This window comes from Miscanthus floridulus, chromosome 5, assembly GCF_019320115.1.
Source record: "Miscanthus floridulus cultivar M001 chromosome 5, ASM1932011v1, whole genome shotgun sequence".
Taxonomy (NCBI): domain Eukaryota; kingdom Viridiplantae; phylum Streptophyta; class Magnoliopsida; order Poales; family Poaceae; genus Miscanthus; species Miscanthus floridulus.
The window spans coordinates 10,529,779-10,601,867 of record NC_089584.1 but is presented as its reverse complement, the minus strand read 5'-3'; the positions used below and the strand labels follow the sequence as shown (position 1 = coordinate 10,601,867).

General features: G+C 43.5%; 1 protein-coding gene across 2 annotated transcripts; it reads right to left on the bottom strand.

The window, feature by feature from the left end:
* Positions 1 to 37,915: 37,915 nt before the first annotated feature.
* On the bottom strand, positions 37,916 to 43,670 carry LOC136451503 (MAR-binding filament-like protein 1). Of its 2 annotated transcripts, XM_066452201.1 has the most exons (4): positions 43,220 to 43,670; positions 42,109 to 42,255; positions 41,387 to 41,649; positions 37,916 to 39,958 (listed from the first exon to the last, which is right to left on the bottom strand). In XM_066452201.1, exons 1-4 carry the CDS (start codon positions 43,509 to 43,511, stop codon positions 38,186 to 38,188), a joined length of 2,475 nt encoding a protein of 824 aa, XP_066308298.1. In that variant the 5' UTR covers positions 43,512 to 43,670; the 3' UTR covers positions 37,916 to 38,185. The 2 variants fall into 2 exon arrangements, with proteins under 2 accessions (XP_066308298.1, XP_066308299.1); XM_066452202.1 differs by lacking the exon at positions 42,109 to 42,255 and having other exon boundaries at positions 37,917 to 39,958; positions 43,220 to 43,669.
* Between the last annotated feature and the right edge of the window lie 28,419 nt (positions 43,671 to 72,089).

Below are 72,089 nucleotides of genomic sequence, written 5' to 3'. Positions count from 1 at the left end.
CATTTAATCAAGGGTGGTGAAGTTTGGGTGCAAGGGTAAGAAACTCCACCGGTGGAGTGTCCGCCCGTAGAGTGCGGATAGTCCGACGGTGCCACCGGCGCCCTAGACAGAAAAGACGGAGGTCACTGTGAGTGACCGGACGCTGGACTCGGTTGGACCGGAGCGTCCAGTCAGTGGCAGCAGAGAACATGCGTTTCGGTCAAGTGACCGGACGCTGGATCCAAAAGCACCGGACGCTGACTGCCTGCGTCCGGTCGCGTTGACTGGCGGTACAGAGGCTAGGGTTTACCACCGGACGCTGGGCTATGTCCGGTCGAGGTGGACCGGACACGTTCGGTCGAGGAAAACTAGTTTTCGACCCTTACTTTACTCGACCGGACGCTGAGGCTCCAGCGTCCGGTCAGTTTTACCAGAGTGTTCGGTCAACTTAATAGCCATTGAAATCTAACGAACAACGTTTGAAGCTGGTGACGCATGGCGTTCATCTGTGGACTGGACGCTGAGTCCAGGGTCCAGTCAGTAAGACCGGAGCGTCCGGTCAGAGCGCAGTGTGCCTAGTGAAGAGGCATAACGGCTCTATTTCATGGGGGCTTCTATTTAAGCCCCATGGTCGGCTGTGGCTCAGATCTTTGGCCATTTTCATTGACATAGCAACCTTGTGAGCCTAGCCAAAGTCCTCCCACTCATCTCCATCATTGATTCATCATCATAGTGAGATTGGGAGTGATCTAAGTGCATTGCTTGAGTGATTGCATCTAGAGGCACTTAGGTGTTTGTGTTTTGCTGTGGATTTCGCTTGTTACTCTTGGTGGTTGCCGCCACCTAGATGGCTTGGAGCAGCAAGGATCGTTGAGCGGAGGGTGGTGATTGTCTCCGGCTCTGATCGTGGTGATTGTGAGAGGTTCTTGACCTTTCCCCGGTGGAGCGCCAAAAGGTACTCTAGTGAATTGCCCGTGGCTTATGTGATCCTCATCTTGTGTTGGTTGTGCAGCACCCTATTGAGGGTTTGGCGTGTGAAGCCAATTAGTGCGTGAACCTCCAAGTGAGTGAATCGCTACAACGATGACTAGCTTGTCGGCAAGCAAGTGAACCTCAGTAAAAATCATTGTGTTCATCATTGATTCTGAGGTGATTGGTCTTCATTATTATTCATCTTCGTGATTGATTGGTTCTTTCATCTATACAGTGGTATAACCCTCTTGATCACTCTCTTTACTTTATCGCAAACTAGTTGACAAGCTCTTTAGTGTAGCTAGTTGTGAGAGCTTGTATGCTTGGTTGGTGTGGCTCTTTAGTTAGCCTTTGAGAGCACACTAACATAGGGTAGTGTCATAGCTCTTGTGTGAATCGACACTATCTAAACTAGAATTGTGGTAGGTGGCTTGCATTTTGAGTAGGCTAGCGCAACACTTGCTTCGCCTCATAATTGTTTAACCTTTTGTTAAGAGTTGTTGTAGAAATTTTTATTAGGCTATTCACCCCCCCCTCTAGCCATTAGGACCTTTCATGAGTCAACCTCAGTATCTAATGAAACTCATCACTTATGTCTCATGGCCAAGAAAAGCAAGAAGAATAGTAATAAGAAACATCAAGAAAAGGAGAAAGCACAAGTAGATAATCAAGATAAGAGTGATGTTGAAGTTGAAGACAACTACAACATTGATCATCTCAACCGTAAAGACAAGTTCATCATCATGAATATAGTTGAAAAGAATGATGAGCTTGAAGAAGAGAATGAGAAGCAAGAGCAATCACTTCAAAAGCAAGAATTGTTTCTCATCTCCAAGATGGAAGAACTAAAGGCTCTAAGTGAAAGGTATGAAAAATTGTCAATTGAGCATGCTTTAGTTACTAAGTCCTCTTCTAGTGTTTCACAACTAGAGAAGGAAAACTTTGTGCTCAAGGCAAGGCTAGATGAACTATCAAGCAAGTATAATTTGCTACAAGCAAACTATATTCATCTAAAGTGCTCTCATGAGGAAGTAGTAGAATCAAGCATCATGCTTGAGGTAGCTCATGAGGTTGTGATCACATCGGTAAAATTTTCTCAACCTCTCACACATTCACTCACTAGTACACCATCTCAACTAAATATTTCTTGTACTAATGAGTGTGCTCCTCAAGCAAGCCAATCTTCGATTGAGCTAAATCTCATAGAAAACATAGAGCTCAAAGAAGAGGTGGAAAAATTAAAGAAAGATGTGATTCAGTTGAAGGGTAAGGAGAAAGCACAACCTTCTCAAGATAACCGTGATAACATGGTGAAGAAGCTTGAGAAGGGTTCAAACCTTGCTTCCTCCAAAGCCCAACAAAAGAATCACATTTCAAGCAAAGCCAACACAACCAAGAGCAAGAAACATGAAAAAATGTCATGTTATGGTTGTGGATTATATGGACATGAGTGGGCTATGTGTCCACATAAGAGTTGGGCCGACAAGTGTGAAGCGGCTGAACAAAAGGCCTCAAACAAGTTGGCCAACCAAAAGAAAAGTGATGGACAAAGCACTTGTCTTATGTGCAAGAAATTGGGGCATCCTACCAAGAAATGCCCAACGTATAAAGAGGCAAGAAAGGAAGCCCAAGTTGCAACAAGAAGATGCTATGGATGCAATGAGATGGGCCATAAGGTTGATAGATGTCCATACAAGCAAAACAAGCATAGAGCAAACAAAGACCGTATATGCTATGCTTGTAAAAGAAAGGGACATCTAAGCTATGAATGCCCAAATGGTAATACTCCTAAGCTGAACACATTTGTTTATAATGATATACTTAGGAAGACCACAAATAGAGTTAGCACTAGCAAAGTGATGTGTTCACCACAAACTAGTACTAAAGCCATTTGGGTACCTAAGCACTTATTGACTAACCCAAAAGGACCCAACAAAAGTTGGGTACCAAAGTGTGCTTAGGATAATGATGTAGGTACTTGGTGATGAGATGAAGGCTTCGGGGTGCTTGAGCAATCAAATTGAAATTTTCACTCAAGCTATCAATCTATTTCTCTCATATCATTTCATATGGTTGACCCGAAGACAAATTAATGAACATATCATCTATCTCATCCTCACCATTGGTAACAAGTACCTAAACCTTTTAGGATAGCCACTTTGTGTGTTTTGTGCTCAATGGCTCACAAATAGTCATATTTGTGAAATATTGAAAGTGGCTAATTAGTTTCACTTGATAATTATCATGTTTGCCATATGGTGCTTTTAATAGCTCTCTAGTAGAGCAATTTATTTGTCGAGATGCAGGGCATAAAATAAATACTAGAGCTAAAATGAAGAATCACAAGCAGCGGGTTAATTGTTTCTGTCCTACACCTACCGTACGTGTCCGGATATGACTATCGGACATGTTTGGTATGGCAAGGGACAGAAAGAAAAGTGCTTCTGTTCTGCACATGCCGTACGTGTCTAGTATTGCAAGAACCAGAACAGATTGGATTGCAACTGAGTCTTTGATCCATATATTTTTATATATCCTTAATTTACTCAGAAGCTTGTGATTTATCAAATCTAAGTGGATTGTGAGCATCTCTTGAACTCAATTCTAAATATGGCATTATTACTTCGTGTTGGTCAAATAGAAAATTGACTCCCTAATTCTTAATAGAATAAAGTGATAGTTGAAAGTTATTCAAATTACTTGAAGCACTTATTTAGGGGGAGCTCAATTTCTATTTTGCACCTTTGTGGACTAACAAATTTATCTAGTATTCCTTGTAGTTCTTTGGAATGAAAAATTAATTTCGTATCTAGCATGATTATTTGGTAATTAAGGTCAACATAAAGATTAACATGCTATGTATCTTCTTAGTGGAATTCTTTGGGCTCAAGGCAAATGTATGTATTTACATACATGCATTATAAGTGCATCTAAGGCCCTTTATATGCTAGAGTGCGCATTTGTGTGACATAGAATAGATGTTTTTCGAAATCCCTAACTAGAATGCATAGGTGGTGTGATTTTGGAAAACCTATTTGGTTCTTGGTCTTTGTGACCTAAGTCATGTCGTTTGTGATTATTGCTCCCATTGATTGCTTGCTTGACTAATCACAAGTGAAATGACTCTCTCAAGTCTATAAACTCCTATGTCTCTCTAAGTTTCTCTCAAATATTCAAAGTCATAAATATGCCAAATATTTGGAAAAGAGAAAATCAATTAATGGCATTGGATAAGAAAATTGATGATACTCAGTTTGGATCAAGATTGTATACTTTTTTGGACTGAGTAATAATAGAGAAGGGGATTGGAATCAAGAGAATGAATTTTTGGAACAAAAACAGCCTAGCCCGCAAATATCGGACATGTCCGGTATGCGCGGGTCAATAAAAGGCCCATACCCCTTTGGCCCTGGTCCTCTATGTCTATTCTCTCCTCTAAGCCAGCATCGCCACCTCTATTCCATAGTTTTTGGTGACCGAGTGCTTCCACCAAGAAAAAGAAGAGAGGAAGATTGGATCAGAGGAGGTTTGCATCAAGATTGAAGGCTCTAGGACTTGGATTTCGAATCTCATCTTCATCCTCTCTCTCAAGGTACCCTAATCCCAGACCTCATCCAATCTAAGTGGTTAGGGCTTGTTTTTAAAATCCCTTTGGTAGAGATGCTACATTACCTGTCTAGAAGCAATGCCCAGAGTTTGAATTGGATTGGTTGAAGATTGAGCCAAGGGCCCTGGTTAGGGTTGCTGTCCACTCATACCAGACTGTGTCTGGTATGAGGCAGTAGAGCAGGCTTTGCTCCCTTGTTTCAATCTTATTAGTGGTTGATTCTTAGGACTAAGTTTAATTATCTATTGTGTTTTGTGAATCTTGTGACCTAGTTTGGTTGAGGAAATTACAAAGCATAGGATAATTACTCTTATTTCTATATTTCAACCAAAATAAGCTATCTCTTGGGCATGTAGCTAAAATTCTTTGCAAATTCATTTGGATATAGGGCAGTAGCCATGAGTGGAAGATAGGAGCCTAGATCCAAGCATAGGCATTGATCTAGCATTAGAGAAATACAAGAAGGCAAGGTAGGACTTGCATCCTAGATTCAGTCAACAGGAGCAGGGCAGCAACAGGAGACTCTCTAGAGCTACTAGGGGTGCTCCATAGTCTAGAGAGAGAGGTGATGATGATAGTAGCCCCTCTTCTGATGATGATGAAACAGAGGAGTATAGAGTGGAGCCCAGAGATAGAAAGTGGAAGAACACTGACTAGAGGTTCTGATGGTGGCAGCTCAGATGATGAGCAAGAGATTGAGGAGGAGCAGGTAGTACCTCTAGTTCAGCACCAGCCAAATCAGGGTATGCACTATGGCTTACTTGAGACACATCCACCTAGTATACCCTCTTATGTTTCTAGAGTTGACTATCGAGGGAAAGGCATGACCAGAAGAGCCAGAGATGAGAGGAGAATTGATCTAAGGAGCTTGCCTAGGATTCAGTTTGATCATCGATTTTAGGACCACCTTTCACATGGATTTCTACTCTAGTGTGATACTCACCAGGAACCCTGTGTTGCCAGATCTCAGTGGATTGACTAGCAGTACATCAAAAAATTGCAGAAGTCCTCCATTGATCATGCTATTGCCATTTGTGAGCGTATAGGGATGTATGAGATCATGAAGTTCCAGCATGACTGAAACACAGAGGTGGTAGCTCAATTCTATGCAACCCTGTATGTTGAAGAGGATGAGAGGCGTATGCATTGGATGCTTGAGGGTTAGTGGTACAGTGTGGATTATGATGCCTTTGTAGCTCTACTTGGCTTCTCAGAGGAGGATCTTAGAGAGATAGGATTCACACTGAGCAGGTGCTACCTCTAGAGCAGCTCACCTACATGTATCCACTAGGGGGTGAGAGAGGAGCAGTGGGGAAGGTTCTTGGTCTTCACCCCACCTATAGATACCTAGACAGGATGTTTAGGAAGACCATTGACTACAAGATTGGAGATAAGGGAAATATTGCAGACTATTCTAGGAACCTGCTCCACAAGATGGCACAAGATGCATGGCCTTTTAGTGTATTCGACTTCATCTAGTGTGAGATAAGGAGTGTTGGAGAGAGGCCCCTCAAGGGCTATGGTTTTGCTCCATATATTATGCACATGATTGAGCAGGTCACAGGGCATACCTTTGAGTATGACAAGATTCATAAGGCCCTAAAGATAGTTGTAGATCTACCTAAGATTGGAGTACCTCTAGTAGGTCTAGGGGGAGCAGCAGTAGTAGCAGAGGCAGATGCACCTATAGGTGGTGCAGCAGCAGGAGGAGCTTCCCCTCTACCACTGTGCTTCTTCTTGTTCTACTTCATGTCGTGGTAGTCCTCCTTCGCCCATCCACAGATTCTTTAGTTCTATCTTTGGGATGTGCAGGGACATATAGGTTAGGTAGCAGAAGGAGAGGAAGGCTAGGAAGAAGGATACTCGGACTCTGAAGCAGATTGCTACTAGACTTTAGCTTGAGCCTCCTAGTTCTCCACTATCAGATGAGGCAGCCAGTGAGCCTAAGACTGAGGAGCAGTAGTAGGCCAAGTACGATAGATAGTTTGTTGAGTTCTTTTCAGCGTCAACATGCTCAGCAGCAGACTTAGTAGTGGTAGATTTAGGAGCAGGCACAGCAGCAGCCACGTCCCAGTGCTAGAGAGGAGGTTGGTTCTACTTTCTGGTAGGATATATCTGGCAGTGGCCCTAGGGTACTTGACCAGTGACTATGGCTTAGGTGGTTAGGGGTTCTACTAGAGGTCTTGGTGCCCCAAGTTAGAGTTTTTCTCGCCCACCTGGTGCTCCATGTTTAGACGACAAGGGCAATGGCGATGGTGATGAATGATCTTAGTGATCAGATATAGCTTGTAGGCCCTCTTTGTGCTTAGTTCTTTTTGTTAGACCTTTTATGGTGATGGATGACAAAGGGGGGAAATTAGTGATTAAAGCTTCAGGGTTGTGCTTTATGAGTTTATCTTTTGTACCTAAAGATATGTACTATAGCTGTAGTCCTTTCAAGTGATATCTTCTTTGTTATATCTTGTGAGAGTTGAGACTTTGAGCTTTTCTATGTATCTCTTTAGACATGATCTTTATTTATATTAGTGGCTTATGGACTTGAGAAATCTTTGTGATGAGTGCTATGTGTGTGATATATATGATGAATTTGCTTTCATAAGGACCATGCATGTTTTAGATTGAAAATGTATGGTGTGATGCTTTCTATTTATTCTTGTGTGATATGTCATGTCATATGCATCATGATTTTTATTTTGTCACACACACTTGCACCCCACGGATGCAATGATTTAGGGGGAGTCTCCTATGTGTTTTAGTATGCGCAAATTGACATTTGAGGTCATGATTGAATTCAATTCATATTGCACATATTAAGGGGGAGCCTTCCATAAATCATTGAACCCAAAAGCCTAAATTTTTATATCATTTTGTAAGCTTTAATTGGGTTGTCATCAATCACCAAAAAGGGGGAGATTGAAAGTGCATCTAGCCCTTTAGTTGGTTTTGGATGATTGAATGACAACACGATTAAAGATCTAACATATTCACTAAGTGTTGGACAAGAAATTGGTTATCTCACAAATACTTGATTAAATTGTATAAAGCCAAAATGATGTGTTGTTGTATAAACAATCTAGTTCAAGCACAAGACAACAATGCAAATGAAATTAATGCAAAGACTTATTTATTGTGGGATTTCTATATACTATGTGAAAGCAAGCACGGTAACAATTAATTAATGAGACATGAGGGATTGCATACGGAATGGTCTCATATTTGAAGCTTGCTAAATTGAAATGAAAAAGATAACAATACAAATGAATGGATGATTCAACACAAGATGTGACTTGATGGCTTGAGATGGTGAAGATAGCAAGGAAAGGCTTGAGGTACTAAGCAAGGGTGAAGGGCAAGCGATAGCTTGGCGGTCGAAGAACCGAGCTAGGGTGAAGAATGAAGTACTTGCATTTAGTTGAGGTGCTAATCAAGCTATGGTGGTTAGATTGATGTGGAGGATTAAATCACTATTGGAGTGTTTGATGGAAGTGACTTGATACATTTAGGATTATCTATATTTGATGAATGGAATCAAGTCACTGTGCTCAAGATGGCTATGATCAAGTGAAAAAGATCAATATCAACATGTTGGCACCCTTACTTGATGAAGATTGAAAGAGACAGCATCAATTCAAAAGACATAAACTCAAGCAGTATAAATTCATTTTTCCTTTGATCTTGAGTTTAATAGGTATGTTGTACTATTAAGAGGGATGCATCATGTTGGTAGATAATCATTCATAGGTGCCAAGCCAACCCATGTGAGTTTTGAGTGTTTGAGAGACAAAAGAGCTAACTTGTTTTTTGCTAGTGTGGCAATACCGGACGTGTCCGGTATTCGCCCAGCCATGGTAAATTTCTTGATGTTCTCGGGTTGGTTTGTCAGGAGTTCCGACGTGAGTCAGGAGTTTCAACGGTCAAGAGTTCCGGCAATCGTCAGGAGTTTCGACGTCTGACGCTTAACTGACTTAGAGAGTTGACTGCCTGGTCACACCAGACGTGTCTGGTATAGTAGGCCAGAGTCCAACGGCTAGTTTTTAAATGAGTCGAGGGTCAGGAGTTCCAACATGAGTTGGTCAGAAGTTCCGATAGTCGGAAGTCCTAGAAAGCATTGAGAGTTCCGACACCTCGCATACTTTAACTTAGTGACCATTGACGTAGTGCAAGTCATACCGAACGTGTCCGGTATGGCAACGGCTAGAAAACAGCTAGTTTTTCAAAGGCACTATAAATAACCCCAAGCCTCCACCTTTGGAGGCTGCTAATTCTACTGATCCTCTAGCACATTTTTAAGCTTTGCCAACTCTCCTAAACCTTCTCTTAGTGAGTGTGTGATCCAAATTGCCAAATCCATTAGTGGGTTGAGAGAAATTCAAAAAGAGAGCAATCCAACCACTTGAGCACTTGTGCATATTGTCAATCTCATGATTTGCATTTGTTACTCTTGGACTCTTCAGTCCTAGATGGCTAGGCATCACCGGAGAGCATCCGAGAGATTGTGGTGTGCCTTGAAAAGTTTATAACGGTCGATTCTGCCACCTCGGAATCAACTAGTGGAAGGAGGAAAAGGAGTTGGAAAAGACTCTAGCTAGAGTGACCTTCGTAGTACCCTCTAGGGCTGACCTTCAGCTGGGTCGCCCGTAGCCCCCTAAATGGAGAGTAGGACTCGAATGAGTCTGAACTTTGGTAAAACAAATATCGTTTCTCAATTCGCATTGCATTTGATATTTGTGTTGCTCCAGCTATTGTGTAGGTTATCTATGTATCTGGTCATCTCTAGTAGGTACCTATAGTTTGGTTTGAAGATAGAAATTGAATGGGGCAAGTTTGGGGTTGTTCCACTGAAACCGTGTATATCGGACACATCCGATATACCTACCGGACACATCCGGTATTGATTACTGTGCTAGGCTATTCTGCAGAACACGTGTATACCGGATGTGTATACCTACCGAACATGTCCAATATTAGAGCTCAGTGCTGAATTTATTTTATCCGTGTTCTAATTCTTGTGTTGTAGGTTCTAGGCTCCTAGGATTATTTAATATTGTTTATTTACTCATTGGCTAACTTGTGAGGGGTTGTATTACTTTGATTTGAAGTTTCCACTCAGAAACTCCCATTACTAAATCGTTTCCGCATTTAAAGGTGTTAATTTTTAGAAATGCATATTCACCCCCCTCTAGGCGGCATCCTAGGTCCTTTCAAGTGGTATCAGAGCGAGGTTCTCACCTAAAGCTTCACCGCCATAAGAAAAGGATGTCTACAGCATTTATGTTACAGGATTTATATTGAAACTATATGCATAGATAAACCTACCCATGAGTCCTACTAGCATAGGTCGACTAGTTGCTATGCTTAGGCTATCGGTAGCGTGAGTAACCTACTGTTACTCACAATAGATGATTATTATTACTCTCATGATAAAATGGTGAAAGGAAATGGAGATCAGGACAGGGATATGGTACGGGTATTGCTGGGTGTAATAGGTTATGTCCTAGCAGCCAATGGGGCATAGCTTGGTTACACTGTTTTCCCTATCTGTGTCGGTTAAGGACCGGCCGTTGCATTAGATTCTAGTCAGGTCACAGACTTATTATCCTAAGCACATACTTGCTTATGGGAGCGGGAAGGCTCGTTGCTCTCTTATCGTGGGTTCTGGCTCTTTCTGGACCGACTGATTGGAGGCGGAGATAGTGGAGGTCTAAGCACCACACTGAGTCCAGGACTCAGGATTGGGGGCTTGGAGTCTAAGTTTGGATGGGGACCTAGACCCCTTGATAGGAGAGTGGTGGGTTGGTCCTGCTTGTGCCTAGAGTATAGGCAGGGCGTGTGTTTTAGGGGTACCTAGCTGGGCAACATTAGGTTCATGAATCACCTTGTAATATGGTACGACTTGTCTACGATCTAGCACCAGTAGTAAGAACTGGAAGATGAAAGGGAATGAATGGTTCTGATTGCTCAACTCTTGCTTGAAAGTAGAATAGGTGCTTACATAGAATGGTTAGCTAATGAATTAATCATGACTGCTAATAAAATACATACATAAGGATTCACTACTAGTAATGCTTTTTGCAAAAAGAGAACCCAGCAAACAATAAAGCTTATCATATCCTTTGGAGTCGGGAATTTATTCCCACTAGTCGGGTAAGTCTTGTGAGTACATTATGTACTCAGGGTTTATTTACCCCTATTGCAGGTACAGCTTGAGGAATGGTTGTTGTGTGGAGGATTCTTCTGGTGGGCACAGATAGATCCTTGTATCTTACCGTTAGATGTTTATTGTAATTTCGTTGTTTAAATTCTGCACATCTGAACTTGGTATTGTAATAATGTATTTCTAAGAACTCTTGTTGAATGAAATGGACTAAGTATTGTAAACTCGTTTTTATTATTAGATCCTAGAGGAAAAACATGGATGGTTCGAGTTCTCCCTTGGGGTGTGCTCAACAGAACCATCTGATGTAGCCAGCTTTTGGGGTGCTTAGTGTCTAGTGGAAGACGAGCGCCTCTGGAAGTGTGCTATTCCGGGCAGTTCTACCATAGGTGGTATCATAGCCAATAATGAGTCTACAAGTTTCATAACTCTTTTCAAAACTTAAATTTGACCAACAAAAATTTTGTGAAAAGTAGGATGCGATAAAATTATGTAAATAAGTATAAGCCCTAGCAATATGGTTCATCTAGGATAGCGGCACTGGTTTTATTCTAATTGAGTTTCAGCAGGTACACTAACTTACGCTGCATAAGAATTGTTTAGCAAGCAAAAAGTGAGTGTGCGATGTGCCAAAATTTTTTGCGAATGCCGCTATATTCTGGCTTGAGTGAACGAGTAGGCCGATGCATGCATCATGAAAAGAGAATCTCTTTTAAACTAAACTTCCCCCCACACGTATAATTTGGATTAGTGAATTGATAGGATAACCTAAAAGAATGCTTTAATAAAAGCCTTATCATTTCTCTAAGTCTCTGTTACTAATCTGGAGGGTTGTCCCTAATGGTTGGTTCTTATCTGTTTATAGATAAACCTGAGGTCTGGTCACGGGAGTACTAGTGCTGGGATGGGCCTGTGGTCTTGGTGAAGACCAGGGTGATAACGGTCGCGGTGAGGACAATGGCCACATCAATGGGGACGGCCACGAGGCCCCACTTTTGGCTTCTCCTCCTCCTCCACCACCACCTCCGATGACCCATGCAGAGATGATGGCGGAGATGCTGGTTGCTCGGCATGAGTCAGCCCATGCCTTGGAGATGCTAGCCTAGGCTATTGGTGGCTTCGCCCATGGAGGCCCTAGTGGTAATGGCGGGAACGGGGGTGGTGCCCATAGTCCCGAGGGGCCCTGTTCTTACTAGGATTTCTTGAAGGCGCACCCACCCACATTCACACTGATCGCTGAGCCTCTAGATGTGGAGCATTGGCTTCATATTCTAGAGCAGAAGTTTCAGCTGCTCACTATGACTGAAGAATAGAAGGTGCGCTTTGCAGCTGCAATAGGTGCTAGGCTCTTCTAGTGCATGGATGGGACATGTTCAATGCCATGCAACCGGTGGATCATCGTGTGACTTGGCAGGAGTTTACCGCTACTTTCAGAGAGTACTACATTCCTACTGGTGTGCTTAATAGAAAGTTGATAGAGTTTCTAGGATCTGAAGCATGGGAGTATGACTGTGATGGATTATGTGAATAAGTTTAACCATCTTGCATAGTATGTTGGGACCCATGTAGACACTGATGAGAAGAAGAGGGACTGTTTCTATCATGGCCTCTCTTGCTTGTCTATAGAAGGAGCTATAGACAGGGAACTATCAGACTTTTGGTGCTATGATGAATGCTGCTATTGCCATGGAAGGACTTCAGTGTGACTCTTAGGTTGAGTGAAAGCAGCAAGTGGGTGATCATTGGATCTTCTAGTCACCCTAAGGCTTAGAAGGTATAGGTTGTTAGGAGGGTGCCCTATCAGTCTCTGGGTGGGCAAGTCGTTCCATCATCCTTAGCAGACCTACTAGGCACTTCCCACCTAGTATCAGTGCGCCTACTCAATAGGTGCAACAACGGTCTTAGGGACAGTAGGTTCCACCTCGTCAGGGGTAGGGGAATAAGCCGGGTGCTTGTTTCAAGTGTGGTAAGGAGGGCCACTATGCTTAGGAGTGCCCACAGAACCATCCTGCTAGTCTTCCCAGCCTTTAGCCAACTCCCGTCTGGTCAAAAGGACGATTATCAAGAAGAAGGTGCCCATAAGTCACTCTGGGCAAGTCAACTTCACTGAGACTAAGGAGATTTTGCAGAATGAACCTGTGATGGCTGGTATGTTTACCTTTGATTCCCACCCATCATATGTGTCATTTGATTCTAGTGCATCACATTCATTCATAAGCATGGGGTTTGCACAGAGGCACAATATATCTCTTATGGCTATTCCTATTGCCTATAGAATCAGTACTCCAGGTGCATAGTTGTGCGTTAATACTTGGACGAACATAGTCGGATTAGTGCTAGCCACTCACACTTACCACCTCTAGTTCATGGTGCTACCTGGGTAAGGCATTGATGCAATTCTAGGCATAAACTGGTTATGAGTTTATGGGGTAGTCTTGGACCTTAAGCAGAAAGTTATTGAGTGACATCTTCCTTCTTCCGAGGATAGGATGTCTCTTCTTATGCCCTTAGATCCAGCATTACCAGTTGTTGCTCATATTGAAGCTTCTCCTGATCTTGCCTCTATTCCCGTGGTCTGTAAGTTTCTGGATGTCTTCCCTAAAGATCTATCTAGGTTGCCACCGGATTGGGATGTGGAGTTTTCTATTGAGTTAGAACCTAGCACTGCTCCTATTTCATGATGTTCCTACCGCATGGCTCCTAAAGAACTAACTGAAATAAAGAAGCAGTTAGAGGAATTATTGGAGAAGGGATTTATCCATCCTAGCTCTTCATCATGGGGTTGCCCAGCTATTTTTATGAAGAAGAAGGATGGTACTCTATGGATGTGTGTAGATTACCACCCTCTCAATGCGGTAACCATTAAGAACAAGTATCCTTTACCTCATATTGATACTTTGTTCGATCAGTTGGCTAGTGCTAAGGTGTTTTCAAAGATTGATCTTCGTTCTGAGTATCATCAAATCAAGATCTAGCCACAAGATATAGCAAAGACAACTTTCTCTACAAGGTATGGGCTATATAAAACCTAGTCATGTCCTTTGGTCTTACCAATGCTCCTGTATTCTTCATGTATCTCATGAATTCAGTCTTCATGCCAGAGTTGGATAAGTTTGTAGTGGTATTCATTGATGATATTTTGATATACTCCAAGAACAATGAAGAGCATGCATAGCATCTTCGGATAGTACTGACTCGATTAAGGGAACACAAGATGTATGCCAAATTCAGCAAGTGTGAGTTTTGGTTAGATCGAGTGCAATTTTTGGGACATGTTCTAACACCTAAAGGTATCTCTGTAGACCCAAGCAAGGTGCAAGATGTGTTAAATTGGAAGTCTCCAAAGTCAGTGCATCAGATCCGTCAGTTCCTTGGTCTTGCTAGTTATTATCGGCGCTTCATTCCTAACTTCTCCAAAATAGCCCAACCTAATGACCAAGCTGCTCTAGAAGGATGTCAAGTTTGTATAGAGTCTGGCTTGTGAAGAAGCTTTCCAAGTCCTGAAGCAATTTCTTACCTCTGCTCCTGTTCTTACCCAACCAGATATTAATAGGCCATTTGATGTGTATTGTGATGCCTCAAGGACTGGACTGGGATGCGTCCTTATGCAAGATGGGTGTGTTATAGCTTATGCTTCACGTCAGCTGAAAAAGCACAAGGTGAATTATCCCACCCATGATTTAAAGCTGGCTGCTGTGGTGCATGCTCTAAAAATTTGGAGGCATTATTTTTTGGGAAATAAAGTACATATTTTTATGAATCACAAGAGCCTCAAATATATTTTCACTCAGTCCAAGCTGAACATGAGGCAACAGAGATAGTTGGAGCTAATCAAGGATTACAATTTAGAAGTTCATTATCATCCTAGAAAAGCTAATGTGGTAGCTGATGCTTTAAGCTGAAAGTCATATCAAGCTAAAGGAGCACCTTTGTGTCTCAACCATGCTGAGGTGCTAGCCCATATTGCTCTAGTCTCGGATTTACTTGGGCAAATTATTATAGAGCAAAGGCAAGATGTTTCAGAAATCCCGCATATCAAGGAGTTAATTACCGAAGGGCGTGGTCCACATTTTAGTATTGATGATCAAGTTATAGTGAGGTTCAAGAACCGATTGGTTGTTCCATCAAGTGAGGAGCTTAGGAGAAAGATTTTGGATGAAGCTCATAACTCCAAGTTATCCATCCATCTAGGAAGTAACAAGATGTACCATGATTTGTGCCACTTGTATTGGTGGTCAAATATGAAGCAGGATATTACCAAGTACGTCATGGAATGTGACACTTGTGGAAGAGTGAAGGAAGACCATATGCGTACACCGGGATTTTTGCAGCCCTTGCCTATCCCTATTTGGAAATAGGAGAGTATTTCTATGGACTTTGTTGTGGGTTTACCCTGCATGTTCAAAGGTTATGACTCTATTTGGGTCATTGTGGACAGTCTCACCAAGTCCGCTCATTTCCTTCTAGTGGATACAAGGTATTCAGCCAAGAAGTATGCCAAGTTGTATTTTGATCGGATTGTAACCCTGCATGGAGTTCCTCTTACTATTGTCTCTGATAGAGGGTCAGTCTTTTGTCTCTCGTTTCTAGGAGCAACTTCAGCAATGTCTTGGTACTAGTCTCCTCAAAAGTTCAGCCTATCATCCACAAACTGACGGTCAGAGAGAAAGAGTCAATCAGGTACTTGAGGATATGTTGAGGGCTTGTGCCATTTCTTTTCCAAAAAAGTGGGATGAATTCTTGACTCTAGCTGAGTTTTCTTACAACAATAGCTATCAAGAAAGCATTCATATGGCACCTTTTGCGGCCCTATATGGCAAGGAGCAGTAGTATGCCCCATGCTGGTTATGCTGACCCCGTCACGAACGACAGATCCAGATTCCACTCGGACATATCCGATAAGAGCTCCCTAAACCCGTCACTTGAGCCATCGAGGTAACTTTACTAACCCCCACTTTACTTTTCCAGTGCATAAGCATTCATTCATCCATTCTCATACATCCAAGCATTGCATATGCAATTATTGCATCACAACGCTTCGAGTCATGTCACAAAGCGGTAGTCATCTCATTCAACATGAGAGGCGACCGACCAGGGTTCGAAGGCCGGCCCGCGAAGGGCTCGAGGTCGCCTCGTGTCGAACTGAGCCAAGGGGGAAACATAGATGAGCCCTAACGGTCTTTGCCCGACCTGCTCAGAAGCGGATAGGGTCATGTTGACCTTCTCATTTGATCCTAACCTCGAGTCCATACCCACAGAATCTCTATTGAAGGGAGGCTAGTGGGTCACCTGAGTCGGTCTCCGGAACGACTCGAGCATCTATCGGGAGGCGGGTTAAAGAGCAGTGAAATGCCACATAAGGGCTATGCCGACCCCATTATGAACAACGGACCTAGATTCCACTCGAACATGCCCATTAGCGGGCTCACCAAGTGCGACACTCGAGCCATCGAGGCAAGTGACGTTAGCTCAACCCCTCCGATTGTGGAAACCACGGACGGGGTGACGATCACAAAGATGAGTCGACCCTCGACCGAAGCCCCGCTATGTGTGAGGGCTCAAGGAAAGTTGGACTCGCAAGGAGACCAAATGTGTAGTCATAGAACGATGGCTCAGATCTTAGGGAGGGGTACGAACAAAAACTAAGAATAACGTTTCTAAAACAAAAAAAAACACTTTCTCCTACCAGTTTCGCTATCGTCTTCTTGATCTTTAGTGAAACCTGACCCCAACAATGGCAAAGGGTCGGGTCTCACTCGAGGGCTGATAAGGGTATATATACCCTTTCTGAAATAGTCATCGTGCCCGACCGCTTTCTCACGTTAAAAACCTAGAGGCAAGGTTTGTGGAAATGAACGACTGAGTAAGGATGGTCCGACTGTAAGAAACCTATGCCCTAGCGGCTACAGCACTCTTGCTTACTAGCATGATCAGAGTTTCTCGCCCGCACCTTGAGCTCCACAATCTTAACAACAGGAAGGGTCAAAGCAGCTTTACCCCTTTTTACACATAAAAAGGGGAGAAAGAACAAATTTGTTCAACCGAAATGAAAAAATAGACTTGTTCAAACGAAACAAAAGGGATGGAACTTGTCCGCTTGTAACAAAAACAACCGCCTAACCTATTTAACTAACTAGCCCCTCTAGGGGAGAACTATGCCTTCTATCCTGTCCACTAGGTCCTAGCGAATGGGGAGCCACCGCCGTTTCCATCTCCTCCAGCTCATGGACTTCATAACCGGGCATGTAGCCGTGGCTCATCGCCTCCAGATCAAAGATGTCCCCATAATGAGAATGAGCAATCATGAAGGACTGATTCACCTCAGCGCGAAGAGCATTCCTCTCAAGCTGGCACACCCGAGCTATGATCTCGACGGCATGAGCCATGAGCAAGCTGGTCCCCTCCGACCGCACCACCACAAGGTCAGTCGTAGACCACTCCGAGGGTAGCGTTCAGGATACTGAGCTCATCACTCTCCACCTAAAGATTTCTCCTCACCTCATCGAGATCCATAGCTAGCCCGATAGAAATGCTCTCGACCTCCAGCTTCCAGGGTCGTCTCCCTTTCGAGCTCGGCCTAGATGGAGCCGAACTTCTACTGTGTGTCGCCGTGCTCTTGGTAGGCCTAGTCATGCTCTCAGAAAGCCTAGTCATGCTCCTTGCGAGCCACGCTACGTTCTGAGTAGAGCCTCTCCATAGTTTGGATCAACTCATCTTGCTCCTTGCATAGCCGAGCGACTGCCGCGGCATCTAGGCTCGCCCTTTTCTCTAGGGCCGTGAGCTTCTCCTCGCCCCCTAGCTTCAGATTCCCTTTCTTTCTCAACCTCACCCAGAAGGTCAAGGATCTGCTGGTGGGTTTTGGCATCCTTCTGGAGCAACTCATCCTGCTCCTTCCTGACCCTAGCGGCTTCTTCGTCATCCTTCTGTGACCTCACCAATAGGGCCTCGAATGCCTTTTCGGCCTCATCAGCATCCCGACGGGCCTCGACCACCCATGATCGAAGATTGGCCACCTCCTCAATGAGGGGAGTCAGCTCGACCACCCTCTACTAGGGTGGCAACAAGCTAAGCTGTCACCTCCCCATGTAGCCGCGCCTCCTCGATGAGGCAGTCCCAGGCTTCCTTTCTGCTGATGAAGGAACCGAGATTTCCCCCAGCTGTGAGCTATAAGGGACTGTAGGGAGACGATGGTCAGAATATAAAAAGTATATAGAGGAAGAAAAGGGTAAGAAGTAGGACCAAGCAATACCCAGCTGAAGTGAACAACAACATCGCGCAATGCGCTCGTGACGTGGTCTAGGGCCTCAAGCACAGACGTGATCCCTACGTCGAGGCTCTCCCGCTCTATGCTCCCTATGGCGTCATCAAGGGTAAAAAGCATCGACATCAGATCCTGTGGATCCATCCACTGGAGCAGGGGCTCACCCCACGCGGGTGAGCTACTGCCCACCAACATCAGGGTTAGGGATGACTCCCCACTAGCCCTAAGCACCGTCGACCCCTCACGTCGTGACGTCCCCACCGAGATGCCCTCTCCAGCGATGAAAGGGGTCAGCAGTGCAGACGCAAACCTCTCTCCTAGCACCATGACTCCCGAGAACCCCTTGGCCACATCCCCCTCCATCTAGCCCGCGCTAGGCGCTATCGCTTGGGCCGCCGATGGCATGGGTTGCGCCGATGCCTCAGGCGACGCTGCGGTTGTGCCTAGCTATGACCCATCTGTCACGGCCGCTGCCACATCCACCTGTGTCAGTAGGGTCATGACCAACTGTGTCGTGCCCACCATGGTAAGTGCCATGAGCGTGGTCGGTAGCCCTGTCTACCCTGCCGTCGGTAGCAGTATAGCAGCCATCACCGGCTGCTTCATGACCTCTAAAGTCACCCCTTGAATGCCCATGTCTACCCATCTTGCCGAGGGCATAGGCGCCACCGTGGGTGGCGCCTAACCGACCAGCAACGCGGTCACACTAGCGTCGCTCCCGCCCAAAATGAGCGTGACACCTGCCGACGGCCGCCGCCCCAATTGGAGGGCGATGCTCTTCTTCGGCACCAACGCCAAAGCATTCCGCTACCTACCAACGCTGCAAGGGACAAAAAATATAAGTCACGATGAAATCTGACTAAAACAGGAAAAAAACTGAGGAATTGATAACTCACCTCAATGTCATTGGGCGACAAATTTGTTTGGGGGATGAACCCCTCGATCCTTGCTCCACCTCATCGGAACGAGGCCATTTCGAGCCCATCCCATGCTCCTAGGCAGAGGGGCTCGCCCCTGGCAGCTCCTGGGGCACATTGGCAAAACACCCCATGCCCCTTAGCTCTTGGGGCATGACGGCGGAGCCACCCGCCTCCACTGGCACCTCGGGTGTGATGGCAGAGCCACCCGCCTCTGTTGGCTCTTGGGGCAGGCCAACGGTACGTCCCGTCTCTATCAATTCCTAGGGGGCATCACTGGAATGGCCTACCTCCACTGGCTGCCTAGACGTTCCCTCCCCTCCATGGAACAGGAAGGGTCCTAATGTCCTACAAGGACGAACCGATGCCTGTCAGTGCATCCTCATTCTCTAGGTTGTCCCACTTGATATCACTGGCTACCATTTCTTCTTCCTCCATCACCTCATCGTCGTCACCATCATCATCGTCATCATCATTGTTAGTGTCCTCCCCTCATTCCCATGCTCATAGCTTCCGCTGCTTCTTCCTCTTCTTGTACTCCTTTGCCTTCCTCAGCCACTCGCCCTCAGCGTGATTTGCCTCCCTCATGGCTAAATCCCTCGGCAGCAGTGCTGGGTGATTCATGAGGATGAGGTCCCTTGGCTAGTCCCGCCCCTCTCAAAGTTAGTCTCATAGGGTTGGGAAATCAAATGAAGAGAAGGCAAGAGAAAGGGAAACTTATGAGGACAATGTAGCCTGGCTTCGGCCGCATCAGAGGATGCCCCAGCACTGGGTAGAGGAAGTCGAGGGTGGCACCCTCATCATCCTACAAAGGCTCCATCGCCTCCTTGATGCGTTACGTGATCTCAGAGTTGGGGAGCGTTCCCTCGGTGAGCGCCGTTCCGTCGAACGACGCCTCAGGCGCCATCACGTATAGCAGGAGCGCGCACATCATCAATGGCACCACCCTCCTTGCGTGGGGCGATGGGTGCGAGGAAACTAACCACCCACCTAGATCTCCGCACCTACCATGACCTGTCACCATGTCTCATCGCAGGGCGTGCGCACGCAACCTATGGTCATCCTCTCAAAAAACGCACCGGACATTTTGCCTCCCTGAACGGGCCATGACCCATCACAGGTAAGAGGGATACGGAGCTAAAAACGCTCACCGACATGTTCGACAACCGCTCCGGGTAGCTTTAGAGTGAGGGGTGGAAAGGAATGGGCCCGCTAGTAGCCAGTACCAGGGTGCACGAGCGCCGTGGGCATCGTAGCCCACGTTTGAGTCTCGACCGAATATGATCCATGGGTTTCCCTCAAAGAAAGATAGAGAGCCCTCGGGACCGGTCGAACGGACCCGAGAACTATATGGATTGACCGCTGAGAATCTAGAGTTAGTCACCAGCTAACCCAAGCTAGACCCCCGTGAACAGGATGCTGGGGCCCCACTCGGACTAGCCCGTTAACAGCTCACCAAGCACCATGATTTGTCCATAGAGGAAAATCATAGCACGGCTCAAGCCCTCTGTTTTTATCAAAAAAATGCTTGAGGAAAGATGATCACAAAGACGAGTCGACCCTCGACTAGATCCCTGCTATGGGCAGGGGCTCGAGGAAAGTTAGACTCGCAAGGAGACCGAACACGCGGTCATAGAATGATAGACCCCCATAGGGGTCGGAATTAGGAAAGACCTCTTCCGACCCACCAAATCTCATGGCTATACCCCTCAGGGGTCCGATCATGGTGAAAGGGAATCACCATCCCCAGGACATGCTGTGGGAGACAAAAGAAGGCCAAGGCCCTCAGAGTCCTCCCATTCAGAAAAAGCCTTCGAAGGAGCATTCTACTCCTTCGTAGGCTCGGGGGCTACTGTCGGGGACCAATACTAGGGTACCCGAAGAGGAGGAGCTAATAGTCATCAACATTAATTCATCCGAGCAGTCAAGAGCGTGACTACAGCTCCAACCGACCCCCAAGTGCACTGGCTCTGCCTCGCCCGACCTCTAGGGTGGGGGCCCCACCTCGCTCGACCTCTAGGTCAGGGGCTCCACCTCGCCTGGCCTCTGGGTCGGGGGCTCCATCTCATCCGACCCCTTAGGCGCGGCTCCTGATGAAAGCCCGTACCACCGCCAATCACTACGGGCTAGAAAGTATAACCCAAGGTTAAACTTCTAGCATCGTGCAGGGAGCGAGCACATCTCAACATGACCCATGCCCGCGATATGTCGCTCTAGGGAACTCACATCACCAATAGTGACGGACGCATGGTCACTATGCTGCTTACTCCCTATACGGCCCTGACCAACACACTGGTTCGCCACGTCGCCCGCTGGGACGGAATGGAACATCACGACCTGCTGACAACGCCGGGGCGTGGCATCAGCGGCGAACAAGCGCTCGGTGTGGAGCCATCCCTAACACCATCTGTAGTGTCGGTGGGACCCGCATAAAGGAGAAGAAAGGTCTAGTGGTCCTGGAAGCCTTCTTCTCCTTGTCTCTTCTCCCTCTTTCTCTCTGTGTAACATGCTCTTCCCCTTCATTTATAAAACGATGGTTCACCACTCTACATGGCTATAGACATCAAAACACATGCCCTAACACACCTTAGGAGCACACGCACATCAGAGACTTGGGACTTGTCCCTCTCTCGCCGCTCGTTTGTAACCCCTACTACAAACTTTCAGTGCTAGTAACATGAGCAACAGCGATGAACTAGACGTAGGGACTTTCTGCCTGAACCAGTATAAACCTCGTGTCCTCTAAACACACCATCCGATCCAGACGCGCAATACTAGAAATTTACTAGTTGGTAACTTGAAACACCGACACTAAGCTCACAAGGTTGCTATGTCAATATAAATGGCCAAGAGAGTGAGCTAGAGCTGGCCAAAGGCCTTATATAGGCACCCCCTCAAATAGAGCCAATGAGCACCACGGGCAGCTCACTACGTGGTGACCGAATGCGTCGATCAGATCGACCGGACGCTTGGCGCCATGCGTTCGGTTGTGGGATCGCTACCATGTGTCATAGCTTCAAATGTGTGCCATCCAATCCCAATGGTCAACTCGATCATGTGCTCAAGTTAATGAATGACTGGACGCACCACGTCAAGATCAGACATGGCCGCCCAGCGTTCGCTCGTGCCCTCGCTCGAGGCGCCAACCCACCGACCTAACGCGCCGATGGAATGACCAGACACTCCATCAACTCGGAGTTTGGTCCCTTCTAGAGAGCATCCAGAGCCACACTTTCTCGATCGGACGCGTCAGAGGGAGCATGACCAGACTCAGGGCCGAGTCCGGTCCTCACTACTGCTATGCGCCAACAGTTTTGCTGCAACGTCATCATACATCATCGTTGACCGGACCCAGAAGCTGCGCGTCCAATCACCTCCTCATGCCAGCGTCCGGTCAACCAGGCCGAGACCGCGCCACTACTCCACTACTGACTGGACGCGCAGGTCCAGCGTCCAGTCCAACGTCCAGTCAGCACAATGACCTCCTCGACTTCCCAAACTTCACCACCCTTGCTCAAATATGCCAATCACCAAGTGTATCACCTTGTGCACGTGTGTTAGCACATTTTCACAAACATTTTCAATGATGTTAGCACTCACTAGAATCTAAATGCATATGCAAAGAGTTAGAACATCTAGTGGCACTTTGATAACCGTATTTCGATACGAGTTTCACCCGTCTTAATAGTATGACTATCGATCCTAAATGTGATCACACTCGCTAAGTGTCTCGATCACCAAACCAAAAGGCTCCTATCAAGTTTTACCTTTGCCTTGAACTTTTTGTTTTTCTCTTTCTTCTTTTCTAGGTCCAAGCACTTGATCATCACCATGGTCACACCATCATCATGATCTTCATCATTGCTGCACCACTTGAAATAGTGCTACCTATCTCATGATCACTTTGATAAACTAGGTTAGCACTTAGGGTTTCATCAACTTACCAAAACCACACTAAAGCTTTCAGCGGCGCTTGTGAGCGGCAAGCCAGCGACAGTGGCTGGACGTCGCGAAGAGAGGCATCGGCCGCACAAGCGGCGAGGAGGCCACGGTCACACGACTTGGAGAGGGCAACAGCGCGTCATGCCTGGCAAGGCCAGCGCCCGAGCGGTGCACCTCGGAGGGCTAGCTGTCGTGCGCTCGGAGGCAGCAGACGAGCGGATAAGAGCGATAGGAAGAGAAACGAGTGAATAGGAATAAGTGGATGAGTAGTTTTTTTAGAAATGAAGGAGTGTGGGTTGTTGTGATGGCGTCGTGGCCCAGCAACGCGTGTCCGGGCGGACGGACGTCCGGTTCAGAGCATTACCGCTACTAAATCGGCTAGGTCGACTTGTTGATGTCGTTGCGATTTCAATCACGAGTGGTTTGTACAAGTTTCGTGTGATCTTAGCGTGCTAATCCTTTGAATGTGTGACCGGCCATTGCCATTTTCTTATAACGTTCTTTGCAAGGTGACATGTAGAGGTGTGTAAAAAATATTTCTTCCATCCCAAAATAGAACGTATATTTCGCTTCTCGAGGAATCAAATTTATTTTAAGTTTGACTAAAAATATAAAAACTAATACTGATATTTGTATCTTCAAATAAATTTATTACGAAAGTATATTCCATGTCTGATCTAATGATACTTATAAAAATATTAGTATTATAAAATATTTCATCGAATTTTAAAAAGTGACTCATCATAAAACAAGGTACGTGCTTATCTAGGACGGAAGGAGTATGACTTATCGTGTAACTTTTTTTTAAAATGAACAGTGGTAAAACTAGACCTTTTTGTGTAATGTTTTATGGAACCCTACCATGACCACTTTTGTGTTTGTTTTCCGTTTCGAATCATTATAAATGTAGACATTCATACATGTATGCACACTCATTCTTATGGAAACATGTACATATCTTGCCTTTATGAGCACCTCTGAGGCTGAGCTAGCATATCTTGAAATTGATAAATTCGCCTGAAGTACCTCGCCATCTATGGACACGCCGTATCCTCTATGGTTTGATTTATTAAAATACAAGTGCTCATATTAATTGATAAATCTAAAAGGCACAAGCATAGGTCACTTGAAATACCGGGAGAGGAATAGAGGTCCGAGCGCAGATAACGAAGGAGAGGGTAGTACCCCTGGCCGTACGAATGGCTGTGATTTTTTTTTAACAAGGGCTGTGAATTTTTTTAGGTCCTCATGTGAGGTAATCAGAGTACCCTAGCAGCTTGATCCGAATGCCCAGTAATGTTAGTGGTAAAACTGATTTGTAGTACTGTAACATTACTCGTCTTTGGTTTCGCGCTACATATGTACAGTACATGCATACACAAAACTAAACTGCTTGATCACAATCACCTCGACAATCTGGTGACGCACGAGTCACGATCCCGGCTGCGCCTACCTACATATGCCTCAAATTTGTTAGCATCTGTTGCTTTGCAGCCGTGCTGGATGGCCATCTTCGTCGCTTCTCCGTTTTGCTGTCACGCTATGTATCTTTCTTCTCGGTCAGAAGGAGAAGAGCGGCAGCACCGCATATGGCCATATATCCCATATGGGAACTGAATAGATAAGAGGAGTCGTCGAGACTCGAGAGCAAGCGCTGCTTTCATCTTCATCGAGAGAGAGAGCACGTGCGCGAGGGTAATAACGTACTCCATCCATCCGAAAATAAACAGACGTCTCGTTTTTTAAAGTAAGTTTAACTGAATATATAGAAAACAATATCAAGATTTAAATAAATAAGTTTACTATAAAGGTATATCTTTCATGCTCAATCTAATAACACTTATGATTTATCATGAATACTAATATATTTTATATATATTTAGTCATCAAACTTTAAAAGATTTGACTCCTTAGGAAATGAGGCACGTGTTTATTTTAAGACGGAGTGAGTACTCACTCTAGCTTGTTTACCTTGTCCAACAAAAAAGCCGACGATATCAAATAATAATATGTTACCTCAATCTAAAAAGACTACAATTCTGGATTAAATTTTATTAAACCTGTTAAATTGAACTAACTATATAGAAAATATTATTAACATTTGTAACTCCAAATAGGTATATACCATCAAAGTACACCTAAAACTAATCAAATGATACTTATTCAGATATTTTTTATAGATTAGCAAACGTGTTCGTGCGTTGTAACGGAACCCAATAATTTTGAAACCGTATTCCATACTATTATTAGACGTGAGTTGTTCTATCTCGTATGCGAACATATTATAAGTTACGATCACATATAGGACGCGGAGGGTCGTTGCAAAAGAAAGCTTTGCTCTTTAATATTAATTATTGCTTATAGATATAGATATGATAGATATAGATAAAGATAATATATAGCTATAGATATAGATATGATAGATATAGATTTATCTTATCAAATATAATATAGATATAGACATAGTATCGGGTTAAAATTGGAGCGGAGCAGTTCTAAACACTTTTAAATTTAAAATTGTTTCTCAGTAAAATGCATTTTTTACGGAGGGAGTATATCTCTGGCAAATCGTTAAGAAAGATGTACCAACTGACATTCGGCATCAGTGAGCATAAATCTGATTATCTGAGTGAGGAGGTTCGTGGCATCTATACGGTGGGGCTCTTTCCCTGCGAGGCCAGGCAGATGCCGCGGCAGTACAGTGCGGCACATCTCCATCTGCTTTCTCAATTCTCATCGTTAGCTACCACTGCCTCTAGCTCTCTAGCCTCTACGGTGTTACCGTCGTCTGAACATGATGGACTCCGTTTCGCGTGTAGGGACGGACGACGAAGCAATAAACAGAAACCCGCGAATACGACGACGGGCAGTCGGGCAGGATCGCAGGATGACTGTACGTACACAGGTAGCAGTGTGAGTCGTCCGTGACCCACATCGATCGGCAACACGGCAAGGGTGTGCACAACGCCTGGGAATGAGTCGTGGCCTGACCCTAATCCAACCTCGACTCTATTTTTTAGAGCGGATGGCCAGATTTAAGATGGCAACGGGATTCGATCCCCGATTCCCCACGGTGAATTCTTCCATTAGGGGATAGAGATGAAGGAGAATTAATCTCCACGAAAAAAGATTTGGTAGGAAAGCTGCCCCCGTCGGGATGGCGGGGACGGGGATGGTTGCCTGGTCCCCGACCCCGATCCCCACCAACCCGCCCCGCGAAGCTTTACGAAGCACGCAGTAGGCAGCCCATGTAAAGGCCCAGTAAGTCGCGGAGGTATATAACGCGCCATCCAACCTTAATTCCTCAATCCCCAATTCCCCATCCGGTGACCGGTCACTCCCGTGATCCCGTCCTCCAGCCGCAGACGCAGACGCCGCTCTCTCGCTTTGGCTCTCGCACGCTCACCTCCAGCCGCAACCGCAGCCGCAGCCGCCGCAATCTCCTCCCGCTCCCAGCTGCAGCAGTCGCTTGCCGGCTTGCCGCTCCCTTGCTACCCGCAATAGCGCCGCCACAGACCCGGCGCAGAGGCGCAAAGGCAACAAGCAGCAGCGCAGAGGCGCTCAGGCCCACAATGCACAGCCGCTGCCGTAGACCCGCCGCCGCCGCCGCGGCCACTCCACCTCCAGCAGCCACTCCACTCCACCGACCACTTGCAGTCACCGAAGCAGCTCACCGTCGGATCCACACCACCAGGGCCGCTGCCGCCTGCAGAGCATCACGGGAGACGCATCCGCATAGCCTTCACCACCGGCCACCATGGCTTCGCCCTCCTTGCCTCCAAGCTCGGGACGATGATGAAGTAAGGTGAGAAACTAAGACTCCATGTAGCCTACACTCTTGCACTTTGCACAAGCGTGTCTTAGTCCTTCCTCGAGATTTTGCCTATCGGGCATGGGCGGGGTATGTGATAAGGACATCACTACTTTGTCGCATACAAGCCAAGGAGACAAGGAGGTCCAGCATGGGCGTCCAATTCATCTTTTTCATGGTGGAGGCCCAGTTCAACTGAAGTTGGAGCCCATCTCGGGTTCCAGGACTAGTCTGCCTTAAACTGGTCACCCAGGACGCATCCGGACTCCGTTTTCGATGATCCACGTATGGTTGGAAAGCTAATTTGATAAGGAAGCCAATCCAAGTGGTTTCACGTTAAAAGACCTTCGGAATCAACGGGAATCGTCAAAACAAGTCAGTGTCCAGAATCTGCCAGGGTGCTGCGACACCGTCTTTTGGTACGTTGGACCGTGTATTGTGTTTGGGCCCATTAGGGGGCGCGCCCAGGGGGGTGACGCCCAAGACTCTATAAATAGCAGCCGTTGCTCTTCTTAGGATTTGGGTTTTGTTTAGTTCTTGATTTCCTCGTGAAACAGACATCGTTTTGCTGCAACTGTGCCGTCAAGGCTGCTTGCTGTAAACTAGGGCCCCAGTTCTTGATCTTGTTCGCCTGTGGCGATTAGTCCTTTCGAATAAAGACTTGAACTCCTTTTCATTATCATAAGCCTCATATTTATTTGCAATTTCAGATTACGTTTATCTCGTTCTTGCTTGTGTTCTCGATTCGCTTGCAGGAAAGCCTTCTCGGCGAGGTTAATTGTGTTCGCGTGGTTGATAACCAACGGAGCAGTGGTGTAATGGTTGTGGGGGGCCGAATCAGTCTTGGTTCAAAGCCTAGATCGTGAACGTCGAGTCTCCACCAATCGACGCTATCATACCTTTCGGAAGATCGGGCCTAGTCTACATCAGTATGGGCTATGGCTGCGTGCCTGCGTCGTTATTGTTCACTCACTAACCCACGTCCGGTGGTCCTCGTGAAGGGACGCCATGGATTTGGATCGGCCACCAAATGCTATGCCGGCTACTAGATCCACCGTGTTGGCGCCTGCTGCAGCCATTGTCGCTTCTACAACTGCAAATGGACGACCTCCAAAGCCTCAAATGAAAAAGTCCACGACCAAGACGACAAGCCGTCTTGCAATTGAAGGAGCTCCTGCTCCGACCACTCCGGAAGCATCAATCGACGGTGGCCTCCGGCTACTAAAATTCATAGGGTCGGTTTTAATCTCGCTAACCTTCTTCTCTTATTAGCTTGTTTATATTAACATTTTTGCATGTGTAAACTGTATTCCATGGTTATGATTTATGAATGAATACAACTAAAATCCATGGTTCTTAATCATTTAGTTAAAACTTCAGATTATTATTGAATGTATGTGTGTGTAACAATTTACATAGTATGCTACAATGTTCATATTTATATTCTATGCTCTGAGCTTCAGATTATTGCTGCATGTTTTTGTGCATTTTATTTATGTTTGCATATTTCATATATAGTCGCAGATTTCATTCATATTTATTTGTTAATTGTCATATTCACTATGAACGCAACTCAAGGCAGCGGGAGTAGCAACCAACAAGATTCACAATCACTTCCACCACAAACTGAATCTGTTAATGATTCTGAGACGATGCAAATTGATGACGATGAGCCTGAAGACATGGACTTTGGCACTAAGAGAAAGTTGACTTCTGTTGTTTGGAATGATTTCAAGAAGGTCAAAGTCTATGGTATTGTGAAGGCTCAATGCCTTCGTTGCCACAAGCAGCTTGGAAGGAAAAGCACAAATGGGACTAGGCATCTACATGATCATTTGAAAATCTGCACACTTAAAAAGATCAAGCTGAAGGGTCAGCAGAAGACACTTGAACAATCAGCCCTGAGGTTCGGTTCCAAAGGAGGGAAAATATCAGTGGAGAATTACACATTTGATCCAGAAGTTGCTAGGAAGGAGCTTGCTGCCATGATTGTACTGCATGAGTATCCTTTATGTATTGTTGACCATGCCGGCTTTCGAAGGTTTGTGAGTGCACTACATCCATTATTCAAGATAATGACTAGAAACACTATTAGGTAATATTTGGCACTACCTAGCTGTCATTTTTGTGTGTGTTTGCACTAAAGTTTTATTCTAATTTTTTTACCTTTTTCTTGCTGTAATTTTTAGGAAGGATATTATGAATACATATGTGGAAGAAAAGAAAAAGGCACTATCCTACATGGCTGGAACTAAGTCAAGAGTTGCTATTACTACTGACTTGTGGACCTCGGATAACCAAAGAAGAGGGTACATGGCTATTACAGCTCATTTCATTGATGATTCATGGGCACTTAGAGACATTATCATGAGGTATTTCATCAAAAATTGATTTTATTTCTTGCTGCCATCATATTCAATTTATTGTCTTGATAAAATATTGTTGTTGTCATGTATTTCTAGGTTTACCTATGTCCCAGCTCCACACACAGCTGAAGTTATCAATGAAGTGCTCTATGAAGCATTGGTGGAGTGGAACTTAGATGAAAAGATCTCGACTTTGACTCTTGATAATTGTAGCACTAATGATAAGGTAATCCCTGAACTTGTCAAGAAGATAGGCAAATCAAAGCTAATGTTGGATGGAAAACTGTTGCATATGCGTTGTGCTGCCCATATTCTAAACTTGATTGTGAGGGGTGGTTTAGAGGTGATAAAGGATTCAATTGCAAAAATTCATGAGAGTGTTGCCTATTGGACAGCCACACCTAAAAGAATAGAGAAATTTGAAGAAATTGCTAAACATGTCAAAGTAAAATTGGAACACAAGTTAGGCCTTGATTGCAAGACTAGGTGTAACTCTACCTTCAAGATGCTTAGCATTGCAATGCCTTACAAAGCTGTTTTTAGTCGTGCATCAATTGTTGACAAGTTGTATGATTGTGCACCTAGTGAGGAAAAATGGGATTTTTGTAGAGAGGTAGTTGGTAGACTCAATTTGTTTAATGATATTACAACAGTATTTTCTGGGACAAATTATGTGACAACCAATATTCATCTTCTTAAAATCTGTGAGGCTAAAGAGCAAATCAGAACATGGAGTGTATGTGGCAATCCCATTATAGAGAAAATGTCGTTTGAAATGAATGAGAAGTTTAATAAGTATTGGAGGGAGATTCAAGGACCAATGGGATTGGCCACCATTTTAGATCCCTGGTTTAAGACTGACTTCCTCCTTGGGTTCATTGAAACCCTCACTGGTCACTCACATGAAGAGTGTACAAAGAGAGTTACTGAGATTATAAACTATCTGTATGATTTGATGAAGGAGTATGAAGTGGAAGAGGATGAAGATAATACAGAATCCTCAGCTCCTCCGCTTTCTAGTTCGGGTGTATTGTCTATAATCAGTGCATGTGTTGCTAGTAGAAGGCCAACAACATTTAGATTCAAATCAGAGCTAGAAAGGTACTTGGAAGATGAGTTGGTTCCAATTGAGACAGAAAACTTCAAGATTCTTGATTGGTGGAAGGTAGATGGGACACATTATCCCATATTGAGAAAGGTAGCACGAGATATATTTGCCATCCAAGTTAGTACAGTTGCATCTAAATCTGCATTTAGCACTAGTGGGCGTGTTCTTAGTGAGCACCGCAGTAGGCTTAATTCAGATATCCTGGAGGCTTTAATGTGTTCATAGAACTGGCTGCGAAACAAATACCAAGGTACTTGTGTTGTCCCATTTGTGGTATACTACATACATTCTACAAGTGTCATGGTTCTAAATTAATTCTTCTAATGCTTTTATGTAGGTGAAGACAATGCTGAAACTGCTAGCTTTTGGAGTTGTCTTCAAGAGATCCAAGATGGGATTGAGGTAAAGTGTAAAACTAAAATTGATAAATACTTTAGTCTCTTTGTTGACTCATACTTGACTAATTGTATTTATTTTGCTGGTTGTTGGATATAGGGACTGGCACTTGTTTGAACTTTGAAGACAAGAGTTGGGTCAGTTGGCTGCTGCTGGGCTGTTGTATCACTCCTTAGTGTTTGCTTCCAAGACTATTATGAACTTGTCATTTTGTGTTGTAATGCCTCTTTGTGATGAGCCCATGAACTGGTAAACTTATGGTGCTACTTTTGTGCTGTTGTGCCAAGCAAACTATGCTGGATTCCTAGTTGGTGATGCACTGTTGTATTGCCGAAGCACCAAGTTCTTAATTGCCCCTAATTGCTGTGGTCATTTGGTTACTGATGTTGTGTGACATGTTCTTGTGCTCTAGAACAAAGCACAGATTGCTGCTACTAAATTGATTCTTCTGTTTTCACTATAGTGATCGTGATTGAGCAATTGGTTGTGCAGATAGAGACTGTTGTGGCTAGAAACTCCACAGGATACTATGTGATGGCTGTCACTCCGACGCGGCTTTACTCTTTTACTGGCATTGGTTCACTAGAAGTAAGTATTAATTCTCATGCATTTTGATTGGTATGTTGAGGGATTATCCTGATTAAATTAGTTGGGAAGGTGAGTTTGCTACCTGAATGCATTTTGACTGTAGTTGGTACCCAATTTTCACAGCTGACATACTAACTGTTTTATCATGTTTCTGCAAAGCACACTCCCATAAATAACGTATATGCTGCTGGGCTTTAGGCCTACTCGAGTTCAAAAAGGCACCAGGACTTGCACAATCCCATTAAATGTTTTAACATAAGCAGTTGAGACTGGTTGTGCATAGGGTCGGTTTGTGGTTGTTGTATTGTGCTTGGCTTGGGTAGGGTTCAGGTTGCAATGATCTTGCATTATCTCTATATGTGCAGTTTATGCGGGGATGGGGATCCCCGCGGGGATTAAATCCCTGAGCGGGGACGGGGATGGGGAAGAAGTGCTCCCCATGAACCTTCACGGGGACAGGAAAAAATTTGTCTCCGCGAGGACGGGGATGGGGCAGTAACCCCTGACGGGGAATTCCCCGTTGACATTTCGAGGTCCGATCCTGATCCAATCCATTGGCCAGCTTTATATCATAATCCTAGCTTGGCCCCTTGAGAATAAAATCCCACTCATATCCTGATCCTAATTAAATCCTAGGGCCGGATCCGTTATCTCAACTCTTGGGCCCCTACGCAGGCTACTAGATTGCATGCTCGTATATGTACACAGAAATACCCTTGGGCCCTGCGCAGGCTACAACGCACTCTTGCATTTGCGTAGAAATACAATGCATGCACGTTTGCATGTAAACAGAAATTCAATGCTGCTGATATAAAAAAAATAAATACAATGCTGCAGATGTAAAAGAAAACAATGTTGGACGTTGGGCACTACACATAATATTTGCACGTCAGAATCCTAAACATGCTGGATGTGTTTCATAGTACACAGAAGTAGCTAAAGGATTAATTAAGTAGCTAAAAGGACAAATTAGGATTGAGCATGAATCAACATGCTAAAACAAAATTACAAATTTCTAGCCATACAATCCGATGAATCCAGGGAAAAAAATAAAAGTTGATTATTATGACTTGCAAACAGATAACCATGACGAGCTGTATCAACAGATAACCATGCCCTCAAGCAGAGAGAGAAAGCCCCCCTACAACAAACTCTCTGCATTCAAATATTCACTCATCCACATGCACAAGAACTTTGTTCAGTAGATACAGCAAAGAGGAAGGTGTCTACTTTTCCCCCCTGAATCTAGGCACCACAGCTAACAGGGGAGCGCTAGGTTCTTGGTACAATCTACCCAGCGCCCATACTCAATCTACAGCAAAGACTAAACTGCAAGTAGATAGACAGAGGGATGGATTAGTTATTACCTTGCGGACTTGGCAGTGGAGAGGCGCCCCGCGCCGGAGGACAGATCTTGCCGATGGATGAAGAAGCGATGGGGCTTGAGGAATCGCTGCTACCGCCGCCCTGAGGAAGCGATGGCGACGGATGGAGAAGCGATGCCGCTGATGGAAGGATCTCGGACACCGAATCGCTGTTGCTGCTGCTGCCGCCGCCGCCTCCTCCTCCTCCTCAACCTGCGCCGCCGCCGCCCCTCAGCTCCCAAGGACTCGCCCCGCTCGGCCGCCCCTCGACTGCGACTCTGCGAGGGAGACGCCAAAGGCAGAATCTGTTTCCAGGATCCTAGGGCCGACTCTCTTCAGACGATCCGTGCAACGACTCAGGCCATATCTACAGCCCAGCCTTTTTACAAGCCAATCCAAACTAACTCGATCCTTTTGTTTATATAGCCTATATGCAATCCGTAAAATTAGGCCCATGAGTTGGGGCCCCTTGGTTTTACACGATCCATGATGGCACGACACGCACAAGGAAAAGGAGACACGCCGGCGGCCAGCAGCTTCCTTCCAGTTACCTACAAACGCAGGCTATTTAAGCAGCGCACTGTACATCGATGCATTCTGCGTGTAGGGCCTCGTTTAGATCGTGGTTAGGAATTAGTATTGGGCATTGCAGTACTTTCGTTTGTATTTGACAATTATTGTCTAATCATGGTCTAACTAGACTCAAAAGATTCGTCTCATAATTTACAATCAAACTGCGTAATTAGTTATTTTTTTATCTACATTTAATACTCTATGCATATATCCAAAGATTTGATGTGATAAAGAGAGTGAAAAAACTTGCAATCTAAATAAGGCCTGGCAGGGGCAGTGCTGTGGAGCAAGGACGAGGACGGGTGCGGCGGCCCTCCTGCCTCTCTGTCTCCCTCTCAAGCTCAACAGCTGGGCCTAGGAGTATAGTACTCCTACAGTACAGTGTTATGTCTGTCGGTCGTTTGAGTCTGTTTAGTATTGAAGTTTTCTGTTTCACACGGAATTTAAGTTCAGTGAAAGGGGCAGTTCTTCCGCTAGACCACGAGGAGCCACGGAGGACTCGTGTAGGTGGGGGTCGGGTCCCTCCCCGGCGACGGCGCGCACCGCAAGTCCGGAACGAGTCCCGAGGCGGAGGCGACACGGGCGACCCGTATCCGTGGATGGATGCGTGGTGGACGGTTGCACGCTGACGCTGACACGGCGCACATGCATGTGCACCTCGACGTCGGGACGACGACGGGTGGAGCACGGCGGTTGCAGGCGTGGCCCCACATGGCAGCGACCCGTCGCCCGCAAGGGACAAGGCGACAGGTTCAGATTTGGTCAGTTGGTTAGGCGAGTGTCGTAGCAGTACTGTACATAGGTAGCAATCGGCCTGTTCGTTGGTTGGTTTCTGGGCTAATTTGGGCTGACTGATGCTGGTTTTATGTGAGAGAAAAACACTGTTGATTAGCTGGTTTGGGCTGGTAACAAACGAACAGGGTGAATGCATCGAGTGTTTGGGTACTACTGTACCGGTAGCGACTCTGACTCTGACCCAACATACGAGAAGGGTAGAACGCGATGGGCGTAGGAATTCACAGTCGGCAGAGCTGGCGGCCTTCATGGGTTTTTTATAATAATATTATTTTGATAAACAATTGCAGACCTAGTGTTGTTTTTAAAAAATTACAAAACTAGTATCCTATCGGCCGTCAAGAGGCCGATATGACATCCATCAGTATTTGGATGGCCCACATATCTTATCGGCAATTCAACTGCCGATAAGCGGTGACATCTGTCCATGTCATGTTTACGTGGACGATAATATTGCCGACAGGTCTATCGGCCAGTCAATTGCCGATATGAACCAGTCGCGACGTCCACACGCGGATAGGCTGGTGGACATTTCTTATTTATTTTTTTCACCGAAACCAGCTCCTGCTGGATTGGACATGTCCTTGTCCTTTTGTTTTTTTATATATTTCGCATGGCTACCATGGTCCTGGTCTCAGCACCGAGGTTGAGGGCATAGGCGTTTCAGGTTGAGGCACCGAGGTTGCCTACACAGAACAGACATACAAGTTGCCTACATTCCTTATTGTTTATGTCTACTCCCTCCGTCCACCCAAAAAAGAAAACACAATTGCGCTTTTTCAAAAATCAAACAATTTAAAGCTTGACTAAACTTATATAAAAATATACTAACAATGAGAAGACAAAATAAGTATCATTAAATTAAACGTAATTCATAGTTGTATTTTTTAGGTGAGTATCAGATAACACTGGAATAAAATCCAGCGCTACAACTGAAAGCGCAACACCCCATTCACACAAATGCTACCCCTGCGAGCACCGCCGTCAAATCCTAAAATAAATCCAGCGTCTACCACTGAAATCACAGTGCCGTTAAATCCTAAAATAAATATAGGAAAATACGAGTATCTGTGCCAAGTCTAGGACTTAACCCGGATGGACATGTTCGACCATAATAAAGCTAACCAACTGAGCTAGCTCGGTTCGCAGTCAAATACTATTTCTAATTTAATTAGTGGTGTGAAAAATGCAGTGTTCATGTTTGCATGTGATCTTATCGAAGCAATAGAACATGGCCTACTTTGAAATTAAATATTCATGTGAGCGGGTATGCATATAATTGAACATGTGCTTTATTAAGAAACTTTGGATTTTACCTAAGCATATATATAGAATACGACAAAGTACTTTGGATTTTTTTTTTGAATTTGTGGAGACCATTTCTGGGCTACAAACAACTTACGCAAAAACTCAAATATATCATTACGGAAAGAATTTTAATTTGAAAACTATAAAAAGCAATGATGCTAGACCCAAGCAAAATTGGTTGTGTTTGATTCTTAGTATCTACATAAAAAATTACAATATTTCTTAAGGTGTTTAGGTATTTTATTTGAGATAAAAAAACATAAAATATAAAAATAAATGGTGCATTTGGAAATGTTGCTAGCCAGTAGTCCAATCGGCCACCCTAAGACCGATAGGCCTATCGGCACTGGGTGGGCCAACTGCACTCGGTTGCTGAATTGCCGACTAGTCCCGACTAGACCATACTTTAATTTTTTCCACTGTCACATAGGATGTCGGCCGTCAACTAGCCGATAGGTATCCTGTCGGCTGCTGGATAGCCGATAGGTCCCTGTCGGCCGCTGGATAGCCGATAGGTACCCTCTCGGCGGCTGGATAGCCGATAGGTATCGTGTCGGCCGCTGGATAGCCGATAGGCATCCAGTCGGCTTATGGATAGCCGATAGGTCCCTGTCGGCCGCTGGATAGCCGATAGGACCCCTGTCGCCTGCTGGAGACCCCTGTCGGCCGCTGGATAGCCGATAGGTCCCTGTGGACTACTGGATAGCTGATAGGACCCCTGTCGGCCGCTGGATAGCCGATAGGACCCCGTCATCCGCTGGATAGCCGACTTGGTTTTATAAAAGCAACCTTTAGATCTGCAATTATTTATTAGAATAATATTATTTCAAAAAAAATTCCCTTCATGGCGATCACCACCGGTCCATGATAAGACAGACCCTGTTAACGAGAAGCTATAGTGTATACCTGCAAATCAATCAAGCAGACTTATGTATGAGTTAAGACCTCATGTGGGCAAAAAAGAGAGGAAGCTCAACAAGGGTTCCCAAATCTCACGTGTAAACTGTGATAACTAGAAGAAAAGAAAAGGTAGATCAAGGTAATGGGTTCATTTAATTGAGTAAGGAATCCACCATGTTCGCTTGATCGTTTCTGTGGCTTATAAGTCGGCTGATGCTGTTTTATTGTTAGAGAAAAACACTGTATCATGGCTGATAAGTATGACCGATAACCTGGCAATGTAGCCTATTGTGCCAGCTATTTTTGAGCAAGGCTAACACCACTTCAATGTCCTTTTGTTGTTTTTGCCCATTCAACCCTAGTCATCACCAATCCCACTGTCCCAAAAATTCCTTGTGTACCATGTCCAGGACAATCTAGCCAATTGAACCCCAACAACATACCAAATGATTTGGGCCCACTTCATTCTCTCGATATATTTGGCTTACAGCTTGAAAACATATACCACAGTATACATATCATAAGTTAATGGACCACTACATAGTGATCTTTAGTTCTTTACTATTTTGGCTTCTGTCATTCTTGTTGAATTTTACAAGCTGTGGGGAAAACCAAGAAGAACATAATACTTGTTGATGTGGCAGTAGGATAATGATTTGTCTTAGAAAGGACCATATAACAAAACAAACATGTGCATAATTGAATAGAATATTGCTAGGAGTGAAGCATCTATCTCCAGCCCTGGTCCTGTTCATAGATCCATAATTAAACAAGATGGTCCTCATGAGTAATTAAACAGGTAAGAGAACGAATGGCTGAAAAAGAATAGTGCAGCAGTCAATAAATATACTCCCACATGGATATCTTGTAGCACTCTTATATTCTAACAATCAAGTATCAAGACAACAAAGAGAGTACAAGAAACTTGGGGCAAGCAAAGGCACCTAGCAAGAGAGAAGAAAATATGCCATCAAAATCACATGTGGGACATTTTTTAAACATTTTCTTTTATTGAAAATGCAGAAGTTATTATATTAAGAAGAAAAGGGGGAGATCCCTTACAAAACATCCCACAGACACATGAAAAAGAAGTTACAAATCACATTTGCTCCAAGAAAAGATAAGGATATGACCGCAGCTTAAATAACACACTCTACTCTGATGATTGGGTGAAAAGGTAAGAAATACCTTTAGCCCCAGCCAAACACAACTGAATTTCCTTGCTAGCGACTAGCAAGCAACAAGGCTGTAGCTAAACAAGGAGGTACACTATCAAAAACACATCTATTGCGGTGATTCCAAATGGTCCAAGCCCCCCAAGAATCACAAGGGAGTTGAGGCCTATCTGGACAACTAATTCTTCAGACACAATAAAGCATTGTCAGGTACTTGAAGACTTTGAGTTTGGGTCAACGTGCCTCCTTAAAATCACCAGTACGTTGAGGGGAATTTCCTTATATGCCACTGAAAAAATTACGTCTCCCTGATATGCCGTCAGTGTGACTGTGATACATGGGGACCCACCAGTCACTGACAGTGGCTTATCAGGGATTTAGGTTTTACTGGCATGGGAAGAATTCCTAAGTAAAGACTAAAGTCCCAGTGTGAGAAATATTTTCATAGACTCATAAATGTTGAATGCATAGACAAGTGTGTCAATTTCATAGAGAGAAGGATTAGAGTGACACCAGTTCAGCAGATTTCAGAACTACGTCTTCCATGAAGCAAACTGACCTGTTTTCAGTATATTTACAGGCTCACTAAATGAATGATGATTAACCAGAAGGGGTAGGTTAATCCAACAGTATATGAGGGAACTAAGTATATAATGCTACATGGATTCAAATCAATGATTGGTATAAAAATGAGAAATAATATGGTGTATGAAGCACTTAGCATAAGTACAGATACCGTAATTTCATCATGTTGGCCACTCAGTAACTCATTTATACACATACAGACCTCTGTTTTCCAAAACTAAAACAAAATACATTGAATAACTGAAATGCTACAAAAGGCAAATGCAAGTAACACTGGAATAACTATTGATGCTATTTTCAAAGGATGGCAATTTTATAATGAAGTAACAATGGAATTACTAAATAGAAAGGCATATTAAAAAAGATGGCTCCAACACACTCATGCTATGCGCCACCTTTTCTTCTCCTTACAGTCCTTTTCACAGGCTGCGGAGTTCCAGCAACAACTCCACTGCTCTTCTGATTATGATCATTCACAGGTTGCTCCTTCAGAGTTTCATTAGTCTCTGGGGGTCCTCTTGGTCGGGGAGGTGCTCTTGGTTTCTGAGAACTGTTTGTACTAATCTGCCTCCTTAGGCGCAGTATCTCACCCTTTGCTAACGCCAATTCCTCTTCAAGATGTCTAGACCTCAATTCAAAGCTCTCCTTCTCTGTCTGAAGCCTTGTGATCAGACTCTGAGCATCCTCAGTGTTTTCCTTAGCTTCAGTTGTGATTTTCGTTTGTTCAGCTAGAGCCTTGGATAGCATTTCTTTCTCAGCTTCAAGAGTGTCATTCCTAGAATGAGTGCTCTCAAGTTCTTTAGACAGTAACAACGCACTATTGTTCATCTCATCTAGTGACTTTGCTGCCTCATCCAGGTCTGCTTCGAGAGCTTTTCTTGCTTCAGAATCTACCTGCAACTGTTTCACCAAGACTTCAAGTTCCCTATTTAAGGTTGTCACAATTTTTCTTTCCTCAACAAGCTCATGTGTGGTGGACTCCAAATTCTTGTACACATCCAGCAATTCTTTCTTCAAGTTGTCACGAGCTTCAACAATAGATGCCAGCTCATTAGAGGTGGCTTCAAGTTCTTCTTGCCCCTTTTGAACCATTTCCTTTACTGAAGCCAAATCTTCTGACAGAGCTTTGGATAATGATTCTGCCTCTCCTAGTTTATTAGTGAGATCTACTTGCATTGCATTGGACTCCTCTTGGAGTTTAGAAATTTGTGATACCAGGTCCTCATTCAATTCATTTGCCTCCTCAAGCTCCTTGGAAAGTTTGGAAACCTCACTTCTGGAAGTCTTTAGAGCCTCTTCAGATGATCGAATTGAATCTTTTAAAGCTTCCATGGCCTTAAGTTCATTCTCTAGCATCATTTTGGTAGCATACAACTCCTTGTTCAACTCAACAATTGTTTCTTGATCTTTGCTAGAGTCAGTTAATGCAACAGACAGTTTTTCTTCAAGCTGTTTTATCTCATCATCTCTTTCTGATAGTAGTTTGGAATCATGGTTTGCCCTTGTCTCTGAAGCAGCCTTCAGGTTTGTATACTCTTGTATTAACTCGCTAATTTTTTTGTCAGCTTCTTCCTTTTCAGAGTTCAACGTTTCAAGTTTAGCATTGAGTGAATCAATAGAAGATATCTTAGAAGCGAGAGCATTCTTAGTTGTATTGAGCTCTTCCTCAAGTTGTTGTACTCTAGAATTTGCAAGCTCAAGGCTTCTTTTAGTTTCATTTGTGAAAGTGGTCAGCTTTTGGTAGTCTACTTCCTTCGAGGAAAGTGATGCACAGAGTTCCCTGATGTGCTTCTCCTTATCATCAATTTCTTGGCTGAGTAAACTTATCTTTTCCTGCAAAACATTAATCTCACCAAGCTTTTCTTCCAATTTAGTTTTAAGCATATCCTTATCAATGCCAGCTTGTCTGATACTACTCTCTAATCTCTGTATTTCATCCCTAAGTTCCTCAGCTAATTTCTTCTCCTTTCTGAATTCTTCACTCAGTGATGTCAAAGTCTTTGTTGCTGAAGCCAACTGACCTGAAAGAGAAACTTCCTGCTCCTGGAATTTCATAGATTGCTTCTTTTGTGCTGCTTGCTGCTGCAGTAACCGTTTCTCATAGTTTTCCCTCATCAAAGAAAGTGCTGCCTCATTTTCAGCCAATTTGCTCTCCGTCTGAAGAAGGTAGAACATTGAATATATCAGGTCTCCAATTTCCATAGATCAACTTTTAGAAAATAGAGCAATTAGCATATCAAAGGTGTTCAAAATACTTTTGGTAGCTTTCTGTATTCATAAGACATTACAGATGTCGGCTTTTTTTCAGAATCATGGTGGAAAAATGGTAATACAATGAATCATTAGGTTTTCACAGAGTTTTATCCTCTTTAACGTTCCTACTCTCACGTATGAAATAATGAAACAAAACCTGGACTTGCAAAAACATATCACCAGCACTGATTTCCCTCAAACACCCATCATTGCAGCAAGGAAAGAAAATTGTCCGTTCCTCAGAGGCATAATTCAGACTAGGAAAGCAGCATGGACAACAAACAGGAGGTAAATATTTTGCATCAAACCGTTCTCCCTCAGATTATGAAGGATACTACAAACCGATTTCATTTTACGTGGTTCAAGGTTCAGTTTACTAATAAAGCTCTTAAGATTTCAGTGTCGCTACCTTTAGGGAGAATAGTAGAACTCGTGCACAAAAAATTCTTTACTACTTGGTGACTGGTGTAAAACTCTCCTCTACTTCTTTCTTGACTAAGGCTACAAAAATATACAGTGGAGCGCTTTGAAATGGTGTAAATGTTGGAAACCACACGAAATTGAGATACATGCTTACATAGAAGCCTACAAAACCAAAGAAACCAGACGTGTAAGTGTAAAAAAAAGGAACACAGCTGATGAAAGCATAAAGCATAACCCCAAATACCCCATAATATAAGGCTAAAAGACCGATATTTAAAAAGTGCCAACATAAAGATCATGAGTTTGGAAAAAAGGTAAAGTCAAACTCCTTGAATACATTAAGAGCAATTTTTATTAATTTAATGGCTCAGCATCAGATCTGTGTACTTTGACCTAAGAATGGTGTGCACACTGCACTGGACACAGTGCTTAGTTTTCTCTAAATACAAAAGGATGCTAGAAAAATTGCCCGTGTCACGACACCACAAATCAAAGTATTGTACATGTGTATATATAGCTAGGTCGCACGATGCTTTTAGAAGATTTGGGTAGTGTGGTGAAACTGATTTGTGTTAAATGGCAAGGGTGGATAAATAAGCGAAAAATAGGGGTCGAGTTTATTTCAAAAATATATATATAGGGGTAGAGTAGGGGTGATGACAGGCACACCATGAGCACCAACTCCATTGTTTTAGTAAGTAATAGAGATTTTACTAACTGGAAATATATGCATAATATGTGATTATATGACGATAAGATCATGGATGTTTTGGAGAAGCGGTGCATGCTGGGATGCCTCATGAATTGAGCATCATGATTCTCATTTAGGCTATATGAAATTAAGAATCAACATATCTAAACCAAAACAAACAGTAAAACACATTAACTGCAGGTTTGTAGATGATTTACCGAGGAGATAATTGATTGCAGGGCCTTTTTTTCTTGTAGAGAAGTGCCGTACAGCCCACCAAGAACACCAGAGGCAGCAACTCCAACTGTGCCAAGAAAGTCAACCAGTGGATTCTCTGGAGGTTGTTCTTGCACCAACTGTAAGGATGATTCACGCTGACGAGCTTCAGGAGTAGTAGTTTCAACCTGAGTTCCTTCAGGTTGAGTGTTTTCAGGTTTTGCAATACCCTTTGTCCCTTCAAATTGAGGGACATTCTTTGTCTCTACAGACAGAAGAAATTTATCAACAATTTATCTATGTTTGTGGAATGATGACACAGGCATAAATAAGTGCTCGATGATCAATGACCAGGAAAAAACTCATTGAAAATATGCATAATTATATTTCAATTCCCTAATGTCAATGAGGCAGCACCGCCAACTTAGTTAAGTCAAAACAATCTCATCTCAAAGCAAAATGTATTAGTGACCCCCATGGCCCCATGCCAGTTTACAGAATACAGCATATCTAGATGGTCAGTTCAATCCATTCATGTGGCTATAAGCAGTCAAAAGAACTGTGCAAGTATGACAAAAAAGAAGTCTATAGGACAACAAATCTAAAAGTCACGTGTTATGGTAGTTTCAAAAGAATTTGTGGTAATTCCATAAAAAAAAGAATTTGTGGTAATCATAACTCCTATCTTTCACACATACTACTCATATAAGGTGGAAGTTCTAACCATCAATCTTATCCTCCTTAGGTCTACAGATGATGGAATTACGTCCAATCTTGAAAGTTTCGTAGCAATTCTCAGCTTCATGATTTACCCTTGGGGAATCAATCCCCTTTCTTCTAACAAACCCTTCGAATAATGACACACCATAAACTGCGGGAAATTGAGAAAAGGTGACATCTGATCATATGTGGTAAACAAACTCAAATACCACTAGGAACATTTATGTGGATAATGAGTACACTATTCCAATTCTAGATTTCTTTTTCCACCAGAATATTAACCTCCAAGGAAGACAGTCATACACTAATTCAAGACTGCGTGTTTGTGTTTCACGAATTTCCTGCGACACCTGTTGTCAATAACATAAAGAACGGGCCTGAATACCAAATTAAGAAGTTGCACACATGGAATTATAACTATTAGGCAGCATTTGAAACAGTATGTTACTACATAAACTCCAAACTTTTAGTTCTTTCATCAGTATGAGTGATGCTCCCCAGTCCCAACGCTCATTCGCTCAAGATGCATGCAACCATTAAGGAGCTAATGGGTTTTGACGTGTAAAATCTGACATAAAGTTGATTTAAAGTTTCAATTTCTTCAGAAGCAAACTCAACTCTGGGAACGGTTTTAGCATCTACTAATTCTTCTTCATACATGCATGCCCTGCTCTAAAAAGGAAAATCGTGCCTGCCACAAACATCAAAGTTGCTTAGAGCATACTCCTAGATGGATTCCATACCCAGCGTATTCTAAACTCTTGTATCCACTGTTTGAACAACAGTTGCAAATCCTCATTCTAGTCGGCAGATGCACATTTGAGCCAAGCCCAAACAATTCATGCATTGTTATATAAGGCCACAATGCAGCACTATATATATGTATATAGCAACAATGTCCTCTGCAGAAACGACATGTCACCTTGATACTCTCATGCTCCTATATTGCAGAACAATTAACAATTGTTAATATCAATCCACATAATTGCATACGGATTTAACTCGCAACATTACTCCACAGCATGACTAGGACCCAAGTTAAGACGGACGATTGACAGCGAATTGCGAAACCAAATTTTACACCAGCACTGGCAGGGAATAGGATAGGCACTAACCCTTCACGAGGTCCACGGGCGTGGGCGCGGCAGCAGCTTCACGGAGGCTGACGAGCGGTATGGCCGAGGCGCTGAGGAGCACCACCCGCCGCGCCAGCACGTAGGCATCGGCGGCCGCCGCCGCCGCGGGAGAAGGACCGCCATCGAGCGGCGAGGCGGCCGACGCAACGACGAAGGCCCCGCCTCGCCGCGCGCGGCGACGGCAGGCGGTGGCGCCCGAGGAGGAGGAGGCGTATTGGAAGGCGTGCGGCGGAGACGGCGACGGTGACGGCGAGAGGACGAGGTAGCCCATCCCGCGCTGGAGATGCGATGCCCTAGCTAGCTCACAGTCCCAGCGCTCGCCTCCAGTCCAGCGTGCTAGCGCGTTCGAAGTTTTGGGGAGGCAGTGGAAGTGGCTCAGGCTGTGGCGACGAAGGCGCGGATTAGGAGTCAGCCATCGCGACGGAGACGGGGGCGAAAGGCCGAAAGCGCACGCGGCGTGAAATTTTTTAGGCATGAAATTACTCTTCTGTCCCCTAATCTCTACTATTCGCCAGAAATCACGAGGCGCGATGCCGAGGGTGATTTGGGGTGTTAGCGAGTGCGGAGCCACCGGCCTTGTCCGTAAAAGAGGGGCAGGAAATGGCAAATGCACCCTGGAGGTTTATCAGCCTGATCGCTGGGGCTGGGCTGGCCAGCCCCCTCCCATGGCTACTGTTTATGTGATCCAACCAGTAGTATTTCTCTCACATAAACGAATCAGTAACGATACGAATCAGCCAACCGAACAGGTCGTCTGTCGTGGGCTTGAGGACGAGGCCCTTGTTTAGTTTCACCACCTCTAAATTTTGCACAGTGTAAGATTTTCCATCACATCATATCACATCAAATCTTTGAACACATACATAGAGTATTAAATATAGGTAAAAAAACTAATTACACAATTTGGTTGTACTTTGGGAGACGAACGTTTTGAGTCTAATTAGTCAACGGTTAGACAATTATTACCAAATACAAACGAAATGCTACAGTACTACTACAGTGCTATGTGCTTTTTGGATGTCTAAAGTTTAGGCGACTAAACACACCCGAGGTTAAGGTGGCTGTATACCAAGGGCTCTTCCGGTATTTTGTGCGGTCGGTGAGGGGGACAGGTCCGACGAGCAGGCTGATCCGGAGTGTGGGTGTGAGATTCGGCCACGTGGTTGAGTGGGCCCCAGCCACTAGGGCCATGGGAATCTTAAAGCCCAACTCATGCGGTTGTCTTCATTAGAGCAAGGCTAACAATACAACCGGCTTGCTGGCTGTAAGGTTTCTTGTAGCCTTCTCTCAGCCCACTCATATAGTAGTTAACTCTTTACAGTTAATACATGGCCCACTTGTCTCTCTCACAGACTTTTTTGGTTCTTGTGCCCAAGCCGGTTGTAAGCTTACAGCCCGCTTCTCCTCTCTCTCCTCCCCTCTCTCCTCCACCTCAGCATTTAGTCAGCTTACAGCCTGCTATTATACTTGCTCTTAGGTCTCGTATTCGGTCTTTTTATTGGGCCTCGTAATTTGTTGCAACTTTTCCATTTGTTTCTGTTTGGGGCTACTAGAGCAAGGCTAATAATACAGCCGGCTTGCTGACTGTAAGATTCTTTGTAGCCTTCTCTTAGCCCACTTATATAGTAGTTAGCTCTTTACAGTTAATGCATGGCACACTTGTCTCTCTCACAGACTTTTTTGTTCTTGTGCCCAAACCGGCTGTAAGCTTACAGCCCGCTTCTCCTCTCTCTCCTCCACCTCAGCATTTAGTCGGTTTACAGCCTGCTATTATACTTGCTCTTACTAGTTAGGGCCTGTTTAGTTCCCAAAAAAATTTTACGCAGTATCCATCACATCGAATTTTGCGGCACATGCATGGAGTACTAAATGTAGATGAAAAAAAACCAATTGCACAGTTGGACGAGAAATCACGAGACGAAACTTTCAAACCTAATCAGCCTATAATTAGACACTAACTACCAAATACAAACGAAAATGCTACACTATCCAAAACCCAAAAAATTTTATATCTAAACGCGCCCTTACTAGAAACGAAATTACATGGCGGCGGGGCGCGAGCGGGTCCTTGAGAGGTGCCGGCGTCGCTCGGTCGGCTGGGTTCCACTGCTCCAGAATATTGTTGGCGCTCGCTCGTCGCTCTATCTAGGCCGTCTCCTTCCTCGACGAATGAATGGATGCCGCCGTCTCCTTCCGTGAAGATGACTTTACTTTGGGACGGGGTGGACTCAGGGCTAGACGGACGGGCTAGGTCCAAGCGTGGCCTAGATAGAAAATAATTAGCAAAAAAATTAATTACCTTATTTGGATGCTTTAAAATTCATGTAAGTCTTCGAGGGAGGAGTACCGGAGCAGATGAGGGTTTCAAAAATGCATTCTAGAATATGCTAACGATCAAAAGATAAACATTAAAGATGTCAAATATATGTACTAGACTACTACGTACTTCTATGCCCGGAGGTAGTAGTATCTATCTAGAACATATATGCATGCTGCCACCTTAATAGGGCGAAACTATCATTTTGTCTGCAGTCTGCATCTAAGTCAACCCTGCCAAATTTATTTGTTGTATATTATAATTATACAACGGATATTATACATAAAAAAATCCTCTTATAAATATGGGGAAATATACCCTCAAATTCAGTCTCATATATGCCTCGTTCACTTCAAAGTTGATTTCACCTCTCCACTTCCTCTCTCAGACAAGGCCATGGAGCCCCAGAAGGGTTATCTCCGTCGTATTGCGTTCTTTGTCTTCGAGATGTGGCTTGCAACCGTCTTTGCTCTGCTTATCTTATTTGCGCTCGCGAGCATCGGCAGGTCCTTGGGCCTGCTAGAAAAGAGCTACTACACCGGGATTGGAGTAGCTTCTCCGGGAGATAGTATCATATCTCAAGATTCTTCCGAGGTGAAATTTGTGTTAACATTTTTTTTTAATTCCCATCATATATATGGCCAGCATTTTTCTTTCATTCTTCTGATGACTGTGAGAAGGAAGAAATATGGTGCTTGTATTTCTCAGATGGTTAAATTCAAACATCTAACTCTGCTAAATGCTTAGATCTATATATCTTAAACCATCAGTAATATATTGTTCTCAAATATATCTTTGACTATCATTAGTAGGAAAACTTTGAAATAAATACTAAATCGGAGGTTTTATTCTGCATTCATTGTAGAACGTGGCAAACTGTATTTCACAACATCATGAGTTCTATCATACGCATTGATTATAGGTGTTACATATGATTTATTTTTTCCTGGTGTGCTAAACATAACATTTAATAAAAAGAGAAGAAATTAAAGTTCTATCTCATGTACCATACAACTTTGGCATAACATCTAATGATCTAATGTCTTATGTTCATTGTCATAACACAACATCACAACAATCAATTGTCTTGGATATTAGAGTATAGTATAATACTACCTTGTCCTGAAATATTAGAAATTCTAGATGTACAAGTGCTTGTTCAGGTACATAGCAAAATCCTTTTATATTTCAGGCGAGATGTAGTATCCTGCATTGTGGGGAGTACTGTACATTGCAAATAAGAGCCTTATTCGTTTCTTGTTGGAAGAACAAATGCACATTATATAATTCTAGTTAGCACTGTTTTCATTTTGTGGAAAATTGAAAATACAATTAGCAATATGCTTACACTACTGGAGGCGGGCTCTTTGCCGAGTGCCTGTTGCACTCGGCAAAGGCAGCTTTGCACTCGGCAAAGCCTTTGCCGAGTGCAACACTCGGCAAAGAGCCTCCGTCGAATCCCCTTCCGGTAAAGGCTGCTTTGCCAAGTGCCAAATTTCGGGCACTCGGCAAAGGTTTTGCCGAGTGCCGTGCGGGCACTCGGCAAAGATTTGACGCCGTCGGCCGACGGCCGACGCCGTCTATTTTTTTTAAAAAAAACTCTTTGCCGAGTGCCACAGCTCCGGCACTCGGCAAAGAAATCTGTTTTTTAACCTCTTTGCCGAGTGCCACAGCACCGGCACTCGGCAAAGGGTGTTTTTTATTTTTATTTTTAAATTTTTAAACTTCTTTTAGGGGGAAGGATTGTAACACCCCAGGTGTTTAAGTATTAAAAACTGAACATATCATCATATGCATTGCAAGGCATTGGTCATTGAAAGGACCTAGGATGCCGCCTAGAGGGGGGTGAATAGGCGTTTCTGAAAATTAACACCTTTAAAAGCGGAAACGATTAGTAAAGTGAGTTTCCAAAAATGGAAACTTCAAATTAAGAGTACTACCACCCCTCACAAGTTAACCACAGAGTAAACATGGTATAAAGAATATATCTAGAAGCTACAACCCTGCAACACCAAGTTGGAACAGAGAATAAATATTTTCAGTGCAGGCAGGAAATACCGGACGTGTCCGGTATGAATACCGGACGTGTCCGGTATACACGATTTCTGCAGATCGGCACCGAACTTGCTCCTTTCGATTTCTATCTTTAAACCAAACTGCAGGCACTTAATGGAGATGACAATATACACAGAGAACCTGTAGAATAGCTAGAGCAACACAAATATCAAATGAAATGCGAATTAAGACACGATATTTGTTTTACCGAAGTTCGGACTCGTTCGAGTCCTACTCTCTGTTGAGGGGGCTACGGGCGACCCAGCGAAGGTCAGCCCTAGAGGGTACCATGAAGGTCACTCTAGCCGGAGTCTTTTCCAACTCCTTTTCCTCCTTCCACTAAATGATTCTGAGGCGGCGGAATCGACCGTTACAAACTTTTTGAGGCACACCACAATCTCTCGGGTGCTCTCCGGCGACGCCTAACCGTCTAGGACCGAAGAGTCCAACAGTAACAAATGCGAATCACGAGATTGACAATATGCACAAGTGCTCAAGTGGTGGCTTGCTCTCCTTTTCAAATTCTCTCTTAACCCACAAATTGATTTTGCAATTTGGATCACACACTCACTAAGAGAGGGTTTAGGAGAGTTGACAAGGCTCAAAAACGTGTGTCTATCTCAGCAGAATCAGCAGCCTCCAAAGGTGGAGGCTTGGGGGTATTTAGCCCCCTTGAAAAACTAGCCGTTTTATAGTCGTTGCAATACCGGACACATCCGGTATGCATACCAGACACGTCCGGTATGACTCACACTGCGCCAACGGTAACTAAGTTACAGTGATGTTGTGAGGCGTCGGAACTCCCGAAGAATGCTGGGACTTCCGACCGTCGGAACTCCTGACTCAAGTCGGAACCCCTAACCCTCAGCAATTTTGAAAAACATGTAACTGAGTTAAAATTAGTGAGGTGTCGGAACTCCCGACAGTCGGAACTCCTGACTCACGTCGGAACTCCCGACCCTCAAGGCTTTTGAAAACTAGCCGTTGACTTCTAGTCATCCATACCGGACACGTCCGGTATGAATATCGGACACGTCCGGTATGACCAGGACAGTGAAATCTCCAAGTCTGTCGAAGTGCGAGACGTCGGAACTCCCGACCGTCGGAACTCTCGACGAACCAACCCGAGAACAACAATTTTACAGCTACTGCACAAATACCGGACACGTCCGGTATTGCCAGACCAGCAAGAAATCAGTTAGCACTTTTGTCGCTCAAATAATCAAACCTCACATGGGTTGGCTTGAGCACTTATGAAACATTATCTATTAACATGATGCATCCCTCTTAGTAGTACGGCATACCTATTAAACTCAAGATCAAAACAAAAATGAATTTATACCACTTGAGTTGATTTCTTTTTGAATTGATGCCGTCCCTTCCAATCTTCATCAAGTAAGGGTGCTTAACATGTTGATGTTGATCTTTTCACTTGAGCATAGCTATCTTGAGCATGTGACTTGATTCCATTTATTAAATTTGAATAATCTCAAATGTATCAAGTCACTTCCATCAAATACTTCATTATAGATTTGATTCTTCACATCAATATGACCATCTTTAGCTTGATTAGTACCTCAACTAAATGCAAGTACTTTCTTCTTCACCCTAGCTAGGTTCTTCGGCCGCCAAGCCGTCGCTTGCCCTTCACCCTTGCTTAGTACCTCGAAGCCTTTCCTTGCTATCTTCACCATCTCAAGCCATCAAGTCACATCTTGTTGTTGAATCATCCATTCATATGTATTGTTATCTTTTTCATTTTAATTTAGCAAGCTTCAAATATGAGACCATTCCATATGCAATCCCTCATGTCTCATTAACTAATAATCACGAGCTTGCTTTCATATAGTACATGGAAATCCCACAATAAATAAGCCTTCACATGAATTCCATTTGCATTGTTGTCTTGTGCTTGAACTAGATTGTTTATACAACAACACATTATTTTGGCTTTCACTAAGTACCTATGAGATAACCTATTACCTATCTACACTTAGCAAACGGGTTAGTCCTTTAATCACGTTGTCATACAATCATCCAAAACCCACTAAAGGGCTAGATGCACTTTCAATCTCCCCCTTTTTGGTGATTGATGACAACTTGATTAAAGCTTACAAAATGATATAAACATTTAAACTTTTGGGTTCAATGATTTATGAGAGGCTCCCCCTTAATATATGCTTATGATTAGATTTCACAAACTGACCTCAAATGTCAATTGCACATACTAAAACAAATAGGAGAGTCCCCCTAAATCATTGCATCCGTGGGGTGCATGTGTGTGTGACAAAGAGAAACTGTGATGCATATGACAAGATATATCATACAAGAATAAATATAAATATAAAGGCATCACATCAAATATTTTCATTCTAGCATGCATAGTCCTTATGAAAATAAATGACACATGTAATTCACACATAGCACTCATTACAAATTTTCTCAAGTCCAGAAACCACTGATATATAGATAAAGATCATGTCTCAAGAGATACATAGATAAAGCAAAAGTCTCATCTCTCACAAGATATAATCAATGAAGCTCAAAAACAAACTACAGCCTGCAGTATATATCTTCAGGTACAAAGATAAGCAAATGAAACTATCCTGAAGCTTTAATCAGTCTCTCTCCCCCTTTGTCATCTATCACCACAAATGTCTAACAATGACATACTAAGGACAAAGGGGCTACAAGCTATCACTAATCTCTGGCATCACTCATCATCATCATCATCTCTCCCAGCATCTTCGTCATTAGAGCGGGTAACACCAGCCAGACGAGAACCACTGGCACCAGATGGGTCATAGCCACCAGAGCCATAGTAGCCGCCACCACCTGTCAAGTCACTCCACCAATCTGTAGCATAGTCGTCGGTAGTGCTGGGACGTGGCTGAGAGTGAGTAGGCACATGAGCCTGAAGTGGTAGAGTGTTAGGGTGCTCAGGTGCCTGCTGCTGCTGCTATCGCTGTATGAACTCAACATACTCTCTATCATATCTAGCCTGCTGCTACTCCTCAGTCTTAGGCTCACTGGCTGCCTCATCTAATAGAGGAGACCTAGGAGGATCAAGCTCAAGATTAGAAGCAATTTTCTTCAAAGTCCGAGTGTCCTTCCTTCTAGCCTCCCTCTCCTTCTGCTGCCTAGTCTGGATGTCACAGCATATCCCAAATATGGAGCTGAAAAGCCTACGGATAGGCGAGGGAGGACTGCCACGGCGTGAAGTAGAATGTGAAGGAGCACGTGGTGAAGGTGAAGCTCCTACTGGTGCACCACTCCCAGGTGCATCTGCCTCTGGTGCTACGGCTACTCCTCCTGGTCCTGCTAGAGGTAACCCTGTCTCAAGCAGATCTACAATAATCTTTAGGGCCTTGTGAATCTTATCATACTTGAATGTGTGCCCTGTCACCTGCTCAATCATATGCATGATATAAGGAGCAAAACCACAGCCCTTGAGGGGCCTCTCTCCAACACTCCTGATCTCGGACCAAATAAAGTCAAACACGCTGAAGGGCCGAGCATCAGGTGCCATCCTATGGAGTAGGTTCTTAGAATAATCTGCAATATTGCCCTTGTCTCCACCCTTGCAGTCAATAGTCTTCCTAAATATCCTGTCCAGGTATCTGTAGGTAGGGTGAAGACCTAGAACCTTCCCCACAGCTCCTCTCTCACCACCTGGAGGATACATGTAGGCGAGCTGCTCAGGAGGTAACACCTGCTCGGTGTAGATCCTGTCCCTCTAGAGATCATCCTCTGAGAAGCCAAGATGGGCGGCAAAAATATCATAGTCAACACTGTACCACTGGCCCTCAAGCATCCAGTGCATCCGCCTCTCATCCTCTTCAACAAACAGAGTAGCATAGAACTGAGCTACTACCTTTGTGTTTCAGTCATGCTGGAACTCCATGATCTCATAAACCTCAGTTCGCTGTCAAATGGCAATGGCATGATCAACTGAGGCCTTCTGCAACTCTATAACGTAATGCCAGTCAATCCATTGAGACCTGGCAATCATAGGGTTTCTGGTGAGAATAACACTGGGGTAGAAATCCAAGTGAAAGGCTGTCTAGAAGCGGTGATCATACTGAACCTTAGGTAAGCTCCTCGGATCAACCCTTCGCTCATCTCTAGCCTTCCTAGTCATACCCTTTCCCCTATAGTCCACTCTGGGAATATAGGAGGGCACATTGGGTAGACGTGTCTCAAGGAGACCATAGTGCATCCCCTGACCAAGCTGGTGCTGAACTAGAGGAACTGACTCCTCCTCCTCAATCTCCTGCTCCTCATCTAAGCTGTCACCATTTGATCCTCTGTTAGTGCTCTTCCTCTTTCTTTCATCTCTAGACTCCACTCTGAACTCATCAGTGTCTGTGTCAGAAGAAGAGCTCCTAGACCCCTTTGCATACTGAGCTGCTGCACTAGAGGCAGCCCTGGTGGACCTCCTGCTGGTCGGCTGAAATCCAGGATGCATATCCTGTCTTGCCTTCTTGTACTTCTCAAGTGCTGGATCATGCCTGTGCTTGGACCTCAGCTCCTGTTGTCCACTCATGGCTGCTGTCCTGTATCCAAAGATTTCCAAAGAATTTTAGATACATGCCCATAGCTTATTCTTGAATTGTAATTAGACATAGATTCTTTTATCCAAGGTTTTACAATCACCTCGACACACCATTGTCACAAGGTTTGTAAAACATAGATACAGAAGAAACTATGCCTAATAAACAATTCTAGGATAGCATTGAATCAAAGGAAGCAGAGAGCCTGCTCTGCTGGGTCATACCGGACACATCCGGTAGCATACCGGACACGTTTGGTATGGGCGACCAGCAACCCTAACCAGGGTTCCTTGATTCAAACCAACATGGATTAATACCAAACTTTGGGCATTGCTTCTTCATCACCAATGCAGCACAATCACCGAAGGAATTTTAAAATCATGCATTGACCATGTAGATTGGATGAGGTCCGTGATTAGGGTACCTTGAGAGGAGAGAAGAGAGAGCGATGTGAAATCCAAATCCACGGGCCTTTAATCCTTGATCCAAGCCTTCTCCAATGCAATCTCCCTCTCTCTTTTCCTTGGTGAAATCCTTGGTCGCCCTAGGTGAGAAGAAGGGCGTCGGCTGGTTGGTTTGGAGGAGGCAAGTCTGTTTGGGCTGAAGGGGTACGCTCTATTTTTATAGTCTCGCTCATACCGGACACGTCCGGTAGCATACCGGACACGTCCGGTATACGCGGGCTAGCCCAAATAATTCCAAAATGTGTTCTCACTCTTCCAAACCCTTTCTCTGTTGTTGCTCAATCCAAAAAGGTGTATGATCTTGATCCAAACCGAGTACTATCACTTTTCTTATCGAATGCCATCAATTTATTTTCTCTTTTCCAAATATATGGCATAATCAATAATTTGCTTTCTTGAGAGAGATAAAGTGAGACAAAGTAGATTGTGGACTTAAGAGAGCCATGTCATGTGTGATTAGCTGATCAAACAATCAAGGAGAGCTATAATCATCACATGGCAAGGCTAGGTCACAAAGACCAAGATTCAAATAGTTTTTCAAATTCACACTTCCTACTCATGCTAGTTAGGGGTTTTGAAAAACATCTCTCCTATGTCACACAAATGCACATTCTAACATATAAAGGGCCTTAGATGCACTTACAATGTATGTATGTAAACACATACCTTTGCCTTGAGCCCACAAGAATACCACTAAGAAGATACATGGCATGATAATCTTTATGTTGACATTGATTGCCAAGTAATCATGCTTGATACAAATTCAATTTTTCATCCAAAGGACTACAAAGAGTGCTAGATAAATTTATTAGTCCACAATGGTGCAAAATAGAAATTTAGCTCCCCCTAAATAAGTGCTTCAAGTATTTTGAATGACTTTCAACAAGCACTTTTATTCTAATAAGAAATTGAGAGTCAATTTTCATTTTGACCATAAACCAAATAAGATTGCCATAGTTAAAAGTGAGTTTAAGAGATGCTCACAATCCACTTAGATTTGATAAAACACAAGCTTCTAAGTAAGTTAGGGATATATAAAAAAATGTATGGATCGAATACTCAGTTGCAACACAATTAGTGTTCTGGTCCATGCAATACCGGACATGTCCGGTAGTATACCGGACACGTCCGGAATACACAGAACAGAAACACTGACTTTCTGTCCTTGGCCGTACCGGACACGTCCGATAGTAATACCGGACACGTCCGATAGGTGAAAGACAGAACCAATTAAGTTGCTGCTTGTGATTCTTCATTTTAACTGTAATATTTATTTATTGTATACTTGCATCTCAACAAATAAATTACTCTACTAGAGAGCTAATAAAAGCATCATATGGCAAATATGATAAACATCAAGTAAAACTTATTAACCACTTTCAATATTTCACAAATATGTCTATTTGTGACCTTTTGTACACAAACCGAACAAAGTGGCTATGGTATAAAGTTTAGGTACTTGTTACCAATGATGAGGATGAAATAGATGATATATTTATTGAATTATCTTCGGGTCAACCATATAAAGGATTATGATAAGAATTGGTTGATAGATTGAGTGAATATTATCAAATTGCTTGCTCAACCACCCCGAAGATTTCATCTCATCACCAAGTACCTACATCATTAACCTAAGCACACTTTGGTACCCAACTCTTGTTGGGTCCTTTTAAGTTAGTCAACAAGTGCTTATGCACCCAAATGGCTTTAGCATTAGTTTGTGGTGAACACATCACCTTACTAGTGCTAACTCCATTTGTGGTCTTCCTAAGCATATTATTATAAACAAATGTGTTTGGCTTAGGAGTTTTACCATTTGGGCATTCATAGCTTAGATGCCCCTTTCTTCTACAAGCATAGCATATGCGGCCTTTGTGTGCTCTATGCTTGCTTTGCTTGTATGGACATCTATCAACCTTGTGGCCCATCTCATTGCACCCATAGCATCTTCTAGTTGTAACTTGGGCTTCCTTTCTTGCTTCTTTGTACATTGGGTCTTGGTAGGATGCCCCAATTTCTTGCTCATGAGACAAGCACTTTATCCATGACTCTTCACTTGCTTGGCCTCCTTGGTAGAAGCCTTTTGATTAGCGGCTTCAACCTTGTTGGCCCAACTCTTGTGTGGACACATAGCCCACTCATGTCCATACAATCCACAACCATAGCACATCCTTTTTCCATGTTTCTTGCTCTTGGTTGTGTTGGCCTTGCTTGAGATGTGATTCTTTTGTTGGGCTTTGGAGGAAGCAAGGTTTGAACCCTTCTCAAGCTTCTTCACCATGTTATCATGGTTATCTTGAGAAGGTTGTGCTTTCTCCTTACCCTTCAACCAAATCACATCTTTCTTTAATCTTTGCACTTCTTCTTTGAGCTCTATGTTTTCTATAAGATTTAGCTCAACCGAAGATTGGCTTGCTTGAGGAGCACACTCATTAGCACAAGAAACATTTAATTGAGATGGTGTACTAGTGAGTAAATGTGTGAGAGGTTGAGAGGATTTTACCGATGTGATCACAACCTCATGTGCTACCTCAAGCATAATGTTTGATTCTACTAATTCTTCATGAGAGCACTTTAGATGAACATAATTAGCTTGTAGCACATTGTACTTGCTTGATAGTTCATCTAGCCTTACCTTGAGCTCAAAGTTTTCCTTCTCTAGTTGTGAAACACTAGAAGAGGAGTTAGTAACTAAAGCATGCTCAATTGATAATTTTTCATACCTCTCATTTATTGCCTTTAGCTCTTGCAATTTGGAGATGAGAAACTTTTCTTGATTTTGAAGCGATTGCTCTTGCTTCTCTATCTCTTCTTCAAGCTCATCATTCTTTTCAACTATCTTCATGATAATGAACTTATCTTTATGGTTAAGATGATCAAGGTTGTAGTTGTCTTCAACTTCAACGTCACTCTTATCTTGATCATCTACTTGTGCTTTCTCCTTTTCTTGATCTTTCTTGTTATTCTTCTTCTTGCTTTTCTTGGCCATGAGACACAAGTGATGAGTATCATGAGATACTGAGGTTGACTCATCACTTGGTCGCCATCGGGCTTGAGCATCGCTGTAAACAGCTGCTTGCTGGTCTGCTGCCTCAGCCATACCGGACACGTCCTTACAGCCCGCTTCTCCTCTCTCTCCTCCACCTCAGCATTTAGTCGGTTTACAGCCTGCTATTATACTTGCTCTTACTAGTTAGGGCCTGTTTAGTTCCCAAAAAAATTTTACGCAGTATCCATCACATCGAATTTTGCGGCACATGCATGGAGTACTAAATGTAGATGAAAAAAAACCAATTGCACAGTTGGACGAGAAATCACGAGACGAAACTTTCAAACCTAATCAGCCTATAATTAGACACTAACTACCAAATACAAACGAAAATGCTACACTATCCAAAACCCAAAAAATTTTATATCTAAACGCGCCCTTACTAGAAACGAAATTACATGGCGGCGGGGCGCGAGCGGGTCCTTGAGAGGTGCCGGCGTCGCTCGGTCGGCTGGGTTCCACTGCTCCAGAATATTGTTGGCGCTCGCTCGTCGCTCTATCTAGGCCGTCTCCTTCCTCGACGAATGAATGGATGCCGCCGTCTCCTTCCGTGAAGATGACTTTACTTTGGGACGGGGTGGACTCAGGGCTAGACGGACGGGCTAGGTCCAAGCGTGGCCTAGATAGAAAATAATTAGCAAAAAAATTAATTACCTTATTTGGATGCTTTAAAATTCATGTAAGTCTTCGAGGGAGGAGTACCGGAGCAGATGAGGGTTTCAAAAATGCATTCTAGAATATGCTAACGATCAAAAGATAAACATTAAAGATGTCAAATATATGTACTAGACTACTACGTACTTCTATGCCCGGAGGTAGTAGTATCTATCTAGAACATATATGCATGCTGCCACCTTAATAGGGCGAAACTATCATTTTGTCTGCAGTCTGCATCTAAGTCAACCCTGCCAAATTTATTTGTTGTATATTATAATTATACAACGGATATTATACATAAAAAAATCCTCTTATAAATATGGGGAAATATACCCTCAAATTCAGTCTCATATATGCCTCGTTCACTTCAAAGTTGATTTCACCTCTCCACTTCCTCTCTCAGACAAGGCCATGGAGCCCCAGAAGGGTTATCTCCGTCGTATTGCGTTCTTTGTCTTCGAGATGTGGCTTGCAACCGTCTTTGCTCTGCTTATCTTATTTGCGCTCGCGAGCATCGGCAGGTCCTTGGGCCTGCTAGAAAAGAGCTACTACACCGGGATTGGAGTAGCTTCTCCGGGAGATAGTATCATATCTCAAGATTCTTCCGAGGTGAAATTTGTGTTAACATTTTTTTTTAATTCCCATCATATATATGGCCAGCATTTTTCTTTCATTCTTCTGATGACTGTGAGAAGGAAGAAATATGGTGCTTGTATTTCTCAGATGGTTAAATTCAAACATCTAACTCTGCTAAATGCTTAGATCTATATATCTTAAACCATCAGTAATATATTGTTCTCAAATATATCTTTGACTATCATTAGTAGGAAAACTTTGAAATAAATACTAAATCGGAGGTTTTATTCTGCATTCATTGTAGAACGTGGCAAACTGTATTTCACAACATCATGAGTTCTATCATACGCATTGATTATAGGTGTTACATATGATTTATTTTTTCCTGGTGTGCTAAACATAACATTTAATAAAAAGAGAAGAAATTAAAGTTCTATCTCATGTACCATACAACTTTGGCATAACATCTAATGATCTAATGTCTTATGTTCATTGTCATAACACAACATCACAACAATCAATTGTCTTGGATATTAGAGTATAGTATAATACTACCTTGTCCTGAAATATTAGAAATTCTAGATGTACAAGTGCTTGTTCAGGTACATAGCAAAATCCTTTTATATTTCAGGCGAGATGTAGTATCCTGCATTGTGGGGAGTACTGTACATTGCAAATAAGAGCCTTATTCGTTTCTTGTTGGAAGAACAAATGCACATTATATAATTCTAGTTAGCACTGTTTTCATTTTGTGGAAAATTGAAAATACAATTAGCAATATGCTTACACTACTGGAGGCGGGCTCTTTGCCGAGTGCCTGTTGCACTCGGCAAAGGCAGCTTTGCACTCGGCAAAGCCTTTGCCGAGTGCAACACTCGGCAAAGAGCCTCCGTCGAATCCCCTTCCGGTAAAGGCTGCTTTGCCAAGTGCCAAATTTCGGGCACTCGGCAAAGGTTTTGCCGAGTGCCGTGCGGGCACTCGGCAAAGATTTGACGCCGTCGGCCGACGGCCGACGCCGTCTATTTTTTTTAAAAAAAACTCTTTGCCGAGTGCCACAGCTCCGGCACTCGGCAAAGAAATCTGTTTTTTAACCTCTTTGCCGAGTGCCACAGCACCGGCACTCGGCAAAGGGTGTTTTTTATTTTTATTTTTAAATTTTTAAACTTCTTTTAGGGGGAAGGATTGTAACACCCCAGGTGTTTAAGTATTAAAAACTGAACATATCATCATATGCATTGCAAGGCATTGGTCATTGAAAGGACCTAGGATGCCGCCTAGAGGGGGGTGAATAGGCGTTTCTGAAAATTAACACCTTTAAAAGCGGAAACGATTAGTAAAGTGAGTTTCCAAAAATGGAAACTTCAAATTAAGAGTACTACCACCCCTCACAAGTTAACCACAGAGTAAACATGGTATAAAGAATATATCTAGAAGCTACAACCCTGCAACACCAAGTTGGAACAGAGAATAAATATTTTCAGTGCAGGCAGGAAATACCGGACGTGTCCGGTATGAATACCGGACGTGTCCGGTATACACGATTTCTGCAGATCGGCACCGAACTTGCTCCTTTCGATTTCTATCTTTAAACCAAACTGCAGGCACTTAATGGAGATGACAATATACACAGAGAACCTGTAGAATAGCTAGAGCAACACAAATATCAAATGAAATGCGAATTAAGACACGATATTTGTTTTACCGAAGTTCGGACTCGTTCGAGTCCTACTCTCTGTTGAGGGGGCTACGGGCGACCCAGCGAAGGTCAGCCCTAGAGGGTACCATGAAGGTCACTCTAGCCGGAGTCTTTTCCAACTCCTTTTCCTCCTTCCACTAAATGATTCTGAGGCGGCGGAATCGACCGTTACAAACTTTTTGAGGCACACCACAATCTCTCGGGTGCTCTCCGGCGACGCCTAACCGTCTAGGACCGAAGAGTCCAACAGTAACAAATGCGAATCACGAGATTGACAATATGCACAAGTGCTCAAGTGGTGGCTTGCTCTCCTTTTCAAATTCTCTCTTAACCCACAAATTGATTTTGCAATTTGGATCACACACTCACTAAGAGAGGGTTTAGGAGAGTTGACAAGGCTCAAAAACGTGTGTCTATCTCAGCAGAATCAGCAGCCTCCAAAGGTGGAGGCTTGGGGGTATTTAGCCCCCTTGAAAAACTAGCCGTTTTATAGTCGTTGCAATACCGGACACATCCGGTATGCATACCAGACACGTCCGGTATGACTCACACTGCGCCAACGGTAACTAAGTTACAGTGATGTTGTGAGGCGTCGGAACTCCCGAAGAATGCTGGGACTTCCGACCGTCGGAACTCCTGACTCAAGTCGGAACCCCTAACCCTCAGCAATTTTGAAAAACATGTAACTGAGTTAAAATTAGTGAGGTGTCGGAACTCCCGACAGTCGGAACTCCTGACTCACGTCGGAACTCCCGACCCTCAAGGCTTTTGAAAACTAGCCGTTGACTTCTAGTCATCCATACCGGACACGTCCGGTATGAATATCGGACACGTCCGGTATGACCAGGACAGTGAAATCTCCAAGTCTGTCGAAGTGCGAGACGTCGGAACTCCCGACCGTCGGAACTCTCGACGAACCAACCCGAGAACAACAATTTTACAGCTACTGCACAAATACCGGACACGTCCGGTATTGCCAGACCAGCAAGAAATCAGTTAGCACTTTTGTCGCTCAAATAATCAAACCTCACATGGGTTGGCTTGAGCACTTATGAAACATTATCTATTAACATGATGCATCCCTCTTAGTAGTACGGCATACCTATTAAACTCAAGATCAAAACAAAAATGAATTTATACCACTTGAGTTGATTTCTTTTTGAATTGATGCCGTCCCTTCCAATCTTCATCAAGTAAGGGTGCTTAACATGTTGATGTTGATCTTTTCACTTGAGCATAGCTATCTTGAGCATGTGACTTGATTCCATTTATTAAATTTGAATAATCTCAAATGTATCAAGTCACTTCCATCAAATACTTCATTATAGATTTGATTCTTCACATCAATATGACCATCTTTAGCTTGATTAGTACCTCAACTAAATGCAAGTACTTTCTTCTTCACCCTAGCTAGGTTCTTCGGCCGCCAAGCCGTCGCTTGCCCTTCACCCTTGCTTAGTACCTCGAAGCCTTTCCTTGCTATCTTCACCATCTCAAGCCATCAAGTCACATCTTGTTGTTGAATCATCCATTCATATGTATTGTTATCTTTTTCATTTTAATTTAGCAAGCTTCAAATATGAGACCATTCCATATGCAATCCCTCATGTCTCATTAACTAATAATCACGAGCTTGCTTTCATATAGTACATGGAAATCCCACAATAAATAAGCCTTCACATGAATTCCATTTGCATTGTTGTCTTGTGCTTGAACTAGATTGTTTATACAACAACACATTATTTTGGCTTTCACTAAGTACCTATGAGATAACCTATTACCTATCTACACTTAGCAAACGGGTTAGTCCTTTAATCACGTTGTCATACAATCATCCAAAACCCACTAAAGGGCTAGATGCACTTTCAATCTCCCCCTTTTTGGTGATTGATGACAACTTGATTAAAGCTTACAAAATGATATAAACATTTAAACTTTTGGGTTCAATGATTTATGAGAGGCTCCCCCTTAATATATGCTTATGATTAGATTTCACAAACTGACCTCAAATGTCAATTGCACATACTAAAACAAATAGGAGAGTCCCCCTAAATCATTGCATCCGTGGGGTGCATGTGTGTGTGACAAAGAGAAACTGTGATGCATATGACAAGATATATCATACAAGAATAAATATAAATATAAAGGCATCACATCAAATATTTTCATTCTAGCATGCATAGTCCTTATGAAAATAAATGACACATGTAATTCACACATAGCACTCATTACAAATTTTCTCAAGTCCAGAAACCACTGATATATAGATAAAGATCATGTCTCAAGAGATACATAGATAAAGCAAAAGTCTCATCTCTCACAAGATATAATCAATGAAGCTCAAAAACAAACTACAGCCTGCAGTATATATCTTCAGGTACAAAGATAAGCAAATGAAACTATCCTGAAGCTTTAATCAGTCTCTCTCCCCCTTTGTCATCTATCACCACAAATGTCTAACAATGACATACTAAGGACAAAGGGGCTACAAGCTATCACTAATCTCTGGCATCACTCATCATCATCATCATCTCTCCCAGCATCTTCGTCATTAGAGCGGGTAACACCAGCCAGACGAGAACCACTGGCACCAGATGGGTCATAGCCACCAGAGCCATAGTAGCCGCCACCACCTGTCAAGTCACTCCACCAATCTGTAGCATAGTCGTCGGTAGTGCTGGGACGTGGCTGAGAGTGAGTAGGCACATGAGCCTGAAGTGGTAGAGTGTTAGGGTGCTCAGGTGCCTGCTGCTGCTGCTATCGCTGTATGAACTCAACATACTCTCTATCATATCTAGCCTGCTGCTACTCCTCAGTCTTAGGCTCACTGGCTGCCTCATCTAATAGAGGAGACCTAGGAGGATCAAGCTCAAGATTAGAAGCAATTTTCTTCAAAGTCCGAGTGTCCTTCCTTCTAGCCTCCCTCTCCTTCTGCTGCCTAGTCTGGATGTCACAGCATATCCCAAATATGGAGCTGAAAAGCCTACGGATAGGCGAGGGAGGACTGCCACGGCGTGAAGTAGAATGTGAAGGAGCACGTGGTGAAGGTGAAGCTCCTACTGGTGCACCACTCCCAGGTGCATCTGCCTCTGGTGCTACGGCTACTCCTCCTGGTCCTGCTAGAGGTAACCCTGTCTCAAGCAGATCTACAATAATCTTTAGGGCCTTGTGAATCTTATCATACTTGAATGTGTGCCCTGTCACCTGCTCAATCATATGCATGATATAAGGAGCAAAACCACAGCCCTTGAGGGGCCTCTCTCCAACACTCCTGATCTCGGACCAAATAAAGTCAAACACGCTGAAGGGCCGAGCATCAGGTGCCATCCTATGGAGTAGGTTCTTAGAATAATCTGCAATATTGCCCTTGTCTCCACCCTTGCAGTCAATAGTCTTCCTAAATATCCTGTCCAGGTATCTGTAGGTAGGGTGAAGACCTAGAACCTTCCCCACAGCTCCTCTCTCACCACCTGGAGGATACATGTAGGCGAGCTGCTCAGGAGGTAACACCTGCTCGGTGTAGATCCTGTCCCTCTAGAGATCATCCTCTGAGAAGCCAAGATGGGCGGCAAAAATATCATAGTCAACACTGTACCACTGGCCCTCAAGCATCCAGTGCATCCGCCTCTCATCCTCTTCAACAAACAGAGTAGCATAGAACTGAGCTACTACCTTTGTGTTTCAGTCATGCTGGAACTCCATGATCTCATAAACCTCAGTTCGCTGTCAAATGGCAATGGCATGATCAACTGAGGCCTTCTGCAACTCTATAACGTAATGCCAGTCAATCCATTGAGACCTGGCAATCATAGGGTTTCTGGTGAGAATAACACTGGGGTAGAAATCCAAGTGAAAGGCTGTCTAGAAGCGGTGATCATACTGAACCTTAGGTAAGCTCCTCGGATCAACCCTTCGCTCATCTCTAGCCTTCCTAGTCATACCCTTTCCCCTATAGTCCACTCTGGGAATATAGGAGGGCACATTGGGTAGACGTGTCTCAAGGAGACCATAGTGCATCCCCTGACCAAGCTGGTGCTGAACTAGAGGAACTGACTCCTCCTCCTCAATCTCCTGCTCCTCATCTAAGCTGTCACCATTTGATCCTCTGTTAGTGCTCTTCCTCTTTCTTTCATCTCTAGACTCCACTCTGAACTCATCAGTGTCTGTGTCAGAAGAAGAGCTCCTAGACCCCTTTGCATACTGAGCTGCTGCACTAGAGGCAGCCCTGGTGGACCTCCTGCTGGTCGGCTGAAATCCAGGATGCATATCCTGTCTTGCCTTCTTGTACTTCTCAAGTGCTGGATCATGCCTGTGCTTGGACCTCAGCTCCTGTTGTCCACTCATGGCTGCTGTCCTGTATCCAAAGATTTCCAAAGAATTTTAGATACATGCCCATAGCTTATTCTTGAATTGTAATTAGACATAGATTCTTTTATCCAAGGTTTTACAATCACCTCGACACACCATTGTCACAAGGTTTGTAAAACATAGATACAGAAGAAACTATGCCTAATAAACAATTCTAGGATAGCATTGAATCAAAGGAAGCAGAGAGCCTGCTCTGCTGGGTCATACCGGACACATCCGGTAGCATACCGGACACGTTTGGTATGGGCGACCAGCAACCCTAACCAGGGTTCCTTGATTCAAACCAACATGGATTAATACCAAACTTTGGGCATTGCTTCTTCATCACCAATGCAGCACAATCACCGAAGGAATTTTAAAATCATGCATTGACCATGTAGATTGGATGAGGTCCGTGATTAGGGTACCTTGAGAGGAGAGAAGAGAGAGCGATGTGAAATCCAAATCCACGGGCCTTTAATCCTTGATCCAAGCCTTCTCCAATGCAATCTCCCTCTCTCTTTTCCTTGGTGAAATCCTTGGTCGCCCTAGGTGAGAAGAAGGGCGTCGGCTGGTTGGTTTGGAGGAGGCAAGTCTGTTTGGGCTGAAGGGGTACGCTCTATTTTTATAGTCTCGCTCATACCGGACACGTCCGGTAGCATACCGGACACGTCCGGTATACGCGGGCTAGCCCAAATAATTCCAAAATGTGTTCTCACTCTTCCAAACCCTTTCTCTGTTGTTGCTCAATCCAAAAAGGTGTATGATCTTGATCCAAACCGAGTACTATCACTTTTCTTATCGAATGCCATCAATTTATTTTCTCTTTTCCAAATATATGGCATAATCAATAATTTGCTTTCTTGAGAGAGATAAAGTGAGACAAAGTAGATTGTGGACTTAAGAGAGCCATGTCATGTGTGATTAGCTGATCAAACAATCAAGGAGAGCTATAATCATCACATGGCAAGGCTAGGTCACAAAGACCAAGATTCAAATAGTTTTTCAAATTCACACTTCCTACTCATGCTAGTTAGGGGTTTTGAAAAACATCTCTCCTATGTCACACAAATGCACATTCTAACATATAAAGGGCCTTAGATGCACTTACAATGTATGTATGTAAACACATACCTTTGCCTTGAGCCCACAAGAATACCACTAAGAAGATACATGGCATGATAATCTTTATGTTGACATTGATTGCCAAGTAATCATGCTTGATACAAATTCAATTTTTCATCCAAAGGACTACAAAGAGTGCTAGATAAATTTATTAGTCCACAATGGTGCAAAATAGAAATTTAGCTCCCCCTAAATAAGTGCTTCAAGTATTTTGAATGACTTTCAACAAGCACTTTTATTCTAATAAGAAATTGAGAGTCAATTTTCATTTTGACCATAAACCAAATAAGATTGCCATAGTTAAAAGTGAGTTTAAGAGATGCTCACAATCCACTTAGATTTGATAAAACACAAGCTTCTAAGTAAGTTAGGGATATATAAAAAAATGTATGGATCGAATACTCAGTTGCAACACAATTAGTGTTCTGGTCCATGCAATACCGGACATGTCCGGTAGTATACCGGACACGTCCGGAATACACAGAACAGAAACACTGACTTTCTGTCCTTGGCCGTACCGGACACGTCCGATAGTAATACCGGACACGTCCGATAGGTGAAAGACAGAACCAATTAAGTTGCTGCTTGTGATTCTTCATTTTAACTGTAATATTTATTTATTGTATACTTGCATCTCAACAAATAAATTACTCTACTAGAGAGCTAATAAAAGCATCATATGGCAAATATGATAAACATCAAGTAAAACTTATTAACCACTTTCAATATTTCACAAATATGTCTATTTGTGACCTTTTGTACACAAACCGAACAAAGTGGCTATGGTATAAAGTTTAGGTACTTGTTACCAATGATGAGGATGAAATAGATGATATATTTATTGAATTATCTTCGGGTCAACCATATAAAGGATTATGATAAGAATTGGTTGATAGATTGAGTGAATATTATCAAATTGCTTGCTCAACCACCCCGAAGATTTCATCTCATCACCAAGTACCTACATCATTAACCTAAGCACACTTTGGTACCCAACTCTTGTTGGGTCCTTTTAAGTTAGTCAACAAGTGCTTATGCACCCAAATGGCTTTAGCATTAGTTTGTGGTGAACACATCACCTTACTAGTGCTAACTCCATTTGTGGTCTTCCTAAGCATATTATTATAAACAAATGTGTTTGGCTTAGGAGTTTTACCATTTGGGCATTCATAGCTTAGATGCCCCTTTCTTCTACAAGCATAGCATATGCGGCCTTTGTGTGCTCTATGCTTGCTTTGCTTGTATGGACATCTATCAACCTTGTGGCCCATCTCATTGCACCCATAGCATCTTCTAGTTGTAACTTGGGCTTCCTTTCTTGCTTCTTTGTACATTGGGTCTTGGTAGGATGCCCCAATTTCTTGCTCATGAGACAAGCACTTTATCCATGACTCTTCACTTGCTTGGCCTCCTTGGTAGAAGCCTTTTGATTAGCGGCTTCAACCTTGTTGGCCCAACTCTTGTGTGGACACATAGCCCACTCATGTCCATACAATCCACAACCATAGCACATCCTTTTTCCATGTTTCTTGCTCTTGGTTGTGTTGGCCTTGCTTGAGATGTGATTCTTTTGTTGGGCTTTGGAGGAAGCAAGGTTTGAACCCTTCTCAAGCTTCTTCACCATGTTATCATGGTTATCTTGAGAAGGTTGTGCTTTCTCCTTACCCTTCAACCAAATCACATCTTTCTTTAATCTTTGCACTTCTTCTTTGAGCTCTATGTTTTCTATAAGATTTAGCTCAACCGAAGATTGGCTTGCTTGAGGAGCACACTCATTAGCACAAGAAACATTTAATTGAGATGGTGTACTAGTGAGTAAATGTGTGAGAGGTTGAGAGGATTTTACCGATGTGATCACAACCTCATGTGCTACCTCAAGCATAATGTTTGATTCTACTAATTCTTCATGAGAGCACTTTAGATGAACATAATTAGCTTGTAGCACATTGTACTTGCTTGATAGTTCATCTAGCCTTACCTTGAGCTCAAAGTTTTCCTTCTCTAGTTGTGAAACACTAGAAGAGGAGTTAGTAACTAAAGCATGCTCAATTGATAATTTTTCATACCTCTCATTTATTGCCTTTAGCTCTTGCAATTTGGAGATGAGAAACTTTTCTTGATTTTGAAGCGATTGCTCTTGCTTCTCTATCTCTTCTTCAAGCTCATCATTCTTTTCAACTATCTTCATGATAATGAACTTATCTTTATGGTTAAGATGATCAAGGTTGTAGTTGTCTTCAACTTCAACGTCACTCTTATCTTGATCATCTACTTGTGCTTTCTCCTTTTCTTGATCTTTCTTGTTATTCTTCTTCTTGCTTTTCTTGGCCATGAGACACAAGTGATGAGTATCATGAGATACTGAGGTTGACTCATCACTTGGTCGCCATCGGGCTTGAGCATCGCTGTAAACAGCTGCTTGCTGGTCTGCTGCCTCAGCCATACCGGACACGTCCATTAGGCATACCGGACACGTCCAGTAGGCATACCAGACACGTCTGGTATGTGTAGGCAGACAGCACGTCATGTGCTGCTTGCACTTCTTGCTCCGACTCGGTGCTCTTGAGGTCTTATGAGGCTTCTTTGCTGCATGAAGACACAATGGACATACTTTCCATTGACTCGACCTCAAGTGCATCATCGCATTTGGATTCTCCATATAACTCAACGAGTTTGGTCCAAATGAGATGAGCACTCTCCGGAGGTGGTTGTCCATTGAATATTGCCTCATCTTGAACCTCTGCACTCAATGTACTCAAAATGATATTAATAGCTTGAGCATTGAGTTGCACGCATATCTCTTCCTCTTTTGATAAATTCTTATAGTTGCTCTAATCAACTATAGGAAGAGGTATGCTTGCAAACACAATATGCTCAACAATAGGATTAATATATCTAAAAGCATTGAGTACATGAATTGACCAAGGTAGAAAGTTTGAACCATCATTTTGGAGAAGCACCGGCTCCAACTCGATAGGCGTCGACATCCTTTTCTCACGGCGGTGAAGATTTAGGTGAGAACCTCGCTCTAATACCAATTGAAATGACCAAGGATGCCGCCTAGAGGGGGGTGAATAGGCGTTTCTGAAAATTAACACCTTTAAAAGCGGAAACGATTAGTAAAGTGAGTTTCCAAAAATGGAAACTTCAAATTAAGAGTACTACCACCCCTCACAAGTTAACCATAGAGTAAACATGGTATAAAGAATATATCTAGAAGCTACAACCCTACAACACCAAGTTGGAACAGAGAATAAATATTTTCAGTGCAGGCAGGAAATACCGGACGTGTCCGGTATGAATACCGGACGTGTCCGGTATACACGATTTCTGCAGATCGGCACCGAACTTGCTCCTTTCGATTTCTATCTTCAAACCAAACTACAGGCACTTAGTGGAGATGACAATATACATAGAGAACCTACAGAATAGCTAGAGCAACACAAATATCAAATGAAATGCAAATTAAGACACGATATTTGTTTTACCGAAGTTCGGACTCGTTCGAGTCCTACTCTTCGTTGAGGGGGCTGTGGGCGACCTAGCGAAGGTCAGCCCTAGAGGGTACCACGAAGGTCACTCTAGCCGGAGTCTTTTCCAACTCCTTTTCCTCCTTCCACTAAATGATTCCGAGGCAGCGGAATCGACCGTTACAAACTTTTCGAGGCACACCACAATCTCTCGGGTGCTCTCCGGCGACGCCTAACCGTCTAGGACCGAAGAGTCCAAGAGTAACAAATGCGAATCACGAGATTGACAATATGCACAAGTGCTCAAGTGGTGGCTTGCTCTCTTTTTCAAATTCTCTCTTAACCCACAAATTGATTTTGCAATTTGGATCACACACTCACTAAGAGAGGGTTTAGGAGAGTTGGCAAGGCTCAAAAACGTGTGTCTATCTCAGCAGAATCAGCAGCCTCCAAAGGTGGAGGCTTGGGGGTATTTAGCCTCCTTGAAAAACTAGCCGTTTTATAGCCATTGCAATACCAGACACGTCCGGTATGCATACCAGACACGTCCGGTATGACTCACACTGCGCCAACGGTAACTAAGTTATAGTGATGTTGTGAGGCGTTGGAACTCCCGAAGAATGCCGGGACTTCCGACCGTCGGAACTCCCGACTCAAGTCAGAACCCCTGACCCTCAGTAATTTTGAAAAACATGTAACTGAGTTAAAGTTAGTGAGGTGTCGGAACTCCTGACATATGTCGGAACTCCCGACAGTCGGAACTCCCGACTCATGTTGGAACTCTCGACCCTCAAGGCTTTTGAAAACTAGCCGTTGGCTTCTGGTCATCCATACCGGACACGTCCGGTATGAATACCAGACACGTCCGGTATGACTAGGACAGTGAAACCTCCAAGTCTGTCGAAGTGCGAGACGTCAGAACTCCCGACCCATGCCGGGACTCCCGACCATCGGAACTCCCGATCTACATCGGAACTCCCGACGAACCAACTCGAGAACAACAATTTTACAGCTGCTGGACAAATACCGGACACGTCCGATATGAATACCGGACATGTCCGATATTGCCAGACCAGCAAGAAATCAGTTAGCACTTTTGTCACTCAAATAATCAAACCTCACATGGGTTGGCTTGAGCACTTATGAAACATTATCTATCAACATGATGCATCCCTCTTAGTAGTACAGCATACCTATTAAACTCAAGATCAAAACAAAAATGAATTTATACCACTTGAGTTGATTTCTTTTTGAATTGATGTCGTCCCTTCCAATCTTCATCAAGTAAGGGTGCTTAACATGTTGATGTTGATCTTTTCACTTGAGCATAGCCATCTTGAGCATGTGACTTGATTCCATTCATTAAATTTGAATAATCCCAAATGTATCAAGTCACTTCCATCAAATACTTCATTATAGATTTGATTCTTCACATCAATATGACCATCTTTAGCTTGATTAGTACCTCAACTAAATGCAAGTACTTTCTTCTTCACCCTAGCTAGGTTCTTCGGCCGCCAAGCCATCGCTTGCCCTTCACCCTTGCTTAGTACCTTGAAGCCTTTCCTTGCTATCTTCACCATCTCAAGCCATCAAGTCACATCTTGTTGAATCATCCATTCATATGTATTGCTATCTTTTTCATTTTAATTTAGCAAGCTTCAAATATGAGACCATTCCATATGCAATGCCTCATGTCTTATTAACTAATAATCATGAGCTTGCTTTCACATAGTACATGGAAATCCCACAATAAATAAGCCTTCACATGAATTCCATTTGCATTGTTGTCTTATGCTTGAACTAGATTGTTTATACAACAACACATTATTTTGGCTTTCACTAAGTACCTATGAGATAACCTATTACCTGTCTACACTTAGCAAACGGGTTAGTCCTTTAATCACGTTGTCATACAATCATCCAAAACCCACTAAAGGGCTAGATGCATTTTCAGTCATATTGCAAACTAAAGGCCTTCTTTGGCATCGCGCTGGCGTGGAAATGGCTCTATCGTGACTTCCTTGAGCTTCTGAGCCGCGCTATAAGTATCGAGACGCCGTCGTCGTCGTTTTTCTCCTTCCTCTGTTTTCACCGCCGCCGCCGTTGTCATCGCTCCGGCGAGCTCGCATCGTCTCCCCAGCGCCGTTGCCATCTCGGTAAAGGCCGTCCTAGTTCTATCTTTTCCTTGTGAATCTAGCCAGCTAACATTGGTCACCTAAAATTGCTGAGAATCCGCTATCCACGTTTTTCTTCCTCGCGGTCGGCAACTTCACCGCCGCGAGCGTGTCATCGTGGCCAGAGCCCTTCGGTGAGTCGTTGCCCATGATCAGTGTACCTATGACTTTGTCTCAATGCTGTAGTACTTAATCCATTGTTGTTTACTCATTTTGATCACTACAGTCGCCGGTTCTCCTTCACCGACGATCTTTGCTCCGCCGTGATCACCGTGGTCGTCGTCACGCCTCTCTGTTGCTTCTCTGACCTCGTTCCTTGCTTCAACGCGTTTGGGGTGAGCTACTGGTGCTTCCTGGATCCTTTGTTTAAGCTCTACTGGTTTCATGTCACCGGCGTAGCGCTGCCGTGCCACTACATCCGCCATGGCCGGCGTAGTGCTCGGTCCAGTCTGTAGCTAGTCCAGCTTGTGCCCTAGATTGATGCGCCTAGTCGAGGGTAGTGTTTTGGTACCTTGGTCGTCACCGTTGGTCTCGCCGTCAGCGAGGAATCGCCGGTCAGCGCCGTCATTGCCGTGGTCAGCGCGGGAGGAAGGGGATGACAGGTGGGGTCAGGTTGTCAGTGACTCAACGTTTAAATGGAATTTTTCTATTTTCAAATTTGAATGAATAGTGATGTAATTTGTTATTTTTTGTGTAGATTTATTTAGAGCTCCAAAAATTATGAAAATTTTTGTGCGACTTCTCTGTGATGTATAGTATTTAATAAAAATATGAAATAATGTTTTTCAGTACTTTTTGAATGTGATGAAAATTGCTCAATTAATTAATAAATGAATTTCCATGATTTTTCTAGGCTTATTTATTTATCAAAAAATTATGAAATCTGTTTTGCCACTTAGTTATCATGTAATGAACATTTATAAAAATTTTGAGGTCAATTGGAACAAGTTGATTTATTTCATAATTCTTAATTAATTAATTAATTCATAAAAGCAAATAGTAACCTTTAGTGATTTAGGTTTTGTTTAAATTTTTGATTGAGTGATGTTCTTGGGTCATTAGTTGATAATGATCCTTGGCAATTGATTTGGGTGTTGCGAAAAAGGTTTAATTAGTTTGACTTGCCACTGTACCGCGAAGGAAAGTTGTATTCGAATTGTTAAATTTTGCATCATCATCAAGCATCATGTTTCGTATTCTGCATCATGTTAAACATGGTATTGCTACTACGTGTAGTGAACGAAGGTGAACACGTGATAGTTAACCAAGTTGTTGAGGAAGTTAGTCCGTCTGTTGAGGTCGGATCGAATACTTGTGAAACGTCGCAGGAACCGGACTTTTTCGTCAACGAAGGCAAGCCCCGGATGCATACAACCCTACCTTGTATTTTTCAAATTGAGTTCGCTTTTGCTTCTTTTTACTGCATTAAGTGATTAGGAGTCAAGTACAAACCAAATTGGTACATTACCAACCTTGTTATTCCATATTTACCATATTACCAGTTTTAAATTCGTATATGCCTAGTTTTGCTTAGCTATGCTTAGAACGATGAAAGTTGGGTGATTACCTACCACCTGCAAGTTTTAAATGGAACTTTGGTTACTTATGTTATCATGTGATATGGGAATGTGGAGTAATAAATCTAGACCGGGTGAACTCGGTGTGTGTGAGCCACAAGACATGGAGGTCTTATGAGCGGGTTCTTTCCGCCTGTGTCGATTAAGGCACGTCCATTGTTGAATTGCATGAGTTGAGAATTTGTAGTACTAACCACATACTCCGGTAAGCCTTAACTTGGCGATTCTAGTACAAGAATGGCTACTCGCGCACTGGGAGTGGAGAGATGGCGGGAATAGCGTGTACCCACGTGGCCATGGGCTGGAATGGTGGAGTACTGTATTCTCGGGTGGCGCGGACCCATTCTTGTTTTAGAGGATCCGAGAGTAGGTTGGTATATGTAGGTCGGGGACCTGCATATGTCGTGTGGTCTGGAATCCCCAGCTAGGCTTAATCGGTTCGAATCGTCATTACTCCTCGGTTATGGAGACTCAACTCACTGTTCATCATCGTAGTAATTAATAACTGGAACTTGAGTAAGGTTTGAGAAAGAGATTGATATGAAGTTCATGATCTCATTACGGATCATGGCAGATTCATATGTGGTACTTATGAAGTTTTAACTATTGAAATAAAGAATTTTGGTAAAGAGCTTTTACGCAAAATAACTTTGATTATTGCTAAAACCATACCTTGAATCCCTAAGCCTGCATTCCTAAGTCTTTTTAGTTTTATTTCGGTTAAGTCTTGTTGAGTACTTTTGTACTCAGGGTTCGTTGACCCTTATTGCAGGTGAGCCTAATGAG

Coding starts and splice junctions, on each gene's coding strand:
- LOC136451503 (XM_066452201.1), bottom strand. CDS start 43,511: ATGGGCTACCTCGTCCTCTCGCCGTCACCGTCGCCGTCTCCGCCGCAC. Junction 42,256..43,219: donor GCCCGTGGACCTCGTGAAGG/GTTAGTGCCTAT, acceptor AATTTCCCGCAG/TTTATGGTGTGTCATTATTC. Junction 39,959..41,386: donor TGCAATCAATTATCTCCTCG/GTAAATCATCTA, acceptor TACCTTCTTCAG/ACGGAGAGCAAATTGGCTGA.